General features: G+C 42.8%; 1 protein-coding gene and 1 long non-coding RNA gene across 4 annotated transcripts; one reads left to right on the forward strand and one right to left on the reverse strand.

Annotated features, from left to right (window-relative positions):
• Positions 1 to 6,862: 6,862 nt before the first annotated feature.
• LOC308571500 lies at positions 6,863 to 26,903 on the reverse strand. 3 transcript variants are annotated; one of them, XR_014001494.1, is made up of 4 exons: positions 26,620 to 26,903; positions 18,972 to 19,067; positions 13,836 to 13,919; positions 10,675 to 11,298 (listed from the first exon to the last, which is right to left on the reverse strand). It is a non-coding gene; the product is annotated as an uncharacterized lncRNA (long non-coding RNA). The 3 variants fall into 3 exon arrangements; XR_014001493.1 differs by lacking the exons at positions 10,675 to 11,298; positions 13,836 to 13,919 and adding an exon at positions 6,863 to 7,071; XR_014001495.1 differs by lacking the exons at positions 10,675 to 11,298; positions 13,836 to 13,919 and adding an exon at positions 14,712 to 15,961.
• A 191-nt stretch (positions 26,904 to 27,094) lies between these two features.
• Positions 27,095 to 41,259, forward strand: RCN1 (reticulocalbin 1). Its single transcript, XM_081166129.1, has 6 exons — positions 27,095 to 27,545; positions 33,162 to 33,355; positions 34,227 to 34,405; positions 35,797 to 35,857; positions 38,475 to 38,674; positions 39,952 to 41,259. Exons 1-6 carry the CDS (start codon positions 27,304 to 27,306, stop codon positions 40,057 to 40,059), a joined length of 984 nt encoding a protein of 327 aa, XP_081022255.1. The 5' UTR covers positions 27,095 to 27,303; the 3' UTR covers positions 40,060 to 41,259.
• Positions 41,260 to 72,089: the final 30,830 nt, after the last annotated feature.

The following is a 72,089-nucleotide window of genomic DNA, read 5'->3' on the forward strand; positions in this document are numbered from 1 at the left end:
CCCTATGGCAGAACAACTTTGGGGAAACTGACTCTTCTTCCATCTGTGGTGAAATTGCTACATGACTTAAATATTATTTGAATTGGCCTATATGAGCAAAGCTGCTTGAACAGCTGTGAGCAGAATCTAGGTGAGCACAACCTCCTACAGTCTTACCCCCCCACCCACCCACACCTTGATACTGGTCACACCCCTAACTGTCTCCAGGAGAGAGGTCAAGGGACCAGGTGGAAGAGGGCTCCTTCAGAGATGGTAAAGGCCCATTACCTTCTCCTCTTTCCTGGATTGTAAGTAAAGCATTTACTATTGGTGTTTAGGAGTTGAACTATAAGAGAGTTGCTGAAAAGGAAAAATATAGCTGAATGTCACCATCCCAAATCTCAGTGGTTACATATAGATATTTAAAAGTGCTGGGTCAAGATGGGGCTTTGTAGCACCCCACAAATCAAGCTCATGGGACACAGCAGCAATCATCTGATGATGCTGACTTACAAGATGAGGGTGGAGTCCCTGCAGAGCCGTGACCCTCCAAAGCCCAATCATCTCTAGAAGTCTAGAAAGGTTTTCTGCTGTATAACGAGAGTGGGAAATGTGTGTCTCCCCAGATGTTGTTAAGAGTCCAGTTTCCAGCAGCTGCAGTCAACAAGGTCAGGGATTGTGGTAGTCCAAAAACATCTGGAGGGCTACGGCTTCCCCACCCCTGTTGAATAGATCACACACCATGGAGAGATCAAGGAGAATGAGCAGGATCACCCTTCCCCCCCCCAACAGATGAAAATAATCAACCATGGTAGCAAAGATGATTTCGGTCTTAAACCCTATTCTTATCATCCGAATATTTCATTCAGTCTACAAATTAAACCTTGGAGCCAGGATCTGAAATGTGGAAGGTTAATAGTGAATAGGGATGAAGAACAACTCTTGGGTTGGGGTAACCGGCTAAAGTTTTTTTAAATTTTTTTTAATGGTTCTAATGTGACGTGGGTGGCGCTGTGGTCTAAATCACAGAGCCTAGGGCTTGCTGATCAGAAGGTTGGCGTTTCAAATCCCCGCGACGGGGTGAACTCCTGTTGCTCGGTCCCTGCTCCTGCCAACCTAGCAGTTCAAAAGCACACAATGCAAGTAGATAAATAGGTACCGCTCTGGCGGGAAGGTAAACAGCGTTTCCGTGTTCTGCTCTGGTTTCGCCAGAAGTGGCTTAGTCATGCTGGCCACATGACCCGGAAGCTGTACGCCGGCTCCCTTGGCCAGTAAAGCGAGATGAGCACCGCAACCCCAGATTCGTCCGCGACTGGACCTAATGGTCAGGGGTCCCTTTACCTTTACCTAATTTTGATTCCTCTGGTTTTGTTGGGTTGGGGTTGGTTAAATGTTTAGGTGGGGTTGGAGATTATTTTAATGTGGGTATCTGTAAACTGGTTGTTGTTGTTGTTGTTTTCTATTAATTTATTGGCTGGTTTGTTGCTTGTTTTGTTGTGTTTTTATATATGTTGTAAGCCACCCAGGGGGCTGGGGAATCCCAGCCAGATGGGCGGGATATAAATTAAAAAATTATCATCATCATCTTCAGATGCAGTTGATAAATGCTGTATTAGCAGATGTGCCACACCCTGAATAGCCATGCAGTCCAATCATGAGTCATTGTTCTGGAGATGATTTCTATCAAATCATACTAGGTTGACGCCTATTGTCCCTGGATGACATTCCAGACACTAACTCATTTCCCTTTGGCAGGACTCCTTTGGTTTCCATGCACTTGGATTTCTGAAACAGTTACTCCAGCGCATCCATCATATATATTTGCATTCCCATGGGAATTCCTAGAGCTTTATATCATGTATCTCTTATCTTGTCTCTTAAGGTCCTACTTTGAGAGCAGTTTTATACAGCGAACCGTGTGCAGGTTTGGGGCCTGAAAAGAGTTTTACCGTCCCTTAGGGATTTTTGAACAGGCCAGTCCCCTACACAAAGAGAGCGCTTGCCAGATGATTTCACAGGAGCATTTCTAACATAAATATCCTTCTAACGTCTGGGTGGGAAACCAGCCCAAGGGCCACATTCTCTTCTGGGGACCATAGGTTGTAGCCTGGGGATAATCCCAAAGGTTAGACAGAGAGGCCTGGAGGATCATATTCAGCCCCTGTACCTACAGCCGTGTTCTAAAATGTTAGATACCCATTTGTTATATGACATATACCATAGCCCAAAGGGGGCATTATGGGGATATGGCAGGGGTGGGACATGACAAAGGAAGACTTGTTCCTTTTCCAAACTCCATTCAGCTTGGCCATTTGACTTAGCAACCCAGCAGAAGTCACACTGGCAAAAACATTCAAACTTTTAAAGGCTCCCCCTGACCCCGCAAGGTTTGAGCTAATTCAGCTGACAGTAGCCTCACTTTTGAATGGAGTTTAAAACAGGGTAACTTATACCAACATAATTTACTCTTGGTAAATGATGCTGACTTCCTTTAGTTTGGATTGTTTCATGAATTGGATCCCCGCCTCCCCAGGAAAATTGTCAGAACTCTTCAAAGTTAGCAATGATTCTGGACAGTGACTGGGTCAAAACAACCACTAAACTGATAGCCAAGACAGGATTTTCATTTGATTATTAATACAGGGAGCAAATAAAGCTTTGAACTTGGTGAATCAGCATACATTGAGTTTAGATTTTCATGAATTGTTGGCAGAGATTAATACCCAACAAACTTGTTTCTTCTCCCCAAGAATCGATGTCAGGATTTTACTTCCACCATCCAGAACAAAACTTGTTTCCTAAGTGCTAAGGGGGCATCATCCTGACAAGATTGAATAGTTTACCTTCTGCTGTTATGTTAGGACACTTTCAAGAGAATCTCTCAGTAGACAACCAACAGTGGAAACCTTGGAGCATATAGTGATGTAGTTCAGTCTATATAATTGCCCAAGACAGAAATTTATAGCAAAGTGGTTGGGAGTCAAAAGAGATTGAGCAGAAAATGATGTATTGGTCCTTTGGCTGACAAACCAGACCTAGGATCAGATTTGACTTAGCTAGCTTTCTAGTTATGGTTTTGTCTGTTAAAAAGGAATGGGCCAAATCTCATATGATTGATTGCCAGCATGATTTAGAATAATGAAGGGGGATGAAGAATGCAGGGGACTGTCAACCCTATTGTTAAAGTGTTGAGCTAAATTGTAAAGGAGTAGGATCCTGGGGTATTTTTTGGGAATAAATCGGGCTTTTCCTACTATGGTAAAAGAAATTGGATATGCATTATGTTATTAGTTTATTTTGATCATATTTTGAGTTGAGTGCCATTTTTTGGATTATTGTATGATTGATAATGGCAAAGCAATAAATATTAGTGATTTGTAATTACAGTGTATATTTTTGTTTCCATAATGCAGATGAATGGGCTGAGGCTTGTGGCTGACATCACCTAGTGACTTCGTAGATGAGGTTAAATTTGAACCACAGATTTCCTTGCTCCCAAGTCACAGCCATAGTCACTGCGCTATGCACTACAGGTGTGCACCACCCATGAGATTTAATTTGGAGTCTGATTCTCAACTATTATGGAGATCATTTATTTTTATTTTTTTTACAAAACTGGATAAAATTTACAGGCATAGTAGTCCCTCCTGAATGGATAAAACTTGGTAAATTAAAAAAAGTTGATAAACTTTGGAGGTTCCTGCTTTAGACTGAGATGCATCACAGATTCCATGTCAGCTCAGATAAGCCCTAAACCTGACCAAAGTGGTCCACTTCATTTTGGGATTTCCCCAAATCTGATGCACACCCCATTACACACCACTTATGATTATGTGTTGTGAGAGCTTTTCAAAGGTCATTTCCCCTCACTTCCTCATTGAAAAACTTTACCACGTAATTGCCAAACTGCATTTTGATTTTAAAGAGGAATTTGAAGAGTAAATTTGGGTTTCCTTCTACAAAGGTAACTTAGGCAAAATAAAAATAAATCAGATTAATCTGCAGAACATGTCTATGTATCCCTTTGATTATTGAGTACTGTTCCTGAACCTAGATCCCAAGAGACTATAAATAATACAATTGTATGCTTCTAAGGTTCAGCTAAAGGATGTAGCCAAAGGGCTGAGCAGCTAGACACAATAACAACACACACACAAATGCATCACAATGTAATAATCAATGTGTAATTCAAGCTGGGGGGGGGGTTAGTTAAATAAAATGTGAAGGCTGTATTAATGAAGCTTTTTGGTGTCCAACACAGCATTTCATTTTCTTTCACAGGCTGCATAATGCAGAGCCTGGGAATAAATTATAAATGAAATCCCCATCATATGTTTATAAATACACTAACATTAGCATTTTACTTCCTCATAAATCTACACTAAACATTCAGGCACAAGATCGAAAGCCCTGTAAAACAATGATATATTCTCGGCTCGCAAGCCTTGACTAGTGGCCCATTCATTTCTACCGCTGTTCTTCAAACATTACTTCTTTCGCTCATGCCCCCTCATTTAAAATCCATTTTAATTTAAAGATGCTCGGTGCCGTCCTAGTGGTACATTTACTCATCCTAGTTATACATCATGGAGCAGGGAAAAGAAAATTGTTTAATCTAGAGATACGGTTCAATGTGGTCACCACTGAACAGTGGAGTAATTACCAGATCAGCTCCGCTAAAAATGCACTCAGGGTGTTCTGTGACCTATCATCTTCTAATCTGCATAGTGAAGTATAGCTTCATAACTATAAATTGCTGACTTAATTAAAACCAGGACCTTTCTGTCATTTAATTACAGGGAGAAAGGTTATTGCTTAAATGCAATTTTCCAAATGTGATTTCTTAACAGTTATTAACTGCTTCACCATCATTTATTGTTTCAGATTTTTCAATTTGAAAATAGTCCCTGTGACAGAAGTAATGACTTCATGAAAAACTCAATCTAGATGGAGCTGAGTAGACCCATTTGTTTCTCGTAAGTGGAGCAGACAGAAAACTTGAAAATGTCACCAGAGGATCCTCTGATTGCTCTCAGTTTGCAGGAGTAATTAAAAACCAAGAGGCTGTATTAGAGGTGAAGGGAAGAGGTTTATGACAATTTCAGGGTTTTATCCCCTATTGCCAGAATATGGAGCTTGTATTAGCAACTCTTTCAGGGGAATGGATAGTTTCATAATTATTGACGGATATCAATTCAATATACATTACATGGAGAGTACCTAAGCCATGTTATAGATCTACTGGAGAAAAAGTGAAGTTTAAAAGGAAGAAATAAGGGTTCTTTATAGCTCTCATGTTCCCTCAAGACTTTCTGAGCCCCAATAATTATGATGGACAAGTTTTAAAAAATGATTTTTATTCCCTTTTGGGAAAAAGTTTTTCCCCCAAGCAATTAATCAAATGATGGGGAAATCGCTACAACCAAACCCCAAATTAGCTCTACTATCTTATTTTAAGCAGTGGAAGACAGGAGAGCCTGTCATGCTCTGGTCCATGGGGGTCACGAAAAGTTGGACATGACTAAACAACAATCTTATTTTACTCCTCAGATTAAGAACATAACCAATAAAGACCTTATCCTCCATTTATTAACTGCAGGTAGATTAGGATTGCAAACAAATTGGAAATTTTAAAATGCAATTTTTTTTGAAGCCTGGATTTCACATGTATGGGACATCACGATTATGGACAAATTGACCATTTCACAAAAGAAATATCAAGTTGGGAGGGGAAAGATTCACCCCTTCTCTATGTTTTGTTACTTGAAATTAATGATTCTGGATGTAGGAGCAAAAGCACCAAAGTACAATACCTCTAACTCCCACCTCCCTGAGCTGTTATGGAAGAATATTTTGTTCAACATTATCAAAAGGTCATACTTCTGAGGTCCTCATCTGAAGACTCCCATACAGAACCCTCACTGAAGCCACATTTCCCCCTGCATCCTTGGAGCCAATGGCTTCTCTGGCAGGCGAGGCCTCTTTAAGTGAAAGAAGTTGATCCAAGGAGAAGCATGGTTAACCAATCAGACTGGGTTACATCCCAGTTTAGGTCTCAGTCTGGGTTGTCAGTGTCTTAAGTAACGTTTAGGCTGCTTGTATGAATCTCCAGCTCGAGTGCATCTTGGAGCTATCCATGGTACTACCAGAACTTGAACTTTGTCTTTTTATTTGCAGATAGGTAGCCGTGTTGGTCTGCCATGGTCAAAATAAAAAAATTCCTTCCAGTAGCACCTTAAAGACCAACTAAGTTACTTCTTGGTATGAGCTTTCGTGTGCATGCACACTTCTTCAGATACACTGAAACAGAAGTTGCCAGATCCTTCTATATAGTGAGAAGGTGGGGAGGGGTATTACTCAGAAGGGTGGTGGGAATGGGAGATTGGCAGATAGCTGAGATGAGTCAGTTAAGAGTCGTCAACAGGCTCATCTCAGCTATCTGCCAATCTCCCATTCCCACCACCCTTCTGAGTAATACCCCTCCCCACCTTCTCACTATATAGAAGGATCTGGCAACTTCTGTTTCAGTGTATCTGAAGAAGTGTGCATGCACACGAAAGCTCATACCAAGAACTAACTTAGTTGGTCTTTAAGGTGCTACTGGAAGGAATTTTTTAATTTTGTCTTTTTATGACTTACTGGAAACTGAACATTGACACGCTTTGCTTGCCTGGACAGAATCCAAACTTTTGCCTAGAACCCCCAGCTGGAAGCTCATCTGACAGAGATCACCTCCACAGAATATCTTTCAGACCCAGGGATTGCCAAAGTGCTCAACCTTTGTGGAACAGAAAGAAGCTAACAATTTCTCAGGCACAATTTTAATATAGTTTTGCACAATGCAATTTCAATATAGTTACCTACATACAACTGAATGCAGAGAACAAAGCCTTCTTTGTTCTGGTCTTCATCTATATCTGGTCATGAGCATCATGAGTTGATTGATTCAGGTAAGTATAGTTGTCACAGAACTGTTTGAGAAGGCCTTGAATTTCAATGGTATAGAGATGTGCTTAATTCCACTCCAGGAGTTGAGAGGGCTTTGATTATTTCTTCCCAGGAGTGCTCATGCTCAGAGTAGATAGCATATCTCTGAAATTAAGATCAGTTGGGGGAAGATAATTCATAGTTGCAGCCTTTAGGAGTCAGGAAAGAGAGGCCATCCAAGATGGAATTCAAGCGTGGAACTTTGTGCTTTGAAACTACAAATTAACAAGCCCCACTCCCAACAATCCAAAATGATACAGTAAATAAAGTAAAACCACTTTAAAACCATGGATTGGAGCCTAACCTTTTGTTTTGTGAATGGAAGAAACTTCTATTCATGGAAGGACCCATCCTGTGGGTATAACGCTTCTTCCTTAATTGGAAGCTCCTTCCATTCCTAAGATCCAAACACATTTTTAAAAGAGGGGAGAGGAGGGGGAAATAATCCATGCCGAAGAGAATAAAAAATGCATCTCTTCCAATATCACTTGGAGAACCCACATGACTTTCCAAACTTGTAAATGTATGGCAACAGTTTCCCTTTAACCTAATCTTATAGCAGGGATTATAAACCTCAGGCCCAGAAACCAATGGTATCAAATCTCATTTTGTTTAGCTAGCCCCAGGACTCTGAGGTCACCCCTCCCTGTGCCACACCCTCTACCCGAGCTAAAATGTGTTCTTGAACTACGATAACACCTATTGTTTTCCTGGACAGAGGATACAGAGATGTGTGTGTGAGAGAGAGGCCTTTGAATTTTTAGTAGCTGGGATGTAGCCTACTGTACAAAGGTAAGTCACATGAGTTGCTCTGTCCTTTTTTCTACCTGGCCCCACCTACTTTATTCCTCTGATCCTGCTCAACCACTGGCACACATCCTCCATAAGTTGCTCATGAATGAATGTGACTTAAAAAAAGACTTCTCTATATTTTGCACATTGCCTTGCGACATGTATAGAGGGCTGTTTAGATAGATAGATCGATGAAATAATACCTTGTCTTCTGTGACTGAATCTATGGAATGGGTGTATGGCAATAAACCTTTCCAATTTCACTGCAGAGAATACAAGCATGGCCTGTGTCATTATTTTCAAAGCAAAAATGGAAGGATGGAAAGAAATAAATGACTGGGATCTTAACTAGGCTTCTGGAAGTTTCACTCAGCTCGTGCTCCCACCAGCAGAAGGGAGAGGTGATTTTCACTGATCCCCTTTTTCCTCTGCAGTCCTTTTTGCCCCTCCTAAATCTGCTCTGGAGGGTTGGGGTGGCCCCTTGGAGCAGCACAACGGGTAGCATAGGGGGATGCAGGGGTAAGGAGGAATAAACTAAAATGGTCTTCCCACTTCTGCTGAGATTCTTTCGTGGGTCTTGGTCATCTCCATGAACAACAGGAGTCTTTCCATTTGCAGATGGCTACTTAGGATCCAGGTAAGAATTTCAGACTCCATCGAGAGAGAGAGAGAGAGAGAGAGAGAGAGAGAGAGAGAGAGAGAGAATGAATTATGCCTGCTTTTCACAAATGAATCCAATTTGAATAGACAGCTGAGGTTTGGTAATGTGATACAGGAGTGTGTGTTTACAGATTGGCAGACTGTGTTGCACTCCTGAGCTTTTCCATGTGCATAATGTACAAAAATACATGCCTATCACATGAGCAACTCATGGGCTGCTGACCACATTGTACGACATTCAGGTTAATAGCCTGAAAAATATAGCAAACCTTGTTCTGGTTTGTTCTTTTGATAAACTGTGACAAGTCAATTGTCATGCGAGATTATTCTGAAGTCTGTAGTCCCCGTTATTTAATGTCTTCCAGAAGCGGTTTTGGAGACTTCAAGAACTTAACATTCTAACGGCAAGTCCCTGACACCACTGTCTCTTCCCACAGTTCTAATTCTATGTTCTGATAATAAAATTTCATTAGTGTCTGCACATTCCCTTCCATACCTTTGAAGGACTGTCTTGTGCTGAAACAATTAGCAGTACTTTTACGTCCTATCACTTGACTGTTTGACAAGCACTGTGAGTGAACTAAATTGTGAGGAATTAAAATTTCTGACAATTCCCATTACTTCTAAATTGCTGATAAATTAAAGGATATTTACTTCTACAAATATTAAAGGTTGTTTAAAATTTAAACTGACTTTATTTTATCAGGAGGTTCTACAATGTGCTAATTCAAAATGACTACACGCCTTTATTTGAATAAATTACCAAGTCATATTCCAAACGCCAAGGACATTTCCTCCAGGCAGAGTTTTCTTTTTTTCTCCCCTCTTTTTTTTTACTGTTTGTGTTCAGTATTTAAAAAGAAAACAGAAATACATATGAACATTTCTGGATAGAAGGTTGATGAGGAGCTTCCTTGTTTTTAGTTCAGGAGAATAATGCTGAAGATTATTAGCATACATCTAATATTTAAGGGACCAACCCTATACACAAGAAGCTGGTGTAAAACAAGGTGTATGTTAAGCAAGTACCAAGTTACACTAGAGCCAAACTCTGTTCAGCAGTGTGGCTACCACTGGCTGAGTCGGCCTAAGTCTGGCAGAAGGAAAACAAGCCTTTAAAATAATGTTTCAGTCACATCATCCTTTTTGACAGCTTAACCATCAAGCCCCCCTCCCCACCTGTGGAACACCCTTTTTTCAGGGCTTATGCCATACAGTGGTACCTCGGGTTACATACGCTTCAGGTTACATACACTTCAGGTTACAGACTCCGCTAACCCAGAAATAGTACCTCGGGTTAAGAACTTTGCTTCAGGATGAGAACAGAAATTGTGCGGTGGTGGCGCAGTGGCAGCAGGAGGCCCCATTAGCTAAAGTGGTGCCTCAGGTTAAGAACAGTTTCAGGTTAAGAACGGACCTCCAGAACAAATTAAGTTCTTAACCTGAGGTGCCACTGTACTAAGCTCATACCCCCCAAATGTCCTGTTTTAAGTGGGACACCCCATGATCACAGAAATCAATACTGGCCTTTATTCTTTGGTAGATTTACAAAAAGATAAACACGCACCAATAAATAAATTTTAGAAAGGGGAAAGTTTTTTTAAAAAATAAGGACTCCTTGTGCTCTGCTCAGCTTCTTCCCGCCCAGGGTGTCCCTGCCCTCTGCCTGCCCCTCAGAGCTGGTGCACCACACGAGGCTGGGCCTCAGTGGTGGCAGCTTCCCCTCTTCCTTGCCTGCTCTCCAGCAGCCACTGTGAGCTGCCCAAGAGAGAAGGGTGGCAGCAGTGGCCCTTGAAAAGCCTTGGAGACACAATAGGACGCTTCCTTGCCGCTGTCACTCAGGACAAGTGCCGGCTCGTCCTCCTCCCTGAGCTCAGTGGCAGCAGCACTAGCAGGGCAAATAGGGACATTCCAGAATCAAATCAGAGGCCAGGATGGCTTTCATAATTCTGGGACTGTCCTTGGAAAATCAGGACACTTGGAGGGAATGGGGTCATTGCTGAACTCTACATATCCTGATTTAGATTGGACTCTCTCTTTTCAGGCGGAGAATTCACAGAAGAATATTGGACTTATTTGGAGAATTCCCCTCCAAGCTCAGAAATACCCAGATATTAAGAGTGAACCTGCTGAAAATAACAATGAGGAAAGTGTTGCCTCCTTCCGCCTAGAATCTTCCCCAGAAGCTATCCCTCCCTCTCCCTAGGAAGACTACTCCCATGCTTTTTGATATTGAGCTAAGTGATGCTGCCCATGCATTAATGGTGGTTCCTGGCAATGTAAAGGGACATTTTTTCTATAGCCATTTGGCCTCTGAAACAGACACACACACACATCTTACCATCTCAGTTCTTTATCATTTAGCAAAGTACATTTTATCATAAAAGCACTGGAAGACAAACTCTGGGATGAAAAAGTACTCCCAGAGAGCAAATGATTCTTAACTTACTATTCTAGCTTCTGTTCAAGGCTCTTTTATATGAAGTCCATGTTTTGAATGAGGGAGTGCGGGGGAGCTTTTACATTGCTGCTTTATTGCTTTAAAACACACACACAACCCAATGACTTCTGCAGCTTGCATTTGTTTGGAGTCATCATACATATTCTAAATGCTAAAAAGGGAGAAAGAATAGCACGTCTGCGTGTGAATAAAGGGTGATTTATATCACGGAAAAGCAAGCAAGCAAAAGTTCCATTGTTGAATGAGTGCATACGCCAAGAGACAGATATTCAAATATAGAAACTTTAAAAAGTTTGAAGCATTCTGATTAAATGGAGGCCTTCATGAATAATGTAAATAGTGTAAGAAATCTTGAGGCAAGGCTTGATGAGAGGCTCTTAAAGGAGGACGATTACAATGTTGTTGATGCCTTTCTGTTGCTGTTGTTTTGAGCAAAGAAGAGCAGTTGGAGTGCTGGCAAGTGGAACTTGCTCCAGACACCACTGTCAGGGCTCATTTATTCTCTTTAAGAGGTGTTCATGCACTAAACATACCAATTCACAGTAAGCAGTTCCCTGGTGGAGATGTTGGAGAACCAGTCAAACATTTTGCACAAAAATAAGGGTTAAAGCAGTGAAATACCGGGCTTACTGGGACCTTTTGATGCTATAATCTTCAGGATAAATTAATTTTCTATTATGTATCAAATTACATACACATAATTTTGTTTCTATACCATATGTTGCTATACCCTGTGCTTCTTGGATTATTGATTGTATGGTATATTAGAAATCCTGGATTATTCTGTTTCCCTTTTTCTTTTATTTTGTTAAGCTAGGCTATGAATGTGCCTCAGGGTGGGCTCTCCCCTCCCTGTTTATTTTTATAGTCTCTTTCATAAAGCTGTAAAGTGGCACCTTGGGTTACAGACGCTTCAGGTTACAAACTCTGCTGACCCAGAAATAGTACCTCGGGTTAAGAACTTTGCTTCAGGATGAAAACAGAAATCGAGCGGCAGCAGCGGGAGGCCCCATTAGCTAAAGTGGTACCTCAGGTTAAGAACAGTTTCAGGTTAAGAACGGCCCTCCAGAACAAATTAAGTTCTTAACCTGAGGTACCACTGTAATTGGTGTTTAGTTAAGTCAGAATTAGTTTATTCGCTTTTGGATTGGTTTTTTTGGAAAACATTATTGTCGATGGGAGACCCACCATGTCTTCTGTCGCCTATTACATTTTAAATCTGAATGGGAATAAAATTTCAGGATTTTGTTCAGCACTCCACAAGGACATCATACCTGCCAACAAGGGTGCCAACTCTATGGGACCCTGGGCACCCACAACCTTTTTGCTGTGGGGGCCCATCCTCCACTTCCTGCCGCCGTGCGTGGCCACCATCACCTGCCCGCCCAACAATTTTTTGCTGCAGGCGCCCGGCCTCTGTCCCCTGTCATTGTGTGCGGCTGGCTGTGTGCCATTACTCTGCCCTACTTAGGCTAATCTTGGGACCCCCCTGGCTTTTTTCCTAACCATGTTTATCATTCTGCAAAAAAAGTTCTGATACCTCCCTCTTGTGCACAGGTGGCAATATTTTTGCTGCATAAGGATCCACACATGGAAAGGATCCACACATTTCAGGAAACTGCACCATATGCAGCTGACAGCTGGTGTGTATGTTACCATTGCAGAATCACAGAATTGTAGAGCTGGAAAGGACCACAAGGATCACCTTGGCCAATTCCTTGCAGTGCTGGAATCTTTGACCCAACCAAAAGGTGTTCCAATTAACCCCTATACATAATGTTATTTTATGATGTACAAACCTGTTAACATTGCAAGTGCTTGTATTTAATGCTGTGGTAGCCTGAGCTTTAAACAAATGCCTGCATTGCCACAGCCAACTTGGTACTTCTGCTTGGCAGATGATACAGAGCTGCCCAACAAGTTTCCTCCTGCGTTACTTACTGGCCCTTACAAATATCAGCTCTGTCTTGTTCCCAGCAGAGACAATAATCATGCTAAAGTCTGCTGCTGCTCTGTAGTCCATCCGGCCCCAAATTTGGTGTAAGGGTATGCATTATGCTCTAATCAGGCCTGATTTAAAGTGTCTGGGAGCAAAATCCCGATCACATGACCTAATAACACATGTATGGAATGAAGTTGTAATCAGTGGGCTTTTGTTCCTGTTATTGGTTTCAGATCAATACAAGTTTTCTTGAATAGCATGTAGCTTGAACTGCATATGCTGAAATTACTTCATAATCTTTATTCATTGCTATTGTCATCAGAAAACCCTACAAAGTTAATAAATATTTTTGCTCTTTTATGTATTAGGCATTGAGGTCACCAGCATGTTCTGGGCTCAGCTGGCTTTTAAACTAATGTCTCAGCTTCCGAGCTAACCATGCAGTGAAAGATCATGCACACAGACATTTTTGAATTTTTTCCCCTTATTGCAGATTAAACTGATGCAACAGGGAGATCTGTACACAGAAAGAGGCATTTATATGTTCTGTTAATAGGAGTACAGATGTACATATGGATTCCAGGTGTGTAGCTAATGTGGGTACAGATCTGTAGCACTCATCTGAACCCATTGAAAAGGATGGATGCTCCCTTTGATGTAAATGGGATTTTACACTGCTTTCTGAGGACACAAGCTGGATGTAACTAGGGTAACTAGAGTTATAATGCAGTTGAGGAAACTGGGGGTTTTGTACAGGGGGTGGTGTTTGGTTCCACACATTTGCATGAAGTGCAGAGTTGGGCCCTTGAGGAACACATGGCTAGAAGCGCTCTTTCCAGACACAAAAGTTATTTTAATTTGTTCAGATTTGTACAGTGCATTCAAGTGAATTGACACAATTGCAAATATAGCTTGTTAATTACACACTTGAAGATGTTATAGCAGTGTGTATATATATCAGATGTTTCCTCCAAATAATTAATTTTTTATATTAAATATAGTCAAGGGACTTACCATGTTTATGCAGAAGGGAGAGACTGAAAAATCTTGATGGAATAACTTCATAAAAAGTGATTGCTTGATAGTATCTTTTGCTCCCTAAAACATCCAAAACGAACATTAGAAGCTGTTCTTTTACATTTCCTCCAGCAGGTGGAGCTGCAGCAGTTGTCAATAGTTGAGAATAACTGGCCTTTGCAATTTGTATTTATGTACAGTATAGTAATTTTAGCCTCCAGGTAAAAAATTCTTTTTAAAAAGAGGACACAGGTCCAAAATGCTAAAATTAAGGCAAAAATCTCTTAAAGTATAGCATATATAGCAGAGTATAGCATATATTTAAATAAAAGTGGTTTGGGCTACAACCCTATGCACACTTATCTAGAAGTAAGCCATATTACAGCTGTGTAGTTCTACACAGAATTGCGCTTCAGATTTTCAAAGAAGACCCAACTGTGCCTTATTGCTTTAGCCTGATATTTAGGTGTTTGGCATCTCTTTAGTTACTTTTATATGGATTTAGGAGAATGTCAGTCAAAAAGACCTAAAAGGATTGGCAATCTCAAATACGGAAATGAAGCAGAGTGATCCAGTGCTTCTGCTTATTATGGCATCTTCCCTTTTTCTGGGGAAAAACAGAAAAATGAGAATATTTCATTAAAAAAAAAACCCGCTGCAATTTGCTTTCAATATGCAGTGTGGTTGGTAGCCTACATGCTAGAGCAGTGGTGGCCAAACTTGGCCTTCCAGCTGTTTTGGGACTACAACTCCCTTCATCCCTATCTAACAGGACTAGTGGCCAGGGATTATGGGAACTGTATTCCCAAAACAGCTGGAGGGCTAAGTTTCGCCACCACTGTGCTAGAGGATTATGAGCCCAAGAAATCACATAGATATATTCTTACTTAAGAAGATGCAGCCATGCTAAAGGTAAAGGTAAAGGGACCCCTGACCGTTAGGTCCAGTTGCAGACAACTCTGGGGTTGCGGCGCTCATCTCGCTTTACTGGCCGAGGGAGCCAGCGTATAGCTTCCAGGTCATGTGGCCAGCATGACTAAGCCTCTTCTGGCAAACCAGAGCAGTGCATGGAAATGCCGTTTACCTTCCCGCCAGAGCGGTACCTATTTATCTACTTGCACTTTGTGCTTTTGAACTGCTAGGTTGGCAGGAGCAGGGACCGAGCAACAGGAGCTCACCCCGTCATGGGGATTTGAACCGCTGGCCTTCTGATCGGCAAGCCCTAGGCTTTGTGGTTTAACCCACAGCCACTGCTGTTCCTCAGTGACTGGTATTCAGAGATGCAGTTCCTGGATGCGGTATATAACCATCTTGGCTAGCAGACATCTGCTGCTACCAACTCCTCCTCCCACACAGTCCTTTGATACCTATGACTGCTGTTTGTTCTCCCTCCTTCTTCAAATTCTCCATTCCTTCATATTTTCCAGCTGTCTTCCTATGGCCTTCATCACTGCTGCTACTTTTTAAAGATTCCCAGTGCACACAGTCCTTGCTTCTCAATCCATCTCTCCAATGAGCGTACCTTCCTATCGGTACTTAGCATGGTGTATGGTTCTGAAGGATCTTCATGGGTTGCTCTTTGCCTTCTTCTCACAGGTCTGGCTTGCGCCTTTGCAGCAGTGCTAAGAACTTTGTGTTAAACACTGCAAGGTGCGCTTTCAGCAAAAACAGATCATGGTTCCTAAGCTCGGGACATGGCACATAAAATTAAATCTAAGAAATCAGGGTTTTGTTGGGGGGGAATATCCATTCATGACAAATACAAACCCACACCAATCCAAGGTCAGTCTGTTCACAAGCTGATGAAAGAGGATAAAAACATGATTTCTGAAAGGTAGAAAGTAGAAGGCAGTGCAGTTGTTGGAGGGCAGAAGAGCAAGGAGGGAAGAGATGTCCTAAGGAGGGAGAGAGGGGAGAAAGTCCATTGCGCAAGTTCAAGGAAAACAGAAGGAAGGATAATCAGCGGTAAGCTATCTGCATGTTGCCCTGTTTGTGAGACTCCAGCCTTTGCCAACCTGTGACTTACAGATGGCCCTGCTGGCTGTGTCTGATGGGGACTGTAGTCCAAAACATCTTGAGGACACTAGGTTGGTGAAGGCCGCTCCAGAGCATCTGCCCTGTCTCTATTGAAAACAGAAATGCTGAATGAGATGAGTCTTGAGTCTCAGCCAGTGATTACTTTACTTTATGAAGTAAGGATTACAAAAGTAAAACGAAAGGTACAGATCCAAAGGAGTGTTTCATTTTTCTTGTATATTACTCACTCTGTCTGGAAATGTCCCCATACTGTTATTACTCCTCCAGCCTCCATCCATCCCATCCCATCCCACTTTGTCTCTTGTCATTTTTTTAAAACTCCAATCCTGGCCCATTGGTGGATTTTCCAGTAGCACTTTTTCTGATGCCTGTCAGGGCTCTCCAGTGTCAAGTATGATTTTGTCTTGCTGCTTTTGATGATAAATCTCTTATGATCTAATGTTTTTTTCTTGCACTTCCTCATTTTTTGGACATTGAAACAGTACATGTCTCTCTCTTTCAATCTCTTCTCTGTCATGTTGCTTATACATATTTTCCCTTCCCGCGATTTGCTCGCTCTGACTTCTGCCATGAATTTATGATCACCAGTATTATCTGTGGTAGGGCCCTGTTTTAGTTTTGCACATTTAACAAAGTATCTATGTGCACATACTTTGCAACATACTACCCGCTGTCTTGTGGGACATCTTCAGGAGAAGAAAAGGCTAAGGAGTAAACAAATCTGGAGTGGCGTCCCTAAGATGGTTGGACGGTGCCTTCTACACCTCCTTCCAGCAACTCCTGCAGCCAAGCTAGTGTTAAATGTTTTCCTCTGCTTTCCTTTGGACCACATCAGCGAGGCCAAAAGGGGGGGTCTTGTCATCTGGACAGCCCAGGACCTCCATACACACTGTCCAGGCTTGCATCTCAAGGAGATCACTTTGGTACTGCCAATGCAGCACTTTGACTTCACCCCTGGAGGCTTACTCCATTGCCTCTTGAGACAGATGGACGCCAACAAAAAATGTGCCTATGCAGTCTGGAATCTTTGCACTGATCTCTAGGCTGGGAGCTGGGAATGGGTGCCCTTGTCTTGGGGCACTAGGTAGGCTACTAGTGGGTAGTTTTGGTTTCTCCAGCTGTATGGTTGTATTTTCTATTTTCTATTTTCCTCAGAGTAAAAATAAGATACAGCGGTACCTCTACTTACGGATGCGATCCGTTCTGGGGTGCCGTTCACACGCCGAAAAGTCCATAAGTGGAGCGTCACTTCTGCGCGTGCGCGTGACACGACAGAACACTTCTGTGCCTGCGCGAAGTGGCAAACCTGGAAGTAAACACTTCCGGGTTTGCCATATTCGTAACCTGAAAAAATGCAACGGGAAGCAAACGCAACTCGAGGTATGACTGTAATACAATCATGACAAGCATGAACTGCATGCTGACATTGAGTCTTAAACCCCTGCCCAGTTTAGAAAACTAGAAATGGGGAAAATTGGCATATATATATATAACATATTCTCTCTCTCTCTCATTATTAAGTTTTTCTATTTTACATTTTAGAATATTCTTTTAAACAACCTTAAAATATCAATGACTTCCCTTCTTCTCCTTCCATGTTTCATTTTACATAAAATAAATCCCTGCATATTTTACATGAACTAAACCATTCAGTATTCCATTATTACATCCATCAAAACTTATTTACACTGTCGAATTTATCTTAATGCTGCCAACGTTTTCAAATGTACATAATTTCCACCCATATAGTCAATAAACACTTTCCAATCTTCTTTAAACGTATCTTCTTCTTGTTCTCTTCTTCTATATGTTAAGTTCCAACTAAAGACGAATGGCAACCTAAGCTGATGGAATATGCGCAGCTCGCAGACTTTAAAATATATCACATATTCTTGATGGCGCTGCAAAGTAGGGTGGAGTTTAGATCAGTTTGTGCACCAGCAGGGGCGGTGTGTCCTATTTCATCGCTCAAGTTGAAATGGGAAGTGCTGCCCTGTCACTGCCACTGCCACCATACCTGCCACTGCTGCCTTGTCCTGTGCTTTCTAGGCATGGGTTTGAGTGGTTTTGCATTTGCCCCACAGCTTCCCCCCGGAAAATGTGCTATTTACAGCTGAATCAGAGCACATGGGCACCCACAGAAAACCTGATTGCCGTTTGGTCCAATTTCAGCGGTAAACTGCAGGTTTCCCTGGGGGGGAAGTGGCAGGGCAAATGGAGGTGTGGATGGGCACTGTGAGACAAAGCAGGCATATTGTTGTTTTTAACGTGGCAGAAAGTTCCTAAGTGGTGGGTGATGGATGCTTCTGATAATATACCGTATTTTTCGCTCTATAACACGCACCCGACCATAACACGCACGTAGTTTTTAGAGGAGGAAAATCTGTAGGCATGCCACCCGTAGGCATTCCCTCCATAACACGCACAGACATTTCCCCTTACTTTTTAGGAGGAAAAAAGTGAGTGTTATGGTGCAAAAAATACGGTACCTTTCAAACCTTCAACTCCAAAATGCAGGACTACATGAAATGAAATTGGAAGGAGAATTAAAATGGAAGGCAGGGTGCAACACTGAGACTGAGGAGGAGGAAGAGGAGGAAGAGGAGAGGCTGTGCCGCTCCCTGGACCAGTTGCAAGTGAGAAAGGAGGCAGGTGGGGGCTGGCTGAAGGCAGACTGAAGTGGCTAGGGCAGTGCTCCATTTTAATAAAGTAACAACAACGAGAGGGGGGGGATGTTTAACTATTCTCCACAGAACTGCTTCTCTGATCTAAATCCCTCCTCCTGAGGCTGCTATCAGCTTCTGTGCCTGATTTTATTTATTTATTATTATTATTGCTGTGGACACCTACAGAGATAAGTTAGATCAGAGAAATGGCACAAAGGGAAAAGGTGAAACAATCCTTTCCCCAGTGCCAGTACCCCAATCAATAATGCTCCCCCACCCCCTCAAAGGTAGCCACTTTTAAATAAAATGAAACATGTCTTACTGCTCACAAATATTAAGGACTTTCCCGTTTAAGGAAAGGGGGAACGGGTCCTCTGAAAAAAAAGAAAACCATTTCATATTTCGGATTCAAGGCTTTTCTCTTACTTACCAACATCTTTGACCTTCTTGAGGGAGGGGAGACCTAAATTCACTGAGGTAGATTTACACTGTCCTACCTTTTGACTGCATTGTTGAACATCCTCACCTGCACGAGAAAAATGACAAGCAAAATCTCCTTATTGTTCTTGAAATAGCTCTGTACATACATCAGGAAAGAAAAGCATCTGCAAAGCTGAACCTTTTACATTTCACATTATTTAAATTTGCAGGGCTGTTTAATGCTCACCACACTCTCAATCCTTAAAGTGTAAGCAATTTTCTTTCAGTAGGCTTCCTTCCCCCAACCCCCATCTTATTTTTAACAAGGAAAACTGCCCCTCCAAATAGAAAGGCTGCTTGTTATTTTGAGGCAGTGAGGCAAAACATGCAACATGAAGACTACATTTGGCTTGCCGAGCAGATGTCTACAGATCACTTGATGTTAATTTCAACATAAAAGCTATTATATTCCTGGCCTTGCCCTATTAGTTGTTAAATAATTATTTATGGTTGGCGCATGAAATCTTAGGATCTTAAAGAAGGCCCATCAACACTGCTAAGCTAACTGTGTTTGACATAAAGAGTTTTCTGTCACAAATCGGCCTCAGTGTAATGTTTATTTCATATACAATTCCATTTTGCAAACTAAAAAGTAATTTGGCACTTAGATTTTCAGAAAACCTGTGCTTAATGTGACCACTAACACTACCTCAGTGGTAAGGCATTAGACGGTCTAGTTCACTGACATTTACAAAAGTGTACTATAGGTATCCAATTACTCAGTATATCATCATAATCTTCGTCTCACTTCACAGCTCTGTTGTTTGCTAATATGTTTTAAGTTTAGCTTTTGTGGTCTTGGTTAACTCTACGTGGGATTTAATCAAGTCTGGTTGGCTGATACAACACAACAATAACTAGAAATTGCTGACTGATAATTTACAGATTCAACTATCAGGTTGTGTGTGCGTACGCAGATACAGAAATGGAGGCATTTAATACAGTGACTTCCGTCACCATCTGCTTAACTGAATTAAACGCCAATCTTATACAAAACTTAGCAAACTTGAATGTGTGCTAACAAGAGTTAAATGTACAAGGCATTGTATGAACATTCTCGAAACAAATCTCTGGCTTTTCATATGCTGCTGTCGGAAGCCCTTTTGATGATTTGCCTCATCTCACGAGCATGCCCTTTTTTTTGTCTAATTGAAGTTTTGCATCTCTAACAGTCAAGCTAGAATTTTAGAAAGTTGCAAGGACAAAGATTCTGAATGTGGCATTAGACACAATTCAGTTGAGCTGCCTACTTCAATTGCGCTTGTCTCTTAGGAGAAGCACTGTCTCTCCATTAAAATAGACATTATGGCTGTGTTTTTAGAGGGCTTCCCCACCCCCTTGTTTATTATTTGTTTGCAATGTCCACTCAAATAAAATGTAGAAACCCAAAATAAGGGAGTCAATGAATTCAAGTGCGGAATTTACACTTTAGTGTATTCTTGGCTTCCAGTCCCAAACTACCAATCCAGGGTTGCTAGGCCGAGAATCTGTGCAGGAATTATTATACTGACGCAGACAATTGAGCCTTAGTTAGAATAACAATTGGGAGACAAAAAAGCCCCTGCAAGAACTCTGTGAGATAGGTCATTATTATTTCTAGTTTCGAAATGGGGAATGGAGGCTGACCGAAAATGACTTGCCCAATCAATGGCGGAGTTACGATTGGAGCCCAGGTCATCAGCAGATCAAATTTAAAGCAAAACCAGAGGTTTATGCTTCTTTCTTCAGTTTTCTAGTTTGCAAGCACAAATAGCTGAGTGCAGCCAAGGTCTCGATGGGTCCCAAAGACAATTCCCTCCCGCGTTTTCTGACTCCCCGTCTTGAAAGCCCCCTTCCTTGTTGGGTGCTGTGAATTTCACCCTTGGTCTGAGCATTTGAGTAGGTTGGAGGGGCCTGGAGAGGGTTTAATGTCTGCTTTCATGAGGGAAAGGCTGAGACCAAGGAAAAGATTTTGTCATATGATTGGTTTTACAATTATTATTAATGACAGAACCATTTCTCTCTGCAGGTGTCTGCTGTCTGTGATAAATGCAACGTTTCCTTGAACATTATGGCATAAAATAAACTAGCGGAGGGAAGCAACCACCCAGGCAGAAACGGCAAGAAGGAGGCAAAGTAGCAAAACTCATTTACATCCATCTTTATTTATCAAACTTAGCAGCTTTTTGACACGCTTCAACTGGAGGTAATTTTAAAGATCTCTGGTAAAGTATGTCTCTTTTGCTAAATGTTGCATGCAATTAAACTTTTGGGAGGTTAGTGATGGGCTGGCAAGCTCCTCCCTGTTCGTCTTGTCAATGAAAATGACCCAAAAAGTCGTGTAGAGACTAGGCAACCTCACATAGCACCAAGTACAAAGACTTGCCTTCAGTTCCGTTCCAATCAATGTAATGTGGAAACTAAATGAACTACACACCCATAAATGCCATCAGGTCCTTATCCTTCCAGAAGCTTCAGCCTTGGTTCTGAAACCTGAGCTCCTAACTTGCATTCTGGTCCAGGCCTGTATTTTACTATAAAATGCTGCACTGGTGAGCTACCGAACCCACTGGTGCTAATACTATTATTATTTATTACACTTATTACACTTAAAAGATCTCCAAGTGACTTACATTTAAAACCATGGAGAAATTTTCATAGAAAACAATAACATTTCCATGCAACATTCAGAACACAGCCCTCACTCCCAAAACAGTCATAGGAAGCTTTGGCAGCACATTAACAAAACAACAGATTCTGCTTACTCCATCAAAGGCCTGAGGGAGAAAGGCAAGTCTCTATGAGGCGGCAAAAAAGATGTCAGCAAAGGGGCATGATGGACCTTTGCACACCCTGGGATACAAAGCTCTAAACAGATTGAGACCAAAGTGCTTAAAAGAGGGCTTCTCCCAATATCAGCCATTTTGACTTTGTGATCAGCAGGGGAGGCCATGTTGGTGCTGCTGCCACTGGATGCTTTCTGATTGGTACTGATATGTGATAGGGCCTTCTGGGTGGTGAGATGTGTGTATGTCCCTCAGAACATCAACATTTGAGTAGAATTTAGAAACATTCTGGTTCATCCAGGCGTTTGTTGGTTAAAAGATACGGGTCCTGGCAACCTTGAAATTATTAGCTGTGATTGTATGTAGCTGTTTTTAGAGGTGCTTAATGTTTTAGGTCAGAGGTTTTCAACCTTTTTGAGTCCATGGCTCCCTTGACTAACTACATTCTTTCTGCAAAACCCCTGTGGGGCTCAGGAGCCCAGTCATGTCACCCCTTGCCTGCAGAGCTGGCAGCCTCTCACCCTTTCCCAAACACCCTCCCTTGTGGAGTGTTCCCTCAGCCTTCTCTCCTTTCACGTCTCCTTGGGAGTCCTCTGGGCAGCCGCAGCTGCCACCCCTGGTCTCTGAGCTGTCCCCCCTGCCCCAAAGAGAGGTGCCTCCTCACGCTGCCCCACAGGAGCCTGGGAAGCACCCCCTGGCCAGCCCCAGAGGCACCATTGCCTGGGGAGCTAATAGCCAGGGCCGCTGCAACAAACAGCTGTGCAAGCCTTTGGGAGGCAGAGATGCAAGAGGGCATCAGAGGAGATGGGGGGGAGAGGGACAGAGGCCAGTGTTGCCCGCGGCAACCCTATCATTCAAGGTACCCCAGGGTGCCACGGCACACTAGTTGAAAGCCACTGTTTTATGTTTGTTTTGCTGTTTTGGCACCCTAGGCAAAGGGTGGGATAGAAGCTCTATTAATTATCATCATCACTGTTGCCATTATTTCTATCCCATAATTTCTCCAAGGATTCAATCTGAGAACCAAATACAGATTTTCATGAAAATTCACTAATTATTCAATTCAATTATATCCCATCTTTACTCTAAGGAGCTGAAGACACTGTACATTCTTTCTTCCCCCACTTCTCACTTTATTCTCACAAGAACTCTGTGAGGTAAGTTAGATAGTGACTGCACCATTGTCATGCACTCTTAATGGTTTATTTATTTTTAATGAGTTTTTATACTCTCCATTCCTCCAGATCAGAGCAAAGGGTGGCTTACAACACAACATACATTATAAACAGTATATATGTTGTGCATATATATGTTGTGCAGTATATATGTTGTGCATATAATAAAACACAACTGCAACATAATGCCTCAACTACAACCAGCATCAACAACAGCAGCTTTCAGTAGCTTGGACAAATAAATAGACTTTCACCTGTCACCTAAATATAGCCTGCATGAAGGATTACACTATTTCAGTTGGGAGGAAGTTCCAGTAAAGCTAACCACTACAGCGCCCTGGCTCTCAGGTTCCCGTGACATTTCCAGGTCCAAATGTACCAAGCTTTGCAAGCCAATTTTCATACATCTTGTATGAAAATGCATCTTTCTGCTATTAACATGCAGTATTTGGGGGAGCTTGGATTCTCACAGGGAAGCAGCAGCAGCAACCTGCCTCTGGCTGTGCTCTTGAGAGATGGAGTTGGTGAAGCAGCGATGGCAGAGATGCTGCTGCTGGCTCTGGGCCCAAAGTTGCTTCTGAGCAGTTCCTTTTGGACTGCCACTCTTAACTGTTATGGTAGAATCTGTGGACTAAGGAAAGGCAGGCAACTCCTGGCAGCATGTGAAAGTGCAGCAATAGTGACCTCCCATTGTCAATTCCTGCTGTCTGGCTGGAAGGGTTGAAATGTTCCTTCCAGTCTCAAAATCGAACAGAACTGTGAATGCTCAGCTTTTGTTAAAGAGAACACACAACATGTGCTTGCTCATGGCTCACACCTTTCTCAGTGGAGACTGGTGCCCATTGAGACTGGTGGGGCGGAAGGCTGGGAGCCCAACAGTAGGTGGAGCCAGAGCCAAGGACAGAGCCAGCTAATTCTACTTTTGCCCCCATCCTCCTCCCATGCTGCGTTCTGCAGGGCAACACTGAGAATGAGGAGGAGGAAGGGGACAGGGTGTGCTGCTCCCTGGATCAGTTGCAAGTGAGAAAGGAGGTAGGCAGGGGCCACTGGTGGATGAAGGTGGGGGACGGTCCGCCCCAGGTGCCATCTGGGGGGTGCCATCGCAGCCACCCCTGTCCCCCAGGGCACTCAGCGCGCATCCCCAGGACGCCCGCTGCTTGCCGCGCAACCCCCCGATGCGCGCCACGCCCCCTGGGGCACATGCCAGCCATGCCCTGGTGATGGAGCAGGTAGCTTGCTTCACCACTGGCGGGGGCTGGCTGAGGGAAGAATGAGATGGCTGGGACAGTGCTCCATTTGCTTTAATGGACCAGCCAGCACTATCTGTGTCACTTCCTTTCTAACCAGTGTTCTTAATTAGGGAAATGGGAGAAGGAGACTGAGAAGAATGTGGTTCCTGATACCATGGAAGTAGATCAGTTAGAGGTATTGTAATAGAAAGCAGGCTGCTTCTTCCATCATTGATTGCGACCTATGTGATCAGAAGATCTATTCTGCAGTTATGCAAATATGTTACTCGGTAAAGCAAGCCCCACCATTAGGCAGAGTAATATTCTGTTTTAGGTTTCTGGTGGTTGCATGCATCTGCTTCTGCAATCTTACGAATCTGCTCCACCTGCACATTTTTGTAATCAGATTTTTGAACTCTTGGTTATAATTTCCTGATCTCCATCCTGTAAGAAAACAGTTCTGGGTACAGAAAACACAAAACATTGTTCAGTGTCAACCATAAAATGCCTTGTTTTCACTAAACCCATCAGGAAAGAAGAAGCAAATAAGTGGGGATAATAAAAGGATGGGAAATAAATATAGTTAGAAACAGAAGGAGAAAAGTTGCAAAAAGTAAGCAATACTCTCTTATCGGCACTGTTTTCCGCCCCATAAACTCTTAAATACACCAGTTTCCCATTAAAAGTTTATATACATCTCCATTTTCTGACGGCTGCTTCAGCCTATCACCACCAAAATTGCAGCCTATGTTGCAGACCAATTTTTTGAAATGTTTTACGCAACACTTGCGTGTGCATGCAACTCAGATGAGCCATTTAGCAGAACTGTAGATTAGGAAAGGGATTTTTTTCACTGAACATGGGTGAACAATATTTACAATTTAACTGCTATGAATATCTCGCAGCCAACATTGTGCGTAAGCATATTCATTAAAGTATTGAAAAAGCACCAATTACTATGGTTGCTTCAGTGCTAGATTGCCCTGCCGAAACATTGCTCTTCTACAATTAGATGGAAGTGGAATTAAAATTCCACCTGGGAATGCTGGAGAGGACAATGAAGAGGCAATGTGACAACCGTCTTCAAATATGTGAACCATTGTCATATAGATGATGGAGCAAACTTGTTTTCTGTCACTCCAGAGGGTAGGACTTGAATATCCAGTGACTGAGACCAAACATAAGGAAGACATTCCAGATGATACAAACTACGTGACAGTGGAACAGGCTGTTTCAGATGTTTTAAGCCGGGTGTGATAAATATTTGGCCTTCCCGATGCTGCTGAACTCCAACTCCCATCAGCCCTGACAAGCATGGCCAATGCCAGGGATGATGGGAACTGCAGTTCAGCAACACCTGAAGGGCCAAAGGTTCCCCCCACCCCCCACCCCCGAATTTAAGCTGTGGCTGTTGGAAGTCCCATCTACCAGGATACTGTAATTTTTTTGCATTGAAAGAGGGTTGGCCTACATGAACCTTCTGCATCTGGTTCGCATGCAACAGAGAAGCACATTTAAACCATCCTTAACTGCTGCAGATCTTTTTTTTTAGTTTTCAGTGTGAACAAAGGGAATATTCCACAATGAAGTATATTAGGAGAAGCTTCCTAACTCCTAAACCTTAGGAGAAATGACAGGAAGAATGGGGAGAGCTGCCCAGCAGTGAAACACTCCCTGAGGAAGTGGCCACGAATTCTATAGTTGCAAGACACCAACTTGGGGAGGGGGGCCTGGAGTACAAGACTTCTAAGGTAACTCCCAACTCTAACCTCCTATGAAAATAACCCTTCCATATACTAATACACACTGTATATTTCCTTTCTTCAGAGCCCAGAATTTGCCTGTGCTCTGGAAACCAGTGATTTACTGTGTTTTAAAGAAGAAAAGAACAAAAGGGGACTATCTACAAGACAATACAGTGACTTCATTGCTGCATAAGCGTCTATGAAAACCCTTCTGTCATTGCTTAATTCAGTCTAGCCAGTCTTCCTGTGCATGTAAACTCAGGCAAATTTCTGAACAAGGAAGCTTTCTTGCAATTTGCATTCGGTTTGCAATTGGCAAACCAGTACTTATGTGTTGGGGATGGATACTGAAGGATAGCAATCTTTTTGCCTAACTTTGTTAATTAGCAGTAAAATGCCATACAAGTCTACTCAGAAGAAAGTCCCATTGAGCTCCGTGGGGCTTACTCCATAGCAAGTGGGAAGAGGAATGTAGCAACGCGGATTAGGCAGTGGGAGGTCATGGGCTTAACATGGCTTTATACCAGGCCAGGCAAATTGTCTTTCTACCCCAGCACTGTCAGTGGTTCTCTAGAGCAGGTATGGGGGGCCTCTGGCTCTCCAAATATTCCTGAACTACCGATCTTGTACATGTTTACTGGGCAACAAGTCCTCTTGAACTCACTGCCTCCCATGCAAACATACATAGGTCTAGGATATCCATTTCGCGCAAAGCCACCAGCAAACCCACACCACGTCGGAGTCGGGAACTTCCCCCGGGACCTTTTCCACGTTGCAGCCCGTCCCCTCCCGCTCTCTTTCTCTGCTGGCTCCCGCCGGAGAAACCCGATCCGCCTTGCAAACGTGGCGGCCCAGCGGCCTCTTCTCGGCGCCGCCCACAGAGACGCTCCCGTCCAATGGCAAGAGGCGTAATATCTTGGAAGAGCACGGGAGATCAATCGTTTGCGACCGCACTCCTGACTGGCTGGGAAGGGGGGATTCCATCGGCCGGCCCAAATTAGGTCACCCCTGTGCGTTCCTAAAAGCAACACTTTTCCAGCCGGCCTTGTGCAATTGGGGGTTGGGGGTGGGATCGGGGGCAGGAGTGCGATCCCACGTTGAATCTTTTTTAAGTGCATGAGGGGAGGGAGAGAGAGAGAGAAGGCGAGGGGGCACGTTTGCTGGTGCTGCTGGGCTGGGAACTCCGCTTAAGCACGTGGCAGGCTTTTGCAGAGAGAGGAGCCCGCAAAGAGTCGACTTGACCCTGCACCGCCTTGCTAGAAAGTTGAAGTTTCTGCTGCTTCGGTTCTTTGCAGTGCCCCGACGTTGCCGCGCTCCCCCCGCCCCCAACCTCCTGCACGACAGATCGCCCTTTGCCCGGTGCACACAATGGGCTCTGAAGCCCCTCTCCGCTACCTCGCGGCGGGGCTGCTGCTGACGCTTTGCACCCGGGGGTCCTTGGGCGTCCCCACTTTCAGGAAGGAGAGGGGAGTTCACCCGGAGCCCGAGCTCAGCGATCGGCAGCACGAAGACAACCAGAGCTTCCAGTACGACCACGAGGCCTTCCTGGGCAAAGAAGAAGCCAAAACTTTCGACCAGCTCACCCCAGAGGAGAGCAAAGAAAGGCTGGGGTAAGACCGACCTCCTCCTAGTCCCCCCCCCACATATAGGTTACTTGACCCGGTGAAAGTTTCTTCGCTTTATTCCTCTCCCACCCATCTTCATCTTCCCAAAGTGGAAAAATAAAATTAAAAAGGCGCGCCTCTCGAGTTTAAAACCAAAAGCAAAACCACGCTCTACGAAAAAAAAAGTTTTCACTATGTCAGGTTGTAACTTTTAGCCCCAGGGAGTGTATTGTGAGTTCGACAGAGGGTGCTAGGTTGGGCAGAGACGGGAGAACTCCCAGGATTTGCTGATAACGTGGCAGAGGGGAGCCCGCCCCCCTGAAGCTGCTTAGAATGGAGGGAGCGCGGAAGGGAGGGGAGAGAGAGATGGTTTCATTCTGGGAAAGTGCACTTGTGCGGGAAAGGAAAGGCGCTTTCGGATTCTGATCGTTCCCACTTTGTGCAGACGATTAAAAGCCGGTGGCGGCTCTTTAGAGATCACTTGGCCATAGCCGCTATGGGAAAAATGGTGATCAGGAACGATGGCACTTGTTGCAGAAAAACAAACAAGCAAGCAAGCAAGCCAAAGGGTCCTTTGTCATCTTAAGAGACCAATAATGTTATTGCATCTTAAAAGACTAAGAATGTTATTAGGCTTTCGTGGACCAGAACCCACCTCATCCTATGTACTGAGTGTAAAGTTACAGACAGTGTATTCTTTATTACTATAAAGAATCAGATACAAACAAGGTCTGGTGACAAGGGTAAAAGAAATCCTAATCCAAGCAGGTGTGCCCCATTCCCAACTCAGTTGTAATGTACTGATAATGAATGGGCAAAATTTCATTTAAAAGCCCCCCAAACTATCTTTTAGAAATCAGTAGGGAAGCTTTTCTTGAAGTTTAGTAACTGGCTTGAAAGTTGTCATACTAATGCCAAAAAGTTTTAATGGAAGACTGATGAGTTGGAGTTTATAGATGAGTTGGGCACTATTGGACTTGGGTGAACAGAGTCTGAGAGTGCTCAGATCACTACAGAAAACATTTGCCCCTTTTTAAGGTTCATTTAATTGCTCTACTTTGCCAATCCAGTATCAGTTTGGGTGTGTGTCACTCCCATATCGACTAGAAAAATCCTATTGATTTATTTTATTATTATACTCCTGCTTTTTCCTCTAAGGAGCTCAAGCCTGCGTCATGTTTATCTGCAAATCAATCCTTTGAGTGACTGGATTGACTGGCCCAAGATCATATACAGTGGTAACTCGGGTTACATATGCTTTAGCTTACATACGCTTCAGGTTACACACTCCGCTAACCCAGAAATAGTGCTTCAGGTTAAGAACTTTGCTTCAGGATAAGTACAGAAATCCGGCTCCGGCGGCAAGGTGGCAGCAGGAGGCCCATTAGCTAAAGTGGTGCTTCAGGTTAAGAACAGTTTCAGGTTAAGAACAGACCTCCAGAACGAATTAAGTACTTAACCCGAGGTACCACTGTAACGTTGCAGCAAAGTGGATATTTGAACCTGGGTCTTCGCAGGCCTAGTCCACCACTCTAACCATTACACCACACTAGCTCAGAGCTGGGATGGAAGGTAGAGGAGTGTAGGTTTCCCTTAATGATGAGTGAGCGCTCCAAGCTCAGAATGCAGTTGGCACACAGGTGCAAAGTGAGGCTCTGCTTCTGTCCACCTCTGAGTTGTTGGGGGGTAGAGTGGGGGTTTCTTCTGTTTCCCCTTCCCAACCCTGGGTTTAGGGGTAGAAAGAGGAATAGATTTCCCTCCTGACCTAACGCTGCATTTGGGGGAATGATATCTGCAGTAAAGTGGTAAAAATTGGTGTGAAAAGCATAGGCACAATAAAACACTATTCATTCTTCACTGCTAAATCCCTTAAAACGGGCAGGGAAGCCATTAGGGTGTTCCCAGTACAAACAACCAGGGCAAAATCTGGTCAACTGATGCCATTGTGATTGAGAGGTTGGTGGTGCTACCCACCTGTCAGGCTGGGGTTGCAGATCCAGTTCCCTACCCAGGCCTTTCTTAAAAGGGGGGAAAAAGTCCTTAATTTGTTCGGCACCAGTTTGCAAACTCAGAACACAGAGTAGGCCAATGGAAGGAAGAGTTTATTATGCTGTATAGTTTCTCCTGCATTATTCGTGCCATCTTGTATTTAGGCAATTTTATTGGCCCCATATGGTAAACATTATAGTGCATAGATTGGTCATTAGAACTTCAACTTCCAGTCCCTCTGAAAAAGTCTGTGGGAAATTGTTGCAAGCACTTATCATCGTATTGGCTTTGGTAGTTTGTTTCTCACAACATGACTATCCATAAGCACTGCACGGTGGAAATTAAGATTTCTTCAAAACAGTCCAGCAATCTTTCATTCCAGCTTTTTGCTGTTGCTTGCTACATCTGATCTGATCTTTGCGGCGTAGTTAAAATGGTGGTCCCATGTTAACTGTACAGTGGTACTTCGGGTTACAGATGCTTCAGGTTACAGACTCCTCTAACCCAGAAATAGTACCTCAGGTTAAGAACTTTGCTTCAGGATGAGAACAGAAATCGTGCTCTGGCGGCGTGGTGGAAGCAGAAGGCCCCATTAGCTAAAGCGGTACCTCAGGTTAAGAACAGTTTCAGGTTAAGAACAGACCTCCGGAACGAATTAAGTTCTTAACCCAAAGTACCACTGTACTACCTCAGACTGCAAGTGGGAACTTACATAACTGAATGCTCTTCCATTAAAAAAAGAAATCCCTGCAAATAAACATCTAGATATCAGGGAGAAAACTAAGCTAGAATGTCCCTCCCTGGCATCTAATTTTGTGCATGGAAGTTAGTTTGTTTTAGAGTTTTTATTAACATAATTTTAATAGGACAGAACAATCCTGCCCTCATCTCCTAGAGGAGACAAGGAGAGTCTAAGGTAAGATAAAAACAAACAAACTAGCAAACAATCTGTAAGTGAGCATCAGAAAGTATCAAAATTCAAGTTCACAATGTTCATAGCAGCCAAAAAGTTTTGTATGCTGCTGGGAGATGCATTTTATCTTTGCTTGGATAAACAATAAAACAGTGCTAGTCTGCCTCAAAAGAATCTTTATAGTTTGTTTCTCCAGCCAGATGTGGATTATTTGTTAATTTTTCCAAACTCTCCAAACTGTCTTCTACCAATTATTTACAGTGGTACCTCGGGTTAAGTACTTAATTCGTTCTGGAGGTTTGTTCTTAACCTGAAACTGTTCTTAACCTGAAGCACCACTTTAGCTAATGGGGCCTCCTGCTGCTGCCGCGCTGCCGGAGCACGATTTCTGTTCTCATCCTGAAGCAAAGTTCTTAACCTGAGGTACTATTTCTGGGTTAGCGGAGTCTGTAACCTGAAGCGTATGTAACCCGAGGTACCACTGTATTTTTATGTTGTGACCCAACCTGTGATCTTCAGATGAAGGGCAGTATACAAATAAAACAAACAAATAGTAACGTGGTGCCCTTTAGGTCCTTCCAATATTGAGCAAAAACTAACTGGGCAGCTGCAAGACAATAACCAAATAGGGGTTTGAAATGACAGTCCCTTTTGATATTTTGGAAAAAGTTCCAACAGGACCAATTCCAGAAATTTCAATAGTTGCTGTCCAGTCACTTTAGTAATTTCTACAAAGGCTACAGTCTAAAACTGCAGCCCTTTTTCACAAGTTCCCCAAATAAGCTGGAACGATCCTGGTTCCTTACATCCTCTCCAACATAGCCTCAAGTTGGATATCTTCATTTGAAACAGTCTCATAGGAGTCATATACATTGTTTGCATAATTTTTAATGTTTGTTCCCTTGTGCTTGATGATCCCAATTTAAATGGGAATTTTAACCATTAAGGATTTCCAGCAATTCAGTCAAAATGGTCCAGTCTGACTCCCACATTTGTCTCAGGCCCTCTGCAGAGTCCACATCAATGATAAGAAGTACCGTATTTTTTGCCCCATAGGACGCACCTAGTTTTTTGGGGGGGAAATAAAGAAAAAAAAATTATTTCCCCCCCAGGTGCGGGGCTGGGGCGGAGGGAAGCCCGAGCTTCCCCCGACCCCAGCCCCCAGAACAGGCTGCTATCTGCTAGCTGTGGGAGTCGTGCGGCTCTCCCACGGCTAGTGGAGCGCTGCACGAAGCCCGAAGCTTGGGGCGTGCTGAGCTCAGTGGGCCCCAAGCTTCTGGGTGCAGGCAAGCTCTCCGCTAGCCGTGGGAGAGCTGTGTCTCCCACGGCTAGCGGATAGCTTCCTGAAGCCTGGAGAGCAAGAGGGGTCGGTGCGCACCGACCCCCCTCGCTCTCCAGGCTTCAGCGAAAGACTACATTCACCCCATAGGACGCACACACATTTCCCCTTCATTTTTGGAGGGGGGAAAGTGCGTCCTATAGGGCGAAAAATACAGTAAATTATCAATACGGGATACCAACCCCTTCCCTTTTCCATCAGAGCTCATGGAAGTTTTTGATCATGTGAACCCCCAACTACAGTCTGAAGTGGGACAGTCCACATACAAGTTTGCCTTCTATTCAAAGCCTTTTTGGAAAATTTAACTTTTGTATGCTAACTCTGACTTGCCAGCCCTTTTCTATCTCATTGGAACAGAGAAGAGAAGAGAGATATGTATGAAGAGGGGGAAATCATAGCAACACATAGGAAGTTGTCTTATTTAGGGTCAAAGTTTAGACCTTTGGTCCATCTAGTTCTAGTTCAATATTGTCTATGCTGACTGTCAATGGTTTTCCAGGTCTTCAGATGGATTTTAGTCCTACTTTGTAGCCTGCCACTGAGCAACAGTAGGCTGCAGAAGATTTAAACACTGTGCTAACTGCAATTTGTAATACAGTAGTGTCATTTTGCTACAGTAAGCAGAGAAGGGGAGCTGGCATGCATATTGCATTTCTAAGCAGAACATTCTTCTCTAATGATGAATGTTTCTGAGGTTTTCTTTCTCCTACTGACAGTGGGAAAATGTCACATTTTCCAGCAAGTGTGGAAAGGCAGTTCCACATGCTTGATCAACAATATTCCATTAGAAGAGTTTTTGACAGAGAATGACAAGGACAATCCAACTGTGACTCAGAATAAGTTGTTGGCTACATGAAGCTCCTTCTCTTCCCCAACACACTTTCTGAGAGATGGTAGAGAACAAATATTCCAAATGCCCACCTTGAAAGGCCCTGCGAGGGTGTTCTTGGAAGATAAAAATCTGTGGAGAAACTTCTTCTGACTCCTACTGATCTGTCTTTAAATTCAAAACTTCTAATCTGTGTCTAGCAACCAGTGTTACTCTGACTGTTGCTTAGAATAAACCCACTGAAATGATGAACATAACTCGGTCCATTTGCGGGAAGCAGTGGAAGACAGGAGTGCCTGGCGTGCTCTGGTCCATGGGGTCACGAAGAGTCGGACATGACTAAACAACAACAACAACTAGGTCCATTAATTTCAGTGTGTCTACTCCTAAGTATTCAACTTAGTTGAGTACCACACTATGTCATTTATTCAGAAATGGGTCATCACAGGTACAATTTGGAAGCCCTGTCTCTCGCAAACATAGTTGTTCAAGAGAACCCTGCAGAAATCTTTCAGTTTCTAATAATCCAGTTTACTTTTTCCATTACTGCAGGAAAATTGTTAATCGAATTGATGATAACAAAGATGGCTTCGTCACCACAGAGGAACTGAAAAACTGGATTAAGCGAGTGCAGAAACGCTACATCTTCGAAAACGTGGCAAAAGTCTGGAAGGATTATGACCTCAACAAAGACAACAAAATTTCTTGGGAAGAATACAAACAAGCCACATATGGCTATTACCTCGGTGAGCAAATTTGAGAGACAAAATTGAACCGGCATACTTGGGAATCCCAGAGTGATAGCCAACATGTTTGCCCACCTGTCCTAGGATGTCAGGAAATCACAGTTCAATGGAAGAATCAGAAGGAAATTCATAGTTTGCTCCTGATTCTTCACTTTCAGCTGCAGATGTGAAAGGAGAATCTTGCACTGCTTTCCATGCCTAAAGCAAAGCTTATATATGGTATATAGTGCTGAAAGTAAGCCCTGCTTGTGGCAGGATTCACCTGCAGTTAGGGACTCCTGAGTGGAACCAGTTCTGGCAGGACTTTTATTTGGCAGAGCCAGGTGGAAAAATGGTTTCTGATGCGCATAACCAGGCCTGTGGGGCCAGATGTTCCTCACCTGTAATCTGAGTACTAGCTGTGCATGTCAGAGGCACAAATTCACTTTGCTTAGAAAAAAGAGAGACTACTTTACTTGTTTTGATATTATTTCTGGAGTTATTGTGACATAGGAAGTGTTCTCTCCCTATGTTTTTATTAGCTTTGAAAGGGGTTAGACAAATTTGTGGAGATTAAGGCTATTGGTGGCTACTAGCCACAATCACTATATAGTACCTCCAGATTCAAAGAGAGGGTGGCTCTGGATACTAGTTGCTAGGGAGCGGCAGCAGGAGCCGTGTATTGCACTCAAGACCTGCTTTGGGGCTTCACAGAGGCATCTTATTGGAAGCACAGTGCTGCATGTGATAGACCTTTGGTCTGATTTCTTACTTCTAGAAGGGTTCAGGTCAGATTCAAGTTACATGTCATCTGTAGGCATCACTCAGGCCTTTGTTACATACTCACCAGTCCTGTTTGTCTCCATCTTGTCTTATTATTCTGGTTTTCTAGAAAACCCAGCCGAGTTTGAAGATGCAACAGAGCAGCACAATTTCAAAAAAATGATGCCCAGGGATGAAAGAAGATTCAAAAGAGCTGACCTGGATGGTGATTCCGAAGTCACTCGCGAGGAGTTCACAGCTTTCCTTCACCCAGAGGAATTTGAGCATATGAAAGACATTGTTGTTCTAGTAAGCAGCAGAAAAGCCAATCTCCTTTCTTTCGGTTTCCGTTTAATAAAGAGATTTGAAAGCTGGCTTCCTCATCTCTCAGGGCAAGGTTTCCCAGACAATAGTCGCCAGCTATTTCAACAGGAAGGAAAGCTGTTTAAATAATCCTGCTTTGGTTATTTAAACGTGACCTGCTTGGTGACCTCCCTAATATGTTGATCAATATCACATGAATAGCTAGAAAGCTTGGAAGCAAAGTGATAGGTTAGGCCTGAACCAGTTTTGCCCGGAATGTTGTCATCTTTAAGTGTGCTACTGAGCGCTTCCGTCAGACAAGCAACCTGATTTTATCATACTACATTGGCTGACACAACAGTGTGGGGGAATTTTTAAAAACTGATTTTGTAGCTAATGCAGCACATACAGGCACATCACTGCTTCAGCAAGACAATGCAGGTCCATTGTAGTGGCCTATGAGATGAGGTTTACAGAGTCACCTGTGCCCCATCACCACCTCGCTCTTCCTCAGATGTCCCTTATTCAGGGACTTGCTAGGAACACAGAAAGCTGCCTTGTATGGTTCAGTAGTTTCTGGACCAGGTATGGGGAATCTGTGGCCCTCCAGATGTTCTTGGACTCCCCCATAATATGGCTAACGGGCAGGGATAATAGGAGTAACATCTGGAGGACCACAGGTTCCCCATCCCTGGTCTGCACTGACTGGAAGCAGCTCTCAAGGGTATCGAGACAAGAGTCTTTCCCAGCCCTGCATGGATATGCCATGGAGTTAACCCAAGACTTAATGCATGTAAAGCATGTTCTCGGTTACTAAGCTACAGGCATTTCTTAGTTGTAGGGACTGGGTACATCATTCATGATTTAGATGACAGAATAGAATTCTTTTATTCTAGACCTTTGTTTTTTAATTTTATGTTGTGAACCACACTGAGATCTATGGGCATAGAGTGGTACACAAAATAAATAAATAAATAAATAAACAAACAATAGATTAAATATTTAATTATGAAGCTTAGAATAAGCTTTTCTTTAATTTCATAAGACATTAATTCATTTATAGCAGTCCCTATCGCTTATCAATGTTTATTGTGAAGCTATATCTCTCTCTCTATATATTTGTAGGATGTGTTCTATTTTAGTTGTTTGGTGGATTTTTAAATTAATACACTTTTATGAGTTTGGGGGATTTTTTTAAGCTTAGGGATAATATTTTCTCTTTGTCAATATTATATCATTATTGATATTGCCGTCCCTGTGTGTGTGTGTGTGTGTGTGTGTGTTAAAGACTTTACCCTTGATATAAAGTGACAGCTCAGAATGAAATGGTTTTATAATCAGTTTGGGCAACAAATATACACCTCTGCAATGACAGCTTTTTTCCCTTATTGTGACAGGAAACCCTGGAGGACATAGACAAAAATGAGGATGGATTTGTGGATCAAGATGAATACATTGGTAAGCTGCAGCAAGGGGATTTCCAATATTTATTATTTTATTTCAAAAGTTTTATTATGCCTAGTTTGGACAGTCTTCTCCCCAAGTCAAGGGGAGAAAGAGGCATGCAACATTTGTCATGTCTAGTTTGGACCTCAGATTACCAAAGTACATGGCACCCTCTGTGGTTCTCTCAGTGGAAGTGGGCGCCTTTGGAGATCTGGTGGTGTCAACCCCATATATTACAAAAAGGAATGTTCTGGATGCATAACAATGAAGCAGGCCCCTGTTGATTCCCCTCATGTTCTTGCATTTTCAAAGCATTTGCCACAGAGTGCTTAATGTTGTTCAGTACTAAGGAGTTAATATGAGAGAAGTAATTCTTGGGGCACCGAGGCTTCCCTCCCACCCCCCAAGTCTCTCTAAAAGCCATCCAGTTTCATGTAGATGATTTTTGTTTCCCCAATTTTCCTTCTGCCTTTTATTCCCTTTCCCACTATTGCTCGTTTGATTCTGATGTTATTCACACAGACACTTGCTGGCAGAGACAAGATGCAATGTTGCTCTGGGTCCTTTCTCTTCCCATACTTCTGAACCTAGCATAAAAGAGTGTGATTGCATCCTAAGAGGGGATCTTGAAAGAGTTGTGACTTCTCCAGCCTTAGAAGAAACCGACTGAGTGAAAGGCATTAGGGCCAAAGTTCTCCTTTACATTTTATTTTAAAAAAATATACGTTTCTCCATCAGGATGAATAACAAAAGGTGATAAAGCAACATGGAACCTTATCAAAATGCCACATAGATAGCATAACAAATACAACTCTAATAGTAAAAACCAAAATAGAGATGCAGTTTTTTGTCTTTGTAGAAAAAGAGGGTGGGGGGCTTTTGCTGAGGGTGCTTGTAACTGAGCCACTGAAGGCAAGAACCTGGGTCAGTTGCTCGTGAGCATGAGAAACGAAGAGTGAGTGGACAATCCCTGGTGTGAGACAGAATGCAAAATGTTGCTGAGGCCATTTCATTGTTTTAGTAATCTGTATGTCCTTATTTGCTTTGCCCAGGTATTTGGCTAAACTGGAAAGTCCAATTGTAGTTTAGCTTGTTTTATGATGGAGCCCTTAGTCTGCTTAGTCTATTCACTAGACTGGTTTTGATGAATTCTCTTAATTCTTGTACATTGGGAGGAACATTATGAGAAATTATGAGATTCCACCTTCCTTGTCTACAGAACCACTGTCATTCTTTTACATGTGTGGAGGAGAGGAGAAGATACTCCTCCTTTATGCAAAGACTTGCCACTTTGGCCAGCAGCTGGACTGGACCTAGATATTGGTTTGTTGTTGTTTTTTTGTATTAACTTTCAACAGCACTAAGGCTGTATAAACTTGCCAATGGCCAGGGGGATAATCCCCATGTAGATCTCAAAGTCTGACAGATACCATCAGCCTCCACGTCGGTTTTCATTACCACCATCGTATGGCTTAATTGAGCATTACAAATACGTTGACAAAAGTTAAAAGCCCACATCACTTTTTACTAGACTGCCCACCGACAAAAATCCTGATGTAAATCATTTGTGGTATATCAGCAGCATGAAACAAACAAACAAACTCTGTACATGTAGAAGATGTTTGTGCCTGCTTATCTGGAGGCAGTTCTCATTCTTTATAGGTGAGCGGTGATATTCAAGGCCAAGTTAATTGTGCCCAAAGTAGATGGTATGATGGGAATGCAGCTTTTCTTTAGGTGTTTGGCTGGAGCATTGCTCTCCATCTTTTCTGGCAGGTCTTGATAAGGTAATGCAGAAGTGAGCAAGCCCAGGTCTGTACCTAATGTGGCCCTTTAGGCCTCCTTATATGGCCCCTGGAGGCCATATAAGGCTCACTGAGCCTTGCTTTTCACCCTGAATGTTGTTCCCTGGCTGGAATATGTCCTTGAACTTTGCTAATGCCTCTTGCTTGTCTAGATGGAGGAAAGAGAGGCCTGGTGAGCTGGAAAAGCTTCCCCTCCCTTGAGGTAGCAGAACAGTTATTGAATGGTATGGGTGTAGTGATAACAGTGAAGGTATAGGCTGATAAGTCATAATTCAATAGGTAGCTCATAGCAGTGTTCCATCTGTCTTCACGAGGGTAATTTATGCAGTGGATAGCTGGAAAAAGACACCTCTTTCTAATACACCATATATAATGACTTGTATCTCCAAAGATGCACTCAAAATTACCTACTAAGTTGTATTTATTGGCCTTGCATCATCTTACATTATATCCTGCTCTTCATGTGGCCTACTGCTTTGTTGTGGAGAGGAAATTGAAGATCAGAGTAGCAGATCTAGCTTCTAGGAAAGGGAACAATGTATATAAGTTGTGTGAGATATTTAAGCTTGTGGGCATTACCTCCTTATGGTGGTGATTGGCATTATTACCCTGACAGCAGCTGGCACAGCAAAATGCTGAATGAAGATAAAGACGAGATAAAGGCCTACCACCAAGCAAACACAAAATAGGCATAGAGAGCATCACTGTGAAAGTATTTAGAGTGAAGCCTCCCCTCCCCAGGATTTATAACCAGGAGAGGCTAAGAATGGAAGAAAGTGTAACAGATAACAATAAATAATAAACATGATACTGTTTCCTCTCAGCTGATATGTTTGCGCATGAAGATGGTGGTCCAGAACCTGACTGGGTAATAACTGAACGGGAGCAGTTTGCAGATTTTCGGGATCTCAACAAGGATGGGAAGATGGATAAAGAGGAGATACGACACTGGATTCTCCCACAAGACTATGATCATGCACAAGCCGAAGCCAGACACTTAGTATATGAGTCGGATGTCGACAAGGTACTTAGTTCTTTCACAGAGTTCATGAATGGTAGATTATTGCTTTACTTGCTGCCTTTTTATATAATGTCAGCCTACCAAGAGTCAAATCTTAAGGACTCTGTAAGGAGATCACTAAAAAAATTGATATAAACGTGGTCATGTTAATGCCACCCACTGATCATTCAGGAAACACAGAAAAGGTATGGTGGAAGTGGGAGAGATCCAAATGTTTGACCCAAATGATAAGAATTTACATTAAGTGTTCTAATTCTGAGATCAATGTGTGGTCATATTTGCATAGAATTCTGTGTGCTGTATTAACTTTTCATATCAGTGGAAGTGTGCAGATAAATTCCACAGAACTTTTTTCATGATACCTATATGCTACCTCCATATATGCCTTTGGATTACTAGTTCTTGGTGAGCGGCAGCAGAAAAAAACTACATGGGCCTTTTATCTGATCCAGCAGGGCTCTTTTTCCATGTTCTAATCCTCCCGTTGTAATGAATGGGGAAACATTTTATGCTGGAGGAGCCCAGATATTCACATCAAACTCCATAATACAGAAGGGGACTGGGCTTGATAGTTTTAGAGACACTCCCCACTCTGCAGCTAGAAATATGAAAGATAGTGGTGTAGGCTGGGTCTGGGTGTGTTATTTGATTGATATGTTTATATTCCCTGCCTTCTCCCACATCCATGCCTATCCAGCATATAAGAGAAACAGATTCTAGCAATGAAACTTGATAAAGTAAAATCTTTATAAACTTTATAAATTTATAAAGTTAAATCCTACAAATACAAAACTAATATGTTTAAAAAATCTAAGGGCAGCCTAAAATTGACATAAGATAGTCCAGGATAATAGACCAGCCTCCACTACAAATTTCAAAAGAGTGCTCTTGTTTAGTGTTCGAGTCAGTCTGCCATGTCCCCCTCCAGGACACTATTCCATCTTCGGGGTTTTTGGCCAACAGTCCTGTCAGCATTCTGAGGACACATAGTCTTCATTTATTTAATTTTGGCAGGGATGGGTGTGTGTGTCACTAGATACTTTTATACTTTGGTAAACCTCAGAGCTCTACTGACATTTGGTTAAACACAAAGAGTGCTTATGTTGCCCACTCTTTGAGTAAATACAGCTTATGAGTATATTGCCTCATGCCATGAGGGTCTTTTCTTAGTGAATCACAGAGCAGAATAAAGTTCTGTTGTTTTTAGACACAGCACTCAAACTCTTTAACAGAAGCTCGGTTTAGATTATACTAAAGATTTTCATTTCCACCCCCTCCAGGACCACATGTTAACCAAAGAAGAGATTCTGGACAACTGGAATATGTTTGTTGGAAGCCAAGCAACAAATTATGGAGAAGACCTCACAAAAAACCACGATGAGCTATGATGTTTTTTGAAAAGCAAATACACTAGAGACTTGGGTCATGTTTTCCTGTATATAACCAAAGTAATAGTGGCTATTTTAGCAGATTATATTTTTAATAAGGCTATTTTTAGCATTGTTGAATATACAATAGGTTTACCACTTTTTTAATTGCACATTTTTATTATACATTTCAGTATAATTTTGAGGATGCACTTTTCAGTCATAGCTTTTGATACACTTTCACCTCAGCCATAAATACTCAGACTTGGAATTCTCACTGACATTGGTGAGACTTAGCTTGTAAAATGTAGTATGGAAGATGAGTAGCCTCATAGGATACCCTTGTATGTTGTTGACCCACAGTGTATCACACTGCAAGCGTGTGTGTGGCAGGTTGCTAATGGTTCAGTGCTCCCTCATAACACATTCAAAAATGTCAGGCTGCAATTCTGTACACGTCTAGCTGGGAGTAACTCCTGTTAAACTCGGTGGGACTTCTGAGTAGGCGCATGCAGGATTGCACAATAGGTAGGATAGTCTTCCTGACATGCTGGTTTCCTTTGATAGAGGAGACTTTTTCATAAGGACAGAAGAAGAACTGTACTGAATCAGGCCATCTGTTCCAGCATCCTGTTCTTGCAGAGTCTAACCAGATGCCTATGGGAAGCCTTGATGCAGGACCCAAATGCAACAGCACTTTCCTCCCTTGGGATTTCCATGTGTACAGAGTTTGGGCTTCCCATCCGCTTCCATGGCAGTGGTGGCTTTCAAATTCCCTTGCAGATGGAGAAGCCCTGGGTGGAGGGAACTATATGAATGGTTGGAAGCTCCTGCCTTGGCTTCGTCCTAAATTAGAACCAATAAATCTCATTGGCATTTGAAAGACAGCATTGCCACACGGTGTGATGTTTCTGTTCAAACAGCAGAGCTGCTGCTTTCTACACTTTCCCTGTGTTTGGTAGAGCAGTCCACTTCATATTTATGAAGTGGGTTTTGCCAAATATTATGGGTGGATAGCAGTCTTTTCACAGTGGAAATGAAGACACACCACATTTCCAAACTGGGCCTTTTGTGAGCATTCAAGAGCCTTTGAACTTTGTATTGAATTTCCAGAGAGGCTATACAGCACAAGATTCTGAGTTTGTTGTATGTGTGTATATACATATGCATTGCCACTTTAAGGAGGTTTTATGCTATCAGCTAATAAAAGCTTTTAATTTAGGGGCTTAGAGAGAAGCTGTATTTCAGAATGCATATGAGCTGTTGCATATGATACAATTGCATTTTTGCCTGTATTGACTTGAAGATACAAACGATTAAAAATATTACATCTTTTGGATAATTTAAAGGTCTTAAAGTGGGAATGAAGAAGGGTTTCATACAAAATCTTAAAATGCTAGTTTGCTCATGTCCTGATGAAATTTTCCTGCCTGTGATACCAAGTGGGGAGGAAACATACAGCACAAGAATGTGAACATGCAATGTAATTTATATATCAAGGGGCAGGGTTTAGCCCTTGCTCATCCCTGAGAGCTGTTTACTACTACTGTGTAAGAGTAATACTTTTCCCCATTTCTTTCCCTCCCCCCATTTGCAGACTAGACTAAAAGTGCCTCTTTCAAAAATGGCACAAAGCTGATTTTGTGAAATGCATTGTTAGTGACATGAAGGTGAGAAGTGGAATCGCTGCAAACACCACTGCTCCCCCCCCCCGGCTGCAAGAAACTCACACTTTTTTTCTGAGCAATGGGTACAATAAGGGGATACACTCTGTGGAAGCGAGAAAGCTGAAGATTACTAGCTAGGCAAACCAAAGAATGGTTACCAAGCCCAACCACAATTTGTAGAATCTTGCTGGGGATGCTTAATTGGCTGTAGCTCCCTGATGTAGGTCCCATATATGTTTGGAGATGCTCAAAGCAGCTGTATAGAGTAGAAAGAGGGTTTTTAGAGAGGGCTCACTGACAGATTCTTGTTTGAGCCTTAAGTAAGGTGATGCTTACTTAATTTAAACAGTAAAATAGCCTCATGGATTTATTTACTAGAAGAAGAAGAAGAGTTTGGATTTGATAACCCGCTTTATCACTACCCTAAGGAGTCTCAAAGCGGCTAACAATCTCCTTTTCCCTTCCTCCCCCACAACAAACACTCTGTGAGGTGAGTGGGGCTGAGAGACTTCAAAGAAGTGTGACTGGCCCAAGGTCCACCCATATGGAGGAGCGGGGAAGTGAACCCGGTTCACCAGATTACAAGTCCACCGCTCTTAACCACTACATCACACTGGCTCTAGACCATTCTCTGCACAATAGGTGTTAGGCATGCTGGAGCTTTTCATTGTCCTGGCCTACCAGATCCCCATGTGTTCAGCCCCCACTCAAATGTGTGTGCCCCTGAAGATTGGTGTAAGGAGCTGCCACCAGAAGATCCCAAAAAGGCAGTGGGGGGAAAATCCAATTAATTTTGGATTTTAATCACTTCAGTAACACATTGGGGCCTTGGTTATAGTGTAAGGTGATTTTTTTTAAAGGAGTAAATCACATTTCCTTATTGGACTAACCTTGAAATATTTTGGTAATTCATACTTATGTACAATCTGTTTCAACTGGAAACTAGCACTGGTGACCCACAAAGCAATAAACAGGCACGCAGCTGTTACTACTGCATGCTTTCTGCAACTTCAGTAACAGTGAATATGTGCAGTGTACTAAATTCTCCTTTCAAGCTCAATGCACCGAGCAAGAGTAACTCTAAAAGAGACTAGGGCTCCTGGGTTTAAATTTAACACTATTTAAGGAAAGCAAACCTTTGCTAGGGGACATAGCTGTTAACATTGTGATTTTTCAAGCATTAGGGTTCTAATGGGGTTTGACTGCTCCAGAGATAACATATTTTTTTCTAGGTAACATATATCAAGTCCGATTACGAGCAAAAGCTACAAAATTTTACTGTAATGTGAAATACTGTAATGTCAGATAGCATTATTTATCTGCTTAATATGACAAAAAGCATTAATTGCTGGGAGCTATGATTCAGTCCAGCAATATGGAAATCCATTTTGTGCCTCTCTCATCAGTTGTTGCAGAGTTTTCCTAATGAATTGTGATGTAAGATTCTGCTGGGAAATGTGTTTGTCTCCCCCCCCCCCGCCCCCACTTGCAGGTTCAGTGTGCTCACTGTTGTGACATAGATCCTCCATTAACTAAATGTTTTCATTAAGGTAGTGCCACGACACATCACGGGCGCATCTCTTTCCTCTTCGATATCTGGAATAGCCGTAATCATTACTCCACATGCAGTTTTAATTATTAGGATTTACCAAACGGACTAAGTGGCTAATGCTCATTGTTTTAAAAGTCCCTCTTAACTATTCACTCAGATTAAATGTGTCATCCATTTCCAATCAAGGTGGTATGCATATATCCCACAGGAAAGGGAAAATGCAGCACACTCTGATCTAATGACTTTTACATAAAGGTTGCCTTAATGCTTTACATTTTGCAATGCAGAAACTGATCTTAATTCCCACTGAAGTCAGTGGTAAGTTTCTCATAAAATTGAGGAGAGGAGCAGAAACCACACCTTCTTCCTGGTTAAGAGTGATCATTGACTATAAGAAAAACTAGTTTTACACACAAACACAAACGTTTGACCTCAAGTGCATTCACCCCTGCCCATGGTAGTAGGCTTGTGCATGCAGATGCATCTGGATACATATGATCACGTAGACCCCATTAACTGGACACATATTTTGATGTGGATGCCTGGAGGTGGTGGTCTCGACCACTTTGGCCACACCAGCCACTGGCATATGACTCCCAGAGGGTGGGTGAAAAGACAGTAGCAGCCCTTCACCCACACCAGTATTGCTGCAGCTTACCTGGTGGTGTAGGAGCCAACTCCTAGAGGCCAAAGGGGCTTCATCCCTCCAATAAAATATTTGAGGAGGCTGCCCCCCTCCCCAAGTTGATGGGCATTGCCATTCAAATGGTGCATGCGCACCACACCATGTGATTGATTATGTGGGGTGGGGCTTACCTGTCCCTCAATACTTTATTCAAATTGCACCCCCTGCCTGGTGTGGGGGGTGGTGTTGCACTTGTAGGAGCCTTCCACCAGGGTACTGCCCACTCCTCACCTCACCACCACTCTGGCCAGCCTATAGCATCCAGGTTAGATGTAGCAACACCAATCAGGAGGCTGGCACAGCTTATGCCCCACCACATGGGGGACTACTGCTAAGAGTACTGTTAAAAGGTTCCCTGCATTATACAACCAGCGAGGTGATATTCTTTGTCTTATCTTTAAAAACGATTTCTGCTTTCCGGAGCTTTCGATAGGCCCTATCCACCCCCTTTGCAAAGAATGTCAACCATGGGATAGAGGTGCCTCTCATCCATGCGGACAATGGTCATAATTATGCACCCATGTTAGAAGTTACCTTTAACACCCTTTGCGATCTGGCTGTATGAGTGGAATGGATTGTTACAGCCCAGAGAGTCACCAAATCTTGCACAGGAAGAATGAATGGTCTGATTCCAAGTAGCATGAAGTGACTTTGTAGACAAAATGCAGAAGCTTGCCCTCCTAAGGGTCAAACTAGGAGTTATGTTAACACAGTGTTTTAAATTGTATATTTAGGATTCATCACATCTCTCTTGCAGGGACAAAAAAATCTATCTGGGCCTCTAATCTGGATCAGAAGTGCAATGTTGGAAGTGAGGTTCCTTCCCACGCTATTTTCCTGTTCAAAACTATCCCTGAAGCTGCTAGCTTCCCCCAAAGCAGTATGGTTAAGAAAAGTATATTGTATTGCTTTTCCTTGTAGATAAATGGAATCTGTTGGTCTTTATCCACTGAATTGGAAGTGGAGAGGAGGGGAAATTAGCATCCCATCAGAAAGATTAGATTGTAGGACAGGTAAACGTAACTAAATTAGAATTACCAGATTCTTTCTGGCTACAGAAGTCAAGTGGATACAGAATCTAGTGCAACAACTGAGGATGACCCTCAGACACTAATTCTGAATGGCTGCATGCAGACTAAATGGATATTTTTAAAAACAGTATTTTTACATTTTGCAAGATAAGTCACATATCAATGTGGCCGAATAAACACAAATGCATCGGACATGTTAGGCAAGCATATGCAAACAGTATTTGACATTGTGCTATTGTGGGTGTTTGTTTCCCGGGAAAGAATTGGCAATATACTTCTGGGTTGCATTGTATTTTACATGCTCCCTTTTGCAAGATATATTAGCTACTCAAATCAGAATGCTACATTAACCACACATTTAAACCAAAATATTCATAATAGACCTTAAAAAAAAAAAAGAGCGGAGAGGCCAAATCACAACAGTGCAACAGATTAACCCATATTTTGCTATTCACTCTGGTTTTACACTTGCACAGCTAAAAAGTTAATAAATTGGGGGGCGGGGGATGCAGGCTATGTAGGAAGCTGCCTGTAGGTGTGCTTGCTGTGGATAAACCAAATCAACTACCATGTGCATATGTCATTCTGCAAGGAAGCTGTTAGGGAGAGCCAAAATTAGAATGGCCTTTTCCAATAAGAGAAGGCAATGAAGGTATGGAAAACAGCAATTCTTAATAGAACACAGTTGCTTTCTTAAAGAGAGTGGGGGAGTTACAATCTGATCCCTTAAGCCTTTGCTCCTGGCAATTATGTGCTTGATCAATTGCTATATACAGCATCTAGAGAGCATTTTGACAACCACAGACGATGCCAGTGAAACTTAAGCAGGGCTTCAGCTTAGAGATCTGTTTTTAGTCTAGGGCTCGATCCTGGAATATGTGCAGAGGATAGGACCTCGGAACTATGAGTAGAAGACTATTCTGTCATAAATGAATTCCCTTTCTCTCACACATGACGAAGTACAGGAACTACTGTCCTGTAGCGCTATCCTACAGTTCTAAGTAGTAGGTATATGAATGAATGAATCCATATGTCATATTTTTGTATACCATATAGACATTTTTAAATGTTAAGCAGTGTAGATATGTGTTTCAAAAAAGAAATAAAGTTAATTTCTGGACTCTGTGCTTCCCAAGTTTTATTATGCTGAGACACTGAAATGCTGTAAGTTTCACCAGAGCTATTGTTGTCTACATTTTACACAAGCTTTCAGCTGTGATGGAAATTATTCTCATTCCTAAGCAATTCTTAGGCCTTGTGGTCCAACGCATTTCAGAGATGACAAATATGAATTAAAGATCACTTCACAGAAAGGTAAACTGTGAAAGTTCATGGCTCTTTCCCTGTTAGAATTATTGAAATGGCAATGTGAAATTTGAAAAGATTGGCAATTTTTGAGGGGGGAAATCGTAGAAGGCTATTATTGCTTATAATAATTTGTATATACTTTTAAGTCACTTGCATTCAAGTTTCTGACTTACGTCTTTGAAATGCTTGTGACAGTCTAGAATGGATTTGCTACTGAGCTGTAATTCAGTGCAGATTTCCTATTGCTGCAAAAGAGAAAATGGATTTCTCCAGCTCCTATTCAGCTGTAGCCTTTCTCTCTGTCCCTGTTGAGCATGAAAGAGAAAAGTAACAGCCTCACAGCAGCTGCTTCTCTCTTTGCACTGTGGCCCTCAATTCAGGTAACTGGTGCAGAGGCAAAAGAGGAGTAGGAGTTGCTCTCTTGTTCCCTGTACAGGCAGTATAAATCATCCCATGGTGGAGTCCTAAGGAAGTCTGGAGACCAGATGTCATCTATGCAAGAGCACAAAAAGAAAGTGGGAATGGAAATGTAGAGAAGTCTTCATTGACATCCTACAAGTTCACATAGTTCAAGCAAGATCCCCACAGACAAGAAAGAGACAATTATATTGCCATTAGTTCAGAAACACTGTGGGAAACAGAAAGCGTATGAGGAAGAAAAGATTTTTAAAGAAATAGTTTAGGAGACCAAGTTGCAGCGGTGGTGGGAAGAAGTCTTTAAGCAGGTACAGCAGATAAAATATTTAAACAGCCAGCACATTCTTAGGCATCCTGTTCCTATGCATGTTGCTTTTGAAATGACTAAAGGAGCTAACTTCTGCCATTTAGTGTGCAGCCTTAAAATATTACTTTTGGGATAGGCTTCCAACAAAAGATTAAAAACACATTAAAACATGAGACATTTAAAACTTCCCTAAACAGGGCTGCCTTCAGATGTCTTCTGAATGCCAGATAGTTGTTTATATCTTTGACATCTGATAGGAGGGCGTTCCACAGGACGGGCGGAAGGTGGGAAGACCTGGTCTAGAAAGGTATTCTGAAGTTCTAAACTGCAGTGTCCACATGTCATTGTCAGCATTGAAATGCCATTTTATATTCTCATATTAATCCAGATTTCTGCTTTCCATGGAAACACACACAGAAACACACACACACACACACACACACACACACACACACAAACACACACACACACACACACACTGTCGTCAGTGACATGCTTGTGATAGCTGAATAAGCTGTTTGCAACATCAAGTTCTTGTCTGAGAGCTTCCCTGGAGAATAAATTACTATGGCTGCAACCTTACCCACCTGCTCCTTATGCTGTTCTGGGTGTGTGTGAATTGAGTGTTGGTATCTCTCTGCTCACTTCTTCAGCCGGCTTCCCACCTGAGTTATGCTCTTCTGCCTACTGAAAAGTGTGGATGGAATGCCCACCAGTGGTATCTGCACTAGAGAAAACCACTGGGAAATCCTGGAATGGGACTTCCCAAGGGCAAGGCAGAACCAAGCCTGAACTGGCCTTCAATCTGCTGGATCCAAGCCACTCTTAATGGCCAGAACTGACTTGCATCAGGCCTGATTTCACGAAGCTAGATATTAGACAAAAAAGAGTCCCAAATGGAATTGGGAATATGGTACACTCTGAGAGGGGTCTGCTCCCCCCCCTCCCTTGCTATTCTTAAGGAATATCAACTCTCTCCCCCAGCAGCTATTATTATTGGCCTTGGGAGGGTAGGTAAATCAAGTACTGCAAGGGGCCAGTCTCTTCTCTGCAAGCCCATTGCATAGCTTTTTTTTGGGGGGGGGGGTGCCACACCCTTGAGGAGAACTCAGCATTTTCACACTCTCTCTCTCTCACACACACCAACCTCAATACTTTCTGCAAACTCTTCCTGTTGGCCCCGAAGACTGAACTCCAAGGTATTACCAAAATGGCCCTATAGATTCCAATGGGAATTGAATAAAGCCATTCCAGTGCAATTTACCTCGCCCCCACTTCAGATCCCAATCGTACAACAAGTCATTTAGGATAACTTTAGTTGCTGGTTATTCCCACCACTACCACTTAGTGTGCAACGTAAGCACCTCTGAGATGTGCCATACAGAAAAGGCCTCCAAATAGTGAAATCTCCAGGGGGAGGGACTGAAGTTAATATAGAAAATTCTGTATGAAGTTAACAAAATATGCATTACTTTGTTGCCTGTGATGAGGGCTTTTAACGCAACTCAGGGGACTCAGTCCTAGGCTGATGGAAATCGACATGCCTCCATTAGCTTCAATTCTTAATTGGCTTAATTGAATTCCGTTGGAATTTGATGGGTTTTTCGAAGCTGCTAATATCATATGTTACAAGAACTGGGGCTGGTGTATAAAGCATCATCTCAATCTCTCCAGCAAAGGAACTAACCTGATTTCTGCTGTAGAAATGGCAGATGCCCAAAAGCTTGTTGATGGAACACTTACTGGTCCAACTGTATTCTTAACACACTTCCTCAAGAGTCACAAGAGAACCCTGCTTCCCACCTTCCTCTTGATGTGTCCACAGGGGCAGGGGAAAGCAGCATGCTAAATTGGTCAGGAGAATATCTCCCATATCCCTCTTCCTGCCCTTTCCTCCCCCTTCTGTTCAGTCAAGTGACTTGAGCTCCAAAGTTCATATAATTTGCCCGAATGGAGAATGCTGGAGGCTAGATTTGGAGATAGGGCACATAGACTTTCCTTTCTCTGTAACAGCCCAACATTCTTATTGTGAACATGGGAAATGGGTGCAAAAGAAACCTAACTGGGATTCCTCCATATCAGGGATGCTGTGGCAGTGGATTTCCTTTGTCGGCCCAGGTGGGTGCAGGTCTAGGTGAGCTCTGGGAACCCTTCCGACGCTTTGATTCTTTGAGTCCTATACAAAGTCTGCAGCTGTGCTGGGAAGGATCATGCCCTAAGTATTAGTTTAGAAAGGTAATCTTCTAATGGCATTTAAAAATCAGTGAATACCTCTTCAAAAATTGCAGCTACTATTCAAGAAACATTTACTGACATTAACTATAGAAGACGTATAGCTTTCTGTAATTAGTGTGCACCCTTTAGATGTGGCTAATTACCTCTTATCAATTAATTTTTTCTCATTAGAAAAAAAAAATGAGACTGTAGTCATGAGAGAGAAACGAGAGGTCCGGACCCATACGGCAGCAGAAAATTCAGCTAGATAATGTCTCCGATTTGGTTAATTCCAGGTGACTATCGGGTTATTCAACCTAGGAGAATTTAATGATTCTGGACAGTTCATGCAATGAATGCCCCTGTAAATCATTCATAATTACAAACATAAAAATTAAAAGTCAGTCTGAGGAGAAAGATAACATAATATTAATGATGGAGGGCAATAAGCTAGAAATGGACGGCTTGGCCTTTTAATCAAGGACACACTGATGGGAGACCTGTAAACCTTATAGGATTGTATTGGAAATTCAGAACTATATAATTTAATCAAATTAAGTCATTAACTAAAGGTAGATCCCATATTTTTCTCCACAAATAAGTGGGCTTTTCCTACTGTCAAGGAGAGTCTAATCTATTCTAATAGTTTAGTTTTGCTTCTGTTCTTCTTGAAAACTGGGATCATTGAGTTGAGAGGAGCTATATACCCTTTAAAAGGACCTAGGGTCAAATGAATCTAGGATCTAAGAGTCTTGGTTGACCATAAACTTGACATGAGCCAACAGTGTGACGCGGCAGCTAAAAAAGCCAATGCAATTCTGGGCTGCATCAATAGGAGTATAGCATCTAGATCAAGGGAAGTAATAGTGCCACTGTATTCTGCTCTGGTCAGACCTCACCTGGAGTACTGTGTCCAGTTCTGGGCACCACAGTTCAAGAAGGACACTGACAAACTGGAACGTGTCCAGAGGAGGGCAACCAAAATGGTCAAAGGCCTGGAAAGGATGCCTTATGAGGAACGGCTGAGGGAGCTGGGCATGTTTAGCCTGGAGAAGAGGAGGTTAAGGGGTGATATGATAGCCATGTTCAAATATATAAAAGGATGTCATATAGAGGAGGGAGAAAGGTTGTTATCTGCTGCTCCAGAGAAGCGGACACGGAGCAATGGATCCAAACTACAAGAAAGAAGATTCCACCTAAACATTAGGAAGAACTTCCTGACAGTGAGAGCTGTTCGACAGTGGAATTTGCTGCCAAGGAGTGTGGTGGAGTCTCCTACTTTGGAGGTCTTTAAGCAGAGGCTTGACAACCATATGTCAGGAGTGCTCTGATGGTGTTTCCTGCTTGGCAGGGGGTTGGACTCGATGGCCCTTGTGGTCTATTCCAACTCTATGATTCTATGATTCTATGAATCTCTATGGAAAAATCCAAGGTAAAATTTCTTAACTTATGCCTTCAGCTCATAGGTTATTCTGTTAGTCTGTATGGCTGATGTCAGGGGTTCAGGGACAGAGGCACAGGTGAGGGGGGAGACGGAGAGCGATGGGGAAGAATCCCAGGACTGTGAGGAAGAGGATGACAATGACTTGAGGTCTTCCATGAGTCTCTCAAGTGAATCGGAGGATTCCCAGAAGGGGGCGCCCCTAGTCAGGCCAAGGGGGGTCACAGGGGGGACCTGCCAGGAGCAGGGAAGCAGCAGGGAAACCCCGAGTGGGAGTGGGAGATCGGGGCCGGCTTCCCAGCAGGAACGAAGTGAAGAGAGTGGAGTTCCCAGTGTGACACACGGAGCGGAGCAGGCAGGAGACAGGGGAAGGAGATCGGGGCAGGACGTCCTGCCGGAAGAGGCGGAGAGTAGTACAGGGAGTAGTGTAAGTGTCAAGAGGAAGGTCAGGGGTAGCGAACGCGCGCCAAGTTCAAATGTGGAGGCGCGCGGAAATGGAGAGAGCTCGGAGGAGGAGCTTGCCCCCAAAGTACGAAGGAGGGGGGAACAGGCATCTGAGGAATCCGCTTCGGGAGAGAGCAGGAGGGAAGGAACCCAGGGGGGCAGAAAGACCCTGCGGAAAAGGAAAGACAGGAAGAGGTGGACTAGCACAAGCCTCTTAAGTTGGTGTAGGGGCGGGACCGATTCAGAGGGGACTTAAAATGTCTAGGCTAAGAGACACGGGGCTGCGCGCCTCGGTTGTGGAAGCAATAATGAACTGCAATAAACATCCTTGTATATAAGAAGAACCTGGCGTTGGTCTTTTGTGAGCTGAGACCTGAGGCAGCCCTGACAGCTGATAACAAACTTTGTCCAGAAATCTACATCACAAATTTTGTGTCTTTGAGCTGAAGCTGCACCAGCCAACCAAGTAGGCTCTTGTCTGAACACAGAGGAGAAAGAGAATCCAAGTGCTACAAAACTGTAATAACACATTGGTTATACAGTGGTACCTCGGGTTACATATGCTTCAGGTTACAGACGCTTCAGGTTACAGACTCCGCTAACCCAGAAATAGTACCTCAGGTTAAGAACTTTGCTTCAGGATGAGAACAGAAATTGTCCGGTGGCGGCGCAGTGGCAGCAGGAGGCCCCATTAGCTAAAGTGGTACCTCAGGTTAAGAACAGTTTCAGGTTAAGAACGGACCTCCAGAACAAATTAAGTTCTTAATCTGAGGTACCACTATATACTAATGTATTCCAGACATCCAGTATGACAGAAAGTGGGCTTTGGATATAATAAAGCTTATTCTGAACCTGACAAAAGATGGGATATTTTATATTTACAGTAGAAAAATCAGGTGGCTATGGTCTAGTTCACACAATGGTATTTACATGCCTCCAGAAGCCCCCAGATGCCTGTAACAGTAATAGCCCCCCCCCCCCATACAGGCAGCCACTGACTTGCAGTTTAGTGCACATTTACTGTGCCATTGTAGAGGTGCCATCAATAGGCTGGTTGGTTGGTAGGGGTTGTATTGCAATTGTATGTTCATCACTTGCCAGCCTTTGCAGAGCTCTGTTCAGCCCACATTTCAGCGCATCCATTTGGTTGTGTGAATTAGGGCTATGCACTGAATCTAGCTGAACGCCAGATCCTTTATTATTTTTTATTTATTTATATCCAAAGGCCAAATCCTGAACTGAACTGGGCTGATTTGAGCAAATCCAGATTTTGATTGGATCGGATGAGTGCCAGGTCCGATCAGGCAGCCTAGGGAGGGAGTAGGTACACAGCCCTAGCAGGAATCTTCTCCATGTACAACCTACTAAGTGATTAGTTTTCAAGGGTGGGAGGTTAAACATGTAAGACATATTCTAGTTTTAAAATTCCCAACACAGAAATGCCCCCAAAGTAGTACCTGTAGGCTTTAATTGCCACTTGGGTGCTTTTGGTGCCATTCTCAGTGACACCAAACTGTGTCTCCTACTTGCCAATTGAAAACATGTCTCCTTCCATCTGAAACATAAAACTATTGAAATCTTTCTGCTGTAGCATATTTATAGGATATTGGGCTTTGTTTTACCCTGTAAAATAGTCAAGTGTAGTCACATTAGCACATTTCATTGTAAGTTAGTAAAAATGAAAGTTAATATCACCTGATCATAATCATCCATGACAGAAAGTTCCTAATACGATAAAACTTTCATATCATATTAGAAGGAAAAAAAGTCTGTTCCTGCCTGTTCCAGGTCACTTTCAATGTCGCCCTTGAGCGTCAAATAATTGCACACATTTGTCTCTCTGTATAAAAAGAAGTCCCTTACAGAATTCAATGGAAAACTGAAGATATTATACTGCACATCACCTTTTGCATTCTCAGAATAATTAGCCCTGTACTAAATTATCAACAATTCATTAATTAGGTTTCATTTCCCTGGGATTTGAATTCATATCAGACATATCAGCTTCAAATAAATGTTGGGATCCATGTTTCCCACTTGCAAAAACATCAGCAGGAAGCAAGGGTCTCTGCTTATTTTACTTATCTCCTCAGAAAGAGCCTTACTGGCTCAGGGTCCAGTTGATCATGAGAGCTCCTGAGAAGATTATCCTGGCTTGAGGTCATTCATTATCAGAAGAGTCATTAACCAGAAGTTTGTGTGCTGGGTTCCACCACTATACTGTTTTGTATGTAATACTGATCATAATTTCACTGAATAAACATTTTAATAAAATACATTTTTAAATATCCACTTTTCATATTTTGAAACAAAAGAGAGAAAAGAGGAGGAGGGAGTATGAAAAGAAATGGCCAGGTTACAAAGAAAGAAAGAAAGAAAGAAAGAAAGAAAGAAAGAAAGAAGGAAGGAAGTGCCGATTTCAACGGTATCGTTGCCAGTGAAATATTACGAATGCAAAATGTAATTACCTTAATGCTATTTTTGATATCATATCAGCAAATTGCACCGAGTCCCCACTGTGACACTTATATTAGGGTAAGAATTATCCTGTTGTGAGTGTCGATCCCAAGGGAAAATGAGGCAGCACAAATGACTGTGATGCTCCAGCAATTAGCTACCTCAAGACAGCAACCACTTTCAATCTTTTTTTTTTTTAAAAAAAAGATACTTATGGAATGTTTAACCTGTAAACATCTAGAGCGTCCCTTTCCAGTTTGTTTTGATATTTTAAAGCAATTAATTCTCTAGAGGTTTTCATGCTACATGTATATCTTCTTTAGCTTTCTTACCCTTCTTCCTTCCCCATTTGTCTCTCTCTCTCTCTCCCCTGCCACTTTTTAATAAGAATAAAAATCCCTCACTGCTCTTGAAATACGTGCTGTGGAAATGCGGACGCTTGCAACAAGCATGCCTTATCATTAACACTAATGCCATAATGCCATAAGACAACAATGTAATGTGCTGGAGGATTATATAACTTCATGTTGAGCAAACAAAAATTAGACCTGCTACAACCCTTTTGATGTGTTTTTTTTAAAAGCTCCCGAGGATTAAGAAGCAGAGACGAAAGAGATGCTTATAGCATTACCTTTCCTGGCAAATGCTTTATACTTTGTCTTGGTCTGTGGGAGACGCCAGCATGGACATCAGAATAAGGTTTAAGTCCCAAAAGCTACAGTACTGTCTCCTGTTTTATAACCATGCAGGGTCTGAGGAAAGCATTGCACTGGAGATGCCATTCAGAATTCAGCAGTATCTTGTACAGTCCATTATTAACACAGCATGCGGGTCTCATATTTTATCTCATTGTCAGTCTCTTAAACAGGCTGACTACTCTCTAAGGCTGCCACCTGCCCATTATTTTATGGGATACCCCTTGACTCAAAAACATTGCAGCCCATAGAAAGTAACCGATGTCTCCTTTTTGTGTTTCACATAGTGTAGAGCCTGTACATTGCTGATGCTAGGGACAAACAAAGGATATGTTCTATGGTGTCCTGCGCTGTCCCATGTTGTCCCATGGGATCTAGCATTGCAATTGTCATGTTCTTCCACAAAATGTCCCATATTTATGCACTTCCCTATGATACCATACATGCCTACCATACCACCATCCCCAAATAGCCCATTTCCCCCTGAAATTCTTTTCTAGCATCCTTTTTAGCCTCTTTTAATTAGGCTTTGCACATTTGCCTCTGTCTCAGTCCCAATGAACACAAAGGGACTTACTTGTGAGAAAACATGCCTAGGATTGCATGTTTGTAACCGATTAACGTAAATATTGCAGCACCTCAATATAGGGTATTTTTGGAAGATATTTGGTAGTGGTTGCTATTTCTGACATCTAAACAACATAACACTGTGTGTTCATTTGTTGTTGGATAAAGAATCACAAAAGCTTGGCTGAAACAGCTGCTAAGACAGAACGTTGCTGCAATGTCAGTGAAACCCATTAACAGTTTTTAGGGACTTCTTGCCTTAGAACTGGATTTCACATCATCCTCAGCCAAAATTTTGAAAAGACTGTCTTTACACCAACAAATCTGGGTGCAACATTTGTACCAGTTGCCAACTTTGAGCATAAACAGATTCACATTAGCAGATAGCAAAGACTTGAGTATCATTCCTTCAAAATGCATACAAAGTAAAGGATCTTTTAAGGAAGGTGTGAGGAATCCTTTTCAGCCCAAGGGCAGTGTCCCTTTATGAGCCACCTTCCATGGGGCGCTTGCCAGTGCTGGGCAGAGCAACAAATGCCTGTTTTAGGTTTGTATAGTTGGTTATTTTCTACATACACTCCTCTCTGTCCTTCTCCCAAGCAGATAAAAAACATTGTCAGAGATCAAGAACACATTTTGGTCAGGCAAAACCACTTGAGGATGAGAAGCAGGACCAGCAAGGGGCATTGCTTGGGGAGAGGATGTGCGGCATGGGGAGATTCCTGAGGGCCGGATAGAGAGACTGGAGGGCCACATTTGACCCCTGGGCCAGAGGCTCCCAATCTCCATTTTAAGGATATTTATGAGTTCTAGTAAACAAACAATATCTCAGGATCAGCCATGCCTCTTCTGAATAAGGAAATTTAAGTGGAGTACTGAAAACATTGTGATAACCTTACAATGGAGAGATTTTGGAACTGAAACATAATCGGAAATGTTAACAAGAGCAAAGACGTAGATTTCCACATCAAAAATTGTAATTAGATATGCCCTTCTTATGGACTAAGGACATCTTAGAATGCAAATGCTTGAAGTGTTCAGCCATTGGACCATCTAGGCTGAGGTACTGCTTCCCCTTTCAGTACATCTATCTCATTATCTGTGGATAGGACAGCAAGAGACCAAGTGGTGTGGAATAATCCTACCGCTTCTCAGAGGAAAAATAACAAACAAGAACATTTCACCCTTCCAATAATATTCACTGACTGTAAAAGTGGATAAATGATTCACAGCCTGATCCTATGGACGGGCCTTTGCTGTCATGATGCAAGCAATATACCGTAGTTTGCCTGGCTACAATAAATATAATATCTCTTTTCTGGAAAGTGGCACATAGGCTAGCTTGGCCTTCTTTGTCTCAGGAGAGACAAATTAACTGTCTGTTGTGGGGTACAATGGCCAGTTTTGTCCTGTGAAATTGGATCCTAAAGACCTTAGTTCTAACCCCATCATATTATCTATCATCTCAGAGGCTTGCTCCACACAAGGATATAAGGAGAGTTGTTGACCCTTCTTTGCTTGCTTGCTTCTTCAAGTCTGTACCAGCAGCGTTGTCATATCTTGACCCTTGGATCTTCATGCCAGGCCCTGGAATGCCAGACTTGAACCAGTGGTTCACTGGAGCTGTCCAAAAGTTGCAAAAAGAAACTATATCCAAAGTAGCAAGTGGCCTTTATTTGGTAAAATTGTACAATGCCTGCTCTGGGAGTAGAACAACATACTTTCTGTGTCTTCAGAAAAGGAAGCTATTGTTTCTTGTCTTGCTCTTCAGCTGATCAGAACACATCTAGATGCCTCTCATCTAGCAGAAAAATGGAATATATCATTCTCCATCCATGCATTAGTGATCTGTTGATCCTAAGAGCCTCTCTCTTGTTCCTCTCCTCTGTAGAAACACACTGTACATGATAGCTCTCTCCTATAATCTATACTTGAGGCTATTAATGTCAATCTAATGCTAAGTCTATGCCAGTCTAATCTCCACCAAAGACAATGAGTATAATTATTAATGTTATATGCTCTGCCTATGTGTGTGAAGAAAGAAGCAGGGCAATAAATAGAAGTGAAATAGCCTGTTATGTGCATAGCTGTAGAAAGGATTCTTACTTAAAAGATTTACCCCTCCATAATAGCGTGCATATGTCACATACTCCTTCAATGGACGTCTAAGCTTATTTCTCCTCCTGTATATGGTCTTCCCTCAACCCTCATAATGGGTTAGGATGTAGATGGGGTCTTGCTTAGGATTTTAACAAGTTTCTCCACTTCTCACTCTGTGGAAAGTGTGCTGCAGTGCTACAGATAGAGTGCACCATTTTCTAAAAATAATGATCAGGATGATGAAAGGGGTCTGTGCAATAGTGAAAGGACTGCTGCAAACAGAGCAGGCAGCTTTGGAAGCAGCAAGCAGCTTGCACCTTTGCACAACCGCAGGTGAACCCTATTGATTGGAGTGAATCTTATATACCCAGGAGCTCACCCACAGCTGCAGCACCACAGTAATGGTCGAGTCAACATGATTCATCCAGAAGAAATAAAAAAATTCCTTCCAGTAGCACCTTAAAGACCAACTAAGTTAGTTCTTGGTATGAGCTTTCGTGTGCATGCACACTTCTTCAGATTCTTCAGAGTGTATCTGAAGAAGTGTGCATGCACACGAAAGCTCATACCAAGAACTAACTTAGTTGGTCTTTAAGGTGCTACTGGAAGGAATTTTTTTATTTTGACTATGGCAGACCAACACGGCTACCTATCTGTAACTGCATCCAGAAGAAGTGAGTGATGGGTTGTGGCCTTAGAATGGCAGGAAAGGAATTCTGATTGGACATTTTGATTGCATAAAACAACTCATATGCACTTTAAAAATGTTCATAAATACATTCACACATCTGCAAAAGAGGCATTTTGTAGCATGTGGGATTGGCGGGGGGGAGTAAATATGGTTACTTGGGGAGAGGTCATCACTCAGTGGTAGACTGCATCCTTTGTGCACAGACGGTCCTAGGCTTATCTACAACGTCTCTAGTTAAAACTACCAGGTGACAGCTGATGGGAAAGACCTCTTGCCTGAGACCTGGCAGAACTGCTGCCAGTCAGAATAGACTAGATCAGAGAAGAGATGTGTGCCCTTTTATACAGTGGTACCTCTGGTTACGTACTTAATTTGTTCTGGAGGTCCATTCTTAACCTGAAACTATTCTTAACCTGAAGCACCACTTTAGCTAATGGGGCCTCCCACTGCCACCGCACGATTTCTGTTCTCATCCTGAAGCAAAGTTATTAACCCGAGGTACTATTTCTGGGTTAGTGGAGTCTGTAACCTGAAGCGTATGTAACCTGAACGTATGTAACCCAAGGTACCACTGTATTCCGAATGAAGATTCAACTCCAACTTTTTTCTTCTTGTGATACATGGTTAGCATATTTTACATACATATTTTAGCATATATCACAACTCAACCAATACTCTTGCAAGTTCACATTCTTTTTAAATATAGACTTATGATATAGCAATGTTTAACACCTCCTTTTCATATTAGTCCAACAAACCTTAAGTTAGCCTTCTGTGCAATTTTACATTGTTATAATTTACTATGTGGACAGGCAAATGTATGGTGATAAGTGCAGGAATACATCACACTTGGTATAACTTTTGTTCTGAACATAATCTACATCTCAGTTAACAATCCTTCCTCTGGGGGAAGAAAACTACTGAATTAAAGAAACTGACATGCTTAGGATACAATATTCTGATGAATTATAACAAATTTGAATAGTTCAATGAATTTCAGTATTACTGCTTTTTAATCATATGTGATAACCAAACAAATGTGAATTCTTCCATGCGTTTTTGACCATTTACCTGTCAATCAGGATGACGCTGATGTTTCTTTTTTGGTACTTGAATGCTTTGGCAGCAGAAACTAATGAGATAAGCCAAATATAACTACAGTGACAGGGTTTGCCTTGTCCTGCTGTGAATGTTCATATCAGGCTAAATGTTACTGTAACTTCTGGCAATGGACACTGAGATTTATAACATGAGTGGCAAGAGTGTTATAAAGGGATTAAAACTACTACTGTTATTTATCCTGAATGTCTCCATGCTTGTCTCCATCCTTCAAACCAAAGGGCAGTTTGGGGTTGGAGGAAACCTGAACATAAGTATCTAAGCCTGCATATTCCTATACCTGGGAATAAGCCCTATTATACTCAGGGGGGCTTATCTGAATCTGAAGCTCTCTGAATCACAAATCTCTCCATGGCTGTGTACTAAGCACTACTTGCCTCACTTTTATCCCTTCCTCTCCCGCCATCTTTCTATTTTTATGTCAGTTAAGGGTTGTTCAAGAGGAGAGGAGGCAGGTATTGCTGAGAGTCTGTTTTGCACTGTTGCACTCACAAAAACGTTGTGTTCAACTTTACTTTGCAAATGCATGTGCTTGAGTTCATCCTCCCCCACTTCCCCTTGGTAAATGCTTGCCTTTTGGTTTGGCCCTATCTTATTTCTTACGAGTGAAGTGACAAGAACATGAACCGATATGAATGCTCCAGATCTGCTGCACCCATTGAGCTCCCTTCACTTTCCGCGACATCAAGAGCAATCATTTTGACCTGTATATTTGGGTAAGCGCTTGCTGAACACAATTCTCTCTGGCAACATCCTTTGCCTCTGAATACCCAGGAGTTATGGGAAATCCCTGCAGCAAATCTCTGCTGGAAGCTTTTCCTCATTGTGCCCCAGGGATGCAGGCAGACTAACCTTGCTGTATGTGATAGCTGATGGAGCTTGTGGCTGTTTTGCAAATAACTTTTCAACTTTTAAAGGCTGCAGTATCCAAAGCAAGTCCCCACTGAATGCCAGCCAAAGTAGACTGCCAACCTGAGACATGAAAGTGCCTGATTATGGCCATACATTGAAGTGAAGACACAATGGACAGATCTTTGCTCTGATCCCCTCCATCCAGATTCCAGAGTGATGCCCGCACTTTACCAAAGTAACTTTTCTGTCCTCAGTCATATGTATATATAGATGAATGTCTTTTTAATTGCAGTCAGAGTTCACGTCCCCTGAAATAAATGAGGTCATAGGACACATAAGAATTCAGAACCATTTTGGTGCCGTTTTAGCACCATTATAAAATTAAAAATCCAGCAAATATTCCATGCATTTGGAAAACACACACAAACCCTTAGTGGAGAAGAAAAAAAGATTCACACAAATCTCACGGAGCGAAGCATGTTTAAGTAATGTTTGTGATCAGATCATCTAAATGTGGCTCATTTGGGCTTCTTAAAGAGGTTTTGAAAAATATTCAGCTAAAATTAATGAATGCAACCACAGCTTAGTGACAACTGAGTCTCATTAAAAAGAATGGCGTAGGAAGTTCCCTTAATTTCAATGGAATGTAGTCATGAGTAACTGTTGCTAGATTATTCCCCAATGACTACAATTCAACACAGAATTAGGCATGCTTCCACTCTCTGAAATCAATGGCCTTAGATACTCTGGGCAGAATCACAAACAAGCACCCCAACCCAAGAGCAGGAATCATGCCCTGCATGCATGTTCCCCCACATTCACAAGCTAAATCTCTCACTTGATCGTTGTATATAAATATTCTGCTAAAAACAAATAAATGCCCTCTCAGACAATTTCCTCATCTCTAATGGCATATTCTGTTGATTCTTTTTATTCAAAATCGCTAGGAAGACCCCTTGTGTTACACTTAGCTCTTTATTTGTCACATGGGGTTCTGTGTTCCTAATGAACTGTTAAAAAGCCGTTAATTAGTTATGTAAATTAGAGAAAGAGAGCACTGTAGAATTAATGGAACTCGGGAATTATTCAGCTCAGCTTTCCGCCCAGTCCAAGCTACTGCTTGACACGGCAGAATTGCTAAAAGCTCATAAGAACAAGATCACTATAACCCAGATTTTAAGAACCAACTACTCTCTCTATATTTTTTAAAAAGAACTAGGTTTGGGGTAGACTCCACTGGGAAATTATCCTGCACAAGCTGTACTGAAATGAAGACCTATCTGGTGCAGTCTGCCCTTAATATAGAGCAAGGATGGTAAGTTCTACATTCTTGTACTCTCAGGGGTGGGGGGTTCACTGTATATCTAGGTCAGGGTAGCCAACATGGTGCCCTTCAGATGTTAGTGGACTACAACTCCCATCATCCTTGACCATTGGCTAGGCTGACTGGGGTCCATCTAACCATGTTGACTACATTCACTCTGGGTTACGAACTGGGAGCGAAAGTGCGTTTGTGCAAAATATTGAAAATATGGGCTGTTGTGCACATGTGCTCAAAGTGGGAAGGGGTGGCATGGGTTAGCCCCTAATGCAGCACACCTCCTCATGAACTAGAGCAATCAAGGACAAGTGAATTAGAGGGGGAGAAGAAGCTGCTGTTCCTTCTTCTGCAGCTTTGCCAGCTATGTAAGTATGACTGCTGTTTACTAATGGTTTTCTGGCCAAAGAGCCAGTGTAGTTAGAATGCTGGACTAAGGTGGAATCTATGCTCATATAAAAAACGCTGTGAATTTTTTTTGTTTTGTTTTTTTAAGTTTTAAAATAGATATATATTGAATTTGCCATTAGCTCACCATTGCTATCTAGTGTCACATTTGTATAATGCACTTAAAATTTTATATTTGCAGCTATACGGCTGAGTCCCAAGTTTAAATCCCTACTTAGCCAGGAAGCTCTCTGGGTGACCTTGGGCCAGTCACTTTTCTCAGCCTAAACTACTTTACAGGGTTGTTGTGAGGATAAAATGGACGGAGGGGCAAGAATCGTGAGCCTTGCCTTGAAATCGTTGGAGGAAATATAGTGGGACATGTATTTTCTATGTTATCGTGGCATGATTGATGCACAACTGTTCAGGTCATGAGGAACTGTCCAAGAGAAATGCTGTGATTGGCTGGGGAACTGTTCAGTTCCTCTGGCTTCTACCAGAGCAGTTGTTGCAGTCATGTTATTATTCACAGTGATGTGAATGACGATAGGATGAGGACTCTCTTGCAGTAGTGGACCCAGGGGCTGCTATCTTATCAGGACTCTAGAAATTGACTAGCAGAAAGGACTGAGAAATATAAATGTACAAACAAGCAACATGTGCATACAAGCAACTATTTAAGGATGGTCCAGTCAATGACTTCACTCCAGTGCTCAATTTATTGGGAGGTGGGAGTAGGGAACAAAGGGTCCAGTTACTGAAAGCCAAAAGTCCCATCACTTGACTCTTCCAAATGGTAGCCAAAGCAAGGCTCCCCTGTAGCCTTTTAAACAGGGACATCACAAAATGGGATTAGGGCCCTTTCCTAGCATATAATTCAAGCACTGTTTTATACTTCACCATGGAAGCATACAGGATATACAACATAGAATTCATCAGCTGCTGTACTTAGTCAAAGCACCTTTTGCAAGTACACAATGTAGGAACAGTCAGGTAGGTATACGGTTCGAATGCACAAACTCCATAAGGTATTAACATTTCCAATCTGTACATGTCAGGTTCACATTTTGTCCTCTAGTGTGCATTGTTAACTGCTTATCAAGGAATGCACAATAAGAACTCAGGTATCAAAGGGAGGCAACAGCTCTAGTCTCAAGCAGAACTCAGTTATTCCTATGAAAATCCCTACTATTAAAGAGCTTGTTTCCAATGTTCCTGTACAACGATGGCATCAAAACACAATGAATGACTAGGACCATCTGCCATTAAGCATCCGCTGCACCTGAGCTCAATGGGAACTTTAGTAACAATTCTTTTAAGCAAATCAGTATAACCCTTATGTATGCCACTTTTGCAGGGACACTCAAGATTCCTCATTTTCAAGGGTAAATTACAACATACAGGATGAAGGAAGCACTTACGAGTTGTGCCACACAAGTGTTAATATAATGCTCACATCATCAGCACTGTGGCTTTTTAATTTAAAGTGTGTATTCCCTGTGAGAATAACTATTATCTCTCTCTCTCTTTTGCACTCTACCTATTTCATTATACCATTCTTTTCGTGGATCTTAACTGTCATGGCATCTGAAAAGAAGCTTTCTCTACCCCCAGCCAGAAGCCCTTTAAAAGGACCCACAGGGGAAAGTCAGCACATGAATTACTGTAGCTTTCAATGCGCCTTTTTAATAAACGAAGCTTTAAGCGTTATTTTCTATATTTTCCCCATGCACATTGTCAGTTATTTAACAGTAAATATACACTGGAGACTGCAGACGTTTTCTTTACAGAAGTTATAACTAAGTTAAAAACATAAGAGCCTGCTGGATCAGGCCAAGGGCCCATCTAGTCTAGAATCCGGCTCTCACAGATGTCTGTGGAAAACCTGCAGGCACATGAGCACTCCCTAGCCTGCAGTTTCATCTATATCTCTATATCTGCACCCATATGGCAAATTCAGATTTGAACTTGCCACACTTTCTCTCTCCCCGTTTTTCTGAAAATACCTTTCTGTGGCACTTGTGCCTTGTGTGGAAGCCAGGCTGTGGAAGAGGCTGCTCTAACCGCTGCTGCTCTTCACTTCTGCACCATCAGCTAAGGGCAGTGGAGTTCATAGCTATTCACCATCTACTTGCCCTAAAAGCCCTGGCAGGAGTGGAGGGTAACATGGGGAGAATCTTCTGGGGAGCCAGCACCATTTTAGATTCTGTGCGCGAGCCCACCATATGAAACAGTACTAGTCAGAAAGTTCCTTCTCCTTATTCAATTACTAAGTTTTAAAAAAGCACACACAAAAAACACGAAAACTTTTATTATGTGAAAAGTGGGGGGAGGGGATCAGAGGCATCAACCGCAACAGACTTGGGTGCCTCAAGTCCTGGGTCCGCATCCCACCCTCAGCAAGGAGCCCACTTTCATCTTTCATTGTGTGTTAGCAGCACACCCTGAAAAGTTTTTGTAACCAGATGATTCTCAAATCATCAGGATCAGGCATGCATGAGCTGTGCATGCAAGCGCTGTTGGGGGGAGCAAAAGGAGATGATGAAAGAACCCTCTTCCTCATTCTCTTCCTTGCATAGTGGGACGAGTGCCCTTCCTCCTCTGCTCACTTGTTCTGCTGCCATTTTGGGGTAAGTGCCAGCCTGTTGTCAGTGCCACCACGCCCAGGTAAGCAGCCAGCACACACAGCAGCAGCAGCAGGTCCCTATTGCCACTAGACTTCAAACAGCCATGGCTTCCCCCAAAGAACTCTGGGAGTTATAGTTTGTTAGGAGACACCCCATTCCCCTGACAGAACTACAGTTTCCAGAGTTCCCTATGAAGAGGGATTGGATACTGTCACACTACTCTGAAAACTGTTGCTCCGTCAGGAGAACCGGAGTCTACTAACAACTCTCAGCACCCTTAACAGACTTAGCAGGACTCTTTGGAGAAAGCCATGACTGTTCAATGTGGGAAAATGATTGCTTGTATATGAGAGCATGAGCAAAGTTCTTATTGTTGCAGGGTGATCTCATAGCTAGAAGCATCCTTGGAGCATGAACAGCGCGTGAACAGCTCGTGCTGTCCTATATGATTGGCTAACGTAGCATGGCCTGATCGCTCGCACGGTCTAGTACGAAGGTCTTTATCTGCTGGCTAGAACAAATTGCTTGGCTTGTATTTTGTATCTTTCCTTGGCTTGTATCTTTCTGATTTCACACAATAAAAGCTGTGCTGCATTAGCCCTAGGAGCTGCCATATTAGCCCTAGAAGCAGCCATATTTCGGAACCCCTCATGGTGTGAGACTGATTTTTCCCTGGATGCCGAGCTGCAACTCGACATTTGGTGCCCCGTGTGACTGCCTTCGGACTTCACGTTGTTTTTCATTATTCAGCACTCACCAACACGTCGTTCATCCACGCAGTGGATCCCTGGTGAGTGCTCCCGTGTGACTGCCTGTTTTTCATTATTCAGCACTCACCAACACGTCGTTCATCCACGTAGTGGATCCCTGGTGAGTGCTCCCGTGTGATTTCTTTCGGACTTCATGCTGTTTTACAACGTTCAGCTCTCACCTCGCCCCGCAAGGGCTGCAGACGCGTCGTTCATCCACGTAGTGGATCCCTGGTGAGAGCTCCCGTGTGAATGTGATTCTGGACTACGTTACGGACTTATCAGCACTTATCTCCGCCCGGACAGGGCAAAAAGGCGCCTCCCTCATCCTCCTAAGGATCCCTCGGTAAGTGCTCCCTGCCTTTTTTTGCAACTCTTGCAATCATGGGAAAATCTCTCTCTGCACCACAGAAAAAATTTTATAAAGACCTTAAATTCCTTTTGGCCAGTAACAACCTTGCTGTTCGGAAAGCTGACCTTAAGTCCCTTATAAAAGCCCTGGACACTCACTGTCCGTGGTTCCCCCAGGACGGAACTTGGGGGTTAGATGATTGGAAAAAAATTGGACACTTCTTTCAAAATCATCCACAAATTGATGTCAAGGTTTTGCATGCCTGGTGTAACGTCTACAAAGCTATGTCGTGTTTAACTCCTTCAAACATTCTTCTGGCTGCTGCGACAGCTTCTTCGCCCGCCCTCCCGGTACCTGTTTTGCCTGCCTCAAACCTACCTCCTAAACCGCCGGACATTTTCCCTCCGGCTCCTCCAGTCGTCCCTCCCCTGCATTCTCCGCATTCTTCACTTCCTGCACCTCCCGTTACTACTCCTCTCCAAGAATCTTCGCATTCAGCACCCCCCACTCTTCCAACTCCTGCGCCCAAGGCCTCTGGCACCGCTGTTACCATTCCTCTCCAAGAAGAGACTCTTTGTGCCACCGCTCCGTTGCTGCCTTTTGATGCTGATACTCCAAATCTCTTTCCTGTGATTGCTCCTGCACCCCCAGCCCCCGTCATGTTAACCCAAGCTGATGTCCTTGATGGGTTAACGGGAGGAGGCAATTTTCTTACTGCTGCCCAACAGCTAACTCTCCAACCTCAGTATTGGGAGGCCACTACAGCCGCTGCCCAAGAGGCTCTGGCCTCTGTCCCTGATGACAAGAATGAGCGCGATGGCCTATTGGGAAGCATCAGACAGGACCCTGCAAAGCCCTATGGACAATTTGTTGATCGCTTGTACAATACCTTCAAGCGGCAAGTTCAGGACCTGGCAGCACAAGAACTGACTGTACGCCAGCTTGCAAATGAGGACTGTAAGCAAGCGCTGCGCCTTCTAATGGCAACATCAAATATAGCCATTGCTGATATGCTTAAAGCCTGCCAGTCAGTGGGCACTGCTAGCCACGGCCTGCTAGCCACGGCCTTGTCCTCTGCCGTGTCCCAAAATCCTGCAAAGGATAAAACCTGTTGGATTGACAGTGGCTAAAGAAAAAATCCAGCGGACTTTACCCATTACGTACCTGGGACACAAGCTGACAGCATCTGCAGCCATTCCAGTTACGCCTCAACTACAGTTTCCTGGTTATCTTAGATTGGTGGATTTACAACAAATCCTTGGACAGCTGAATTGGATAAAGAGTTATTTGGACCTGCCCACCTCTACTTTGTCTCCACTATTTTCTGCCCTTAAAGGACATAAGGATCCAGCAGACAAGATCACAGTCATTTCTTTTGATGCAGTCAACCCTAGAGGCCTGCATCCCCTGGCAATCTGGCAAATGGATGTCACCCACACGCCTTCTTTGGCTCCATTTTCTAAGGTACATCTCACTGTGGACACTGCCTCTGTGTCACCACGTTTCATTGGGCTTGGACTTTTGACTCAGCAGTACAAGGAGCAATACATCAGACTTATTTACAGCAAATGGGCTCCTGTATCTGCAGAAATGGTTGTGTGACTTCTTCTGGATTATGGTTTTTACATGCCAATAATCGAACCACGAAATACCACGCAGGTTGCTCGGAAACAGCCATTGGACTAATTTACCATTCTCATCCTTATTGGCATCGCTTGGATTTTACCCCCCCAGATCTCTTCTTTTTTTCTCCTCCCTCAGGAGTCCTGCCTTATGATGTGTTCCCCTGAGCATGTACAGAGGGCTGTCTTGGAACTATTGTGGACTTTTGGCAAGGGAGGGGTGAGGGAATTTCAGTGTGTTCCAGTTGTTTCATTCTTGTGCTTTGGCATGGTTCCCGGACAGAAAGCGGGTTGCGATGTGGTTCTTTAGCAAGGCTTGCAAAGACAATGGGCTCTGTTCTCGACCTTGTTGCAATCTTTTTTTAGTTACAGCAAGCGGAATATGCTTGGCTACTGCCTTTTAGCTGCTGAGAAAAATGATTTTAAAAAGCTTCTCGAAGCTTTCAGCTTTTTTTGGTGATGGTATTCTAGCATTCCAGTAAATGCTTTATATAAGATTAGCAATAATAAAATTTTAGATTATCCATATTGTAATTGGACCTATGAGTATGTTAATGGATCTTCTTGTTTTCTTAATGTTACAACTATGAGTGATAGGTGTAGGGATGAATTACCGTGATTTGCATAAACTGGCAAACTGGATTGAAGCCTTGTTTAATTCTACTATCTTGGCTTTAAAAATGATTAACACAGAAATGTCAGAAATAAGAGAAGTTGTTTTATACACTTTTTATGCTTTAAATGTAATCTTTGCCTCTAAAGGTAGAATTTATGCCTTAATTCATTCTCATTATTGTATGTATATAACTGATCAATCGACCAATATCTCTGCTACTATTGATTATATGGAACAAATGATAGCTCATAATCCTTTGAATCCACCTGAAGGTTTTGATCCATGGGAGTGGTTGTCTTCTTGGTTGCCTAATGGATTATGGTTAAGAAAAATATTATTGATTGTAATTGCATGTATTGTTGGCTTCATTATGGTGTGTTGTTGCATTCAATGCATACCCTCTTTGATTTCCCAATGCACTGCATGGTGGTACCGACCACGGCCCACCACAGGGGTTACAAGAGGAATTTATGTTGCAAAGTGTAGACGCTTAGGCAATGAAGTGTACTAATGGTCCCTCTTTTTTCCTCTAACTATATAAACAAGAAAAGAGGACATGTGGGAAAATGATTGCTTGTATATGAGAGCATGAGCAAAGTTCTTATTGTTGCAGGGTGATCTCATAGCTAGAAGCATCCTTGGAGCATGAACAGCGCGTGAACAGCTCGTGCTGTCCTATATGATTGGCTAACGTAGCATGGCCTGATCGCTCGCACGGTCTAGTACGAAGGTCTTTATCTGCTGGCTAGAACAAATTGCTTGGCTTGTATTTTGTATCTTTCCTTGGCTTGTATCTTTCTGATTTCACACAATAAAAGCTGTGCTGCATTAGCCCTAGGAGCTGCCATATTAGCCCTAGAAGCAGCCATATTTCGGAACCCCTCATGGTGTGAGACTGATTTTTCCCTGGATGCCGAGCTGCAACTCGACAGTTCAAAGTGGTATGGTGCCGCTTTAAATGTACTGTGCCCCTTCCTTTCTCCTTCCAGGTAAGCAATAGCAACCCATTTGCCAGGAAGCTAGCATAGTGGCAATACAACACCCGGCGAACTGCTTCTGCTAAGTAGCCACAAAGTTTCATAGGAGTCCACTTCAGTACGTAAACAGAAAGAGTTGAGTACAGAATGGGAACAGGGTTGGGCAGGCTTCTTCAGGCTGATGACCACACCATGAAGGACATTTGGCTTTTGCACAGTTGGCCAATTTCTACCCATACTCACGCTACCCCTCTCTGTCTCCCATCCAGGCAAGCAAGTGTTATTGGGGTCCAACAGGGTAAAAACACTCAAGAAAGGAGTGAAGCAGGACCAGTGTGGGGTGTGGCCTGGAAACAGTTTCAAGGGCTGATGGAGGGGCCTGGTAGACCACATTTCGCCTCCAGGCCTAGGGTCCCCCAACCCTGAATTAGACAAACAGTGGAGGCAGCAAACAATATTTTAAAGTGGCAACTACTGTTGTGAGTTCTCTAGCATAGGAATGACCAGTATTCTCAGACAGACAGACCTCTTCCCAAAAATTATGCTGAAACGTTACAGCCAAAGTCAAATATGCAAAAGCAAACAAAAGTGTCGAAAACTGCTCCCACCCTACATTTAACCACAAAGTTAAATTGCAAGGTCAATCAAGATTTAACCACAATGCTTGATTAAAATTTGATAGGTACACCGGGGGAGAGATAAATTTTGTACATGGACTGCTGGGTCCAGTCCACAAAACTATCAGTAGGCTATCTGCCCTCTGACATACAGTACCACCCATATGTGAGGAGGTTGCCCCTTATCTCCTCCTGGCTCACCCTAATTTGAAATTAATCTGGAAAGATGGTGAACCAGAGTGCTTGAAGGAGTCCACACACCCAGCCACCGTGACACCCTCTGCCAAAGCATCCCTAATTTCAGTATCTCAATAGTTCCTCTGAATTATTTAGCAAAAGGTATTTTCAATTGGAGACCTAAAAGATTATTTTTGAGAAAAGGGAAAGATGAACCTCAGCTCCTGATCTAACAAATCAAGCCTATATTTGGTCACAATACAGCAATCCTCCTTAAAACTCTCTCTCTCTCAACACCTTCCCCCTCTCAAAGCCATCACAATAGGGGTTTCAATATATTATTTGTGGCTACCTCATGCCCTCTAGTGGGCAACAGAGGCATGTTGCTTTCCTTCTCTGACAGCGGGCTTCACAAATGCTATTGTCAGCCCCCCAACAAATCCTCCTTATAACATCATGAATTTTGATAAGCCCATTAGCCAGCCAAGCAACCAGGAGGAGAATGCCTTTCTCACTTGATGAGTACACAATGAGGAGTAATATATTTTAATTTAAACACCATAAACCTATTGAGTGCTTAATTAACTTTAACCGTCTTTAGGGGAATGAAGCCAATTTGAGGGGGTCAAAAGGAGTTGTTTCAATATCAAACAGTTTTACATAGTCAATCCATTCATTCGGCCTACAGCTACTGATTAACACACAAAATTAACATGTTAGTAAAAATTCATATTCCAGCCTCTGGGGAAATTAAGATGCACATGCACAGAGCATGATTAGCACAACTATTGTTTTCCCCCAACAATATAATTTAATGGGGTTTTAGAATTACAGAAAGGGAGCCTCAGTGCTGGTTTGAGTTGATTATTCACCACAGAGCTTTGAAATATAGAAAAGATAGAAAACATCGCGAGCCAAGAGGGGCTGGCAAGGAAGCGAGGCAAGAACAGGGATCCCGCATTTTGAAGGGATGTGGTTTCGGCGACAGAACAAATAGCAAGACGCGCCTCCGCTGTGCATCAGAGTCTCACAAGGCATGTAACAGGCCTCTCCCAGGAGCAGCCAGCCTTTCTTCTGGGTTTTGGCTGCTTCCTCCACTCCCTCCCCCTCCCCCCTCACCTCAATATAGCATCAGAGAATAATTCCTCATTGTCTTACTCATCCTAAGGGGGCAACTCACATCTCGTTGAAATACATGGCACAACTCCCATGGATTAGAGCATTTTAGGATTGCACCCTCTGAGACAAGGAACACTTTTCAGCCTTCGTAATGCTGGGGGGGGGGGAACGACACGCTACCCGAATGGGGCTCTATAAACAGCAACAGTGAGCAGATGGGGAAATGAAGCGAGTGGAGAAAGAGGAGGGAAAATGAAGAAGGGAATTAAAGTCATTTGAGCTTATTGCTAGGTTGTGCAGCCTGAGCTGCAATCCAGTTAGGTAGATGAAGAAGATGGGTGGAAGTACATCGGAATCCCATCAGAGTCGGATGAAAGAAATTGGCTTAAATCCAAGCACATTGTGTTCTGCTGGATTATGGACTGAGCTGTTTGCTACTCAGGGGGTTGCTTAAGACTGTGCTTCAGTTGTTGGGTGGGGGCAGGCACATGTTGCTGAACAGCATCTGAAGATCCCTAAAGGCATTGCTCTTCTTGGAGAGGTGTATTTTGGCACCATTCTCCGGCCTGAGATTTTGTCCTCTGCGTTTTTCGGTGGAGACACCTAGGAGAACTAATGGATTTTGGGTGGTTGTACAGAATGCTGGTCCCATGTTCAGTATCTCTTAACTTGTTCTTCTCCCCACTCCACACCCACACCCACACACCAATGGAAGCACTAGGGTAGCCCTCTTCTTGCTCTCAGACTCTGCTTCTGGATAATTTGCGTGCTGCGAACCAATCTAGGCTCAAAGCCGTCATTGGAAATGAGTCACAACAGTCCCATAAAGTATAGTAGTAGTGCTCTAAGGTAGTTCTGGGGGTAGCGGTCAGCCAAACTGGGCACTGGCCAATAGTCCCAGTGCTTTGAATGGCTTCTCACTGGCCCAGCTGTGCTGCATCACTGCCCTTCCTGCTGGCCTCTCAGGTGCTTTTCGGCAATGGGGCAGTGGTCTCACTTACTTCACATCCACAATAGCCTTCTGCCATTTTAAGCTACCCAAAACGTAATGCCCTGAGCCATAGATCTATGAAATGCGTTGATTTCATATATCTATAATTTAGATAAGGCTGTGTTTAGCCCTGGGCACCATTAGGTTAGAAAGTACTTCTTCAAAGAGTGTACTTGCTCCCATAGGCAACTTGGATGGTTTTAAAACAGGATTAGATAAAAATTCGTGCAGGAGAGGGCTGTTGATTGCTACTAGCCACAATGGCTATGCTCTGCCACCACAGCAGTCATGCTTCTGAATACCAGTTGCTGGAAACCACAAGAGCGCATAGAGCTCTTGTTCTCAGGTCCTGCGTGCTGGTTTTTCACAGGCATCTGGTTGGCCACTGTGAGAACAGGATGATACTGGACACGATGGGCCATTGGCCTGGTATAGCAGGCTTTTATTTTTTTTAAAACTCTGAAAAATTAGGGCAGGGAAATGTCCTGCTCCCCTTCCCCCCCCCCCCAAGAAAAACCTGGGATGTAAGAAGACAGTGATTTCCATCCTATCATAGGTTCATCACAACCAGTGCTGTTTCTGTTCCATTACATTTCGGCTACCACTAAAGCCTACGTTGTTCATCTCACAATCCACTATGGCTGAAACCATATATAGTCAGCTAATTATGTAATTAATTCCAGTGCATTTCAATGAAAGGAAATTACATAATTATGTAACATTTGCATACTAAAAAAAAATGATAGGAAATAGTGTGCATATTTGCTTGTGTTTACAGATAGGTAGCCGTGTTGGTCTGCCATAGTCAAAATAAAAAAATTTCTTCCAGTAGCACCTTAAAGACCAACTAAGTTGGTTCTTGGTATGAGCTTTCGTGTGCATGCACACTTCTTCACTATATAGAAGGATCTGGCAACTTCTGTTTCAGTGTATCTGAAGAAGTGTGCATGCA

Source organism: Podarcis bocagei (genome assembly GCF_964188305.1).
Source record: "Podarcis bocagei genome assembly, chromosome: 1".
NCBI classification, from domain to species: domain Eukaryota; kingdom Metazoa; phylum Chordata; class Lepidosauria; order Squamata; family Lacertidae; genus Podarcis; species Podarcis bocagei.

What these genes read in the sequence shown, in the direction of transcription:
- RCN1 (XM_081166129.1), top strand. Translation starts at nt 27,304, where the DNA reads ATGGGCTCTGAAGCCCCTCTCCGCTACCTCGCGGCGGGGCTGCTGCTG. An exon ending in GGATCAAGATGAATACATTG is followed by an intron (nt 35,858 to 38,474) that starts GTAAGCTGCAGC and finishes GTTTCCTCTCAG; the next exon opens with CTGATATGTTTGCGCATGAA. An exon ending in ATGAGTCGGATGTCGACAAG is followed by an intron (nt 38,675 to 39,951) that starts GTACTTAGTTCT and finishes CACCCCCTCCAG; the next exon opens with GACCACATGTTAACCAAAGA.